Genomic DNA, 70803 nt, shown 5'->3' on the forward strand with positions numbered 1-70803 from the left:
TCTATTTTCAACTGTGTCCAGTTCCTTCCGAACTACTCCCAACTAGAAATGGGGTTGATATCTTGCTGCTCTGATCTTCCCAGCAGCTTGCCCCATCATTACCAAGCAATTTGATCAAATGGGCTTTTTATAGCGTTGCTACTGAATGCCCAGGGGAAAAAACTTTGAGCCTTTGGGGGCATTTGACGGGAGTGCTCGTAAAGTCCAACTGATTACTGGGGAGAGCTGGAATGGGCTCATACATCACTATGGAATATATTCAGTGGTGAGTAACTGAGAAAATATGACTCAGTGAGATACAGATGTTTGAATTTATCCTTCCTGGTGATGCTGAGCATTCCCATTATGCACCTTGCTTCCAGCTGTTGTGTGCACATTCATTACTTTTGCCTGTAAAGGTCACCGTGCAGTATTTTTAATGCAGCCACACAGACTGTGTTAAGTATGACTTACATTATTTCAGCATGATTCTAAAGCTTTCATAAAAGTACACTCCAGGCCTTCAAGAGAGTTAGAGTTGGGTGGCATTGAGATGGGTGTGTGCATTGTGAGGGAGCTGGGGCTGATGGGAGTTGTAGACCATAACATATGGAAAGTATCAGTTGGAAAAGGATGATTTAAAATATTTCATGCTACCCTTGGCCTACTTGATAGGGCAGGAGATACATTCAAACAGTTAAATAACAGTGAGATCACATTTACATGGGCTTGTGTTAACACTTAATCATGGCAAGAGTAGTGCATTGTATCTTCTGGCCAATTTAGAGTTGAGGACATCAAAATACAAGCTAGCTCTTGCTTCTGCTGAGAAGCAAAAGGCAACCCAAAATGATGGGTTCACAGCAAATGTGCAAGCTATGCTCCTGCAACAGGAATCCAGGTTTTTAAAGGAGTATTTTGCTCTCAATATCCCAATCCAGATTTATTTAACTCCATGCTCAAAAAAGCACTCTGAAGCAATAAACACAGCCAAAAATCCTAATAACACACAGAGAGAATTTTAGGCATCCTAACTTTCAATCACCTCATTCTGGGTCCTTAAACACAACCCACTGGGTTATAAACACTATGTGCAGAGGACCAGCGATTTTCTTGTACAGGAGTTACTGGCAAGCCAGAGGGGAGGAGATGGTTCCACAGGTTGTGAAGGGGGATTTCTCTTCAGATTAAGTAGTAAGTCCTTTTTTACAAGGGGACAAGTCTATCCTCAGTGCCGGAAATCTCTCTTTCTCTCTGGCAATGGGGAGCAGGGTATTTAGAGAAACTAAGATTTTGTACAAGGCCCGGTTTTCAGAGAGTTTGAGAAGTCAGGTCTGGCATTCAATGAGAGTTCTAGCTGCGGCACTCCTGGGTCACACAGCATTTGTTCCTTTGCTTTCAACACTAGCATTTAGAAGCCCGTGCTGAAATTTCTGTTTATTGTTCCAAGGGTTTGCCTCTCATTTTGGGAGCTTTGTTAATCACAAAACATTTAGAAGGAAGCAGTTGTCTGTAAGAGGAATCTGTTACTCTTGGGGAAACAATATTCTTTTGTTTTAGACAACAGGGGCCTAAATTAAGCTTGACATAAAGAGGCCAGATTTACAGACACTAAACACAGCCCCTGAGATCCATTCCTTAAGTGTACGTCAGGAGGGGCTCCGTTTGCTGTGGTGGAGTCCATCAAAGTTTACACCAGTGGCAACGGAAGGGTGGAGCTACCCCTACGAAAGGACAAACCTTTAAACATGAAGTGAGGTGGGCACTGTGGAAAAGCATCCCATTTTACTCTTTCCAGTTGCCTCCATGCTACATCTAGATTTCTGCCAATAAAGACCAAGTGATGATGTCATCCTTCAACCCTGAAGGATGCCAGAAATCTACCAAACGTGCACCAAATCGCTCTTCCTGCCCTCCCCAAGTCCAAAATCTATGCCAGCTAAGCCAGAACAAAGAAAAATATATTAAAAAACAGTATCTAATGATAGACACAGAACAGCCCGTAAATGGTTAACATTTTGCAAAACACCAAGATGAGGAATAACATGGCTGAACTTTTCTTCTTGAAGGCTATACATAAAATCCCCCTCCCTGAAAAAATAAAAATAAAAATCCAAGGGAATATTTATGCCACAATTCTTGGTCAACCCAGCTCTGCCAAATTCCATGCCTTCAGAAATAGACACTTCTTGCCATGAAAGACATTTCTTTCGACATTGTAAAGCCATACTTTCTCAGCTAAGGCTGCCATGTTGAATTGCAGTTCTGACATGATTCAACACTTTCCTCTCTGCTGCGTAGTGTGGCAAAAATCCAGGAAAAAAACCCCCAATCACCCAGCCCCCCTCCTCCCGGTACCCATAATCGAAGCATTTTTTCCGAGAACCAGAATAAAGAAAAGAGCCCTGATCTATGGCTGGGCAGTACAAATAAATTAAAAAAAAAAAAACCACCATCAGTTTGTCTGGTTTTTTTTGTTTTTTGAAAAACCTTGTATCTTTTAGCCCCACGAAAAGCGGGAAGGTTGCGGCAGGGAAAGGAGGATGTAGCAGTAAGTACGCGCCAGAACATTTGGACAAATAAAAAACGGCATTTTCAAACATTTCTAAAAGAGCTACATTTGATTTCGTACCCGAAAGAGACGTGCCATGAAGGAGAAAGGTTTTGTTGCTCGGTAGTCGCTCTCTTTAGTTCCGATTATCTGGACAATCATCAGGAATGGTTTTCTCCCCCCCCCCACTCCGAGCAAGGCCAGTTTGAGTGAGACAGCCCCCACCCTGCGTTCCCTTTTCCTTCTCACAGCAGCTCAGCGCCAAGAAATGGGCGGTGCCTGCATGCCAGGCTTCATCCGAATGAGACGCCAAGGCCGACAAGAGGCTGGCACAAAGGGAGGCTGGCAGGAATTCCAGCACTTGGAACCGTTGGTTAGCGTGCCCCTGGGACGGTCTCCCATTATTAACATGGTCTTTAAACATACTTTTAAAAAGACAACAAACCCACAAAAAACCCGGCCGAACACTCCAGTGACTTTTCAGGAGCTAGTGCACGGAAAGTTTTGCAGCTTTTTGTGGGAACACCCTCCAAAGGGCCAAAACGAAGAACAAAAAAAACCCCCAACCTCAGCAAACCAACACCCTAAACCACCCTCTTGCTTCCCCAACAAGCATTCCCCGGTCTCCCCAATGTACGCACGTAAAATAAATCTTGGCTCCTACTGTCCTGAACTCGGGATGCTGGTGGTGGCACAGTTCTTTAACCCAGCCAAGAGAGATACGAGGGCGGGAAAACAAAAACAAAAACACAAGACCCACCCACCCCCCACATCATCTTAGTTATGCAAGAAGCATTTTCGCTTTTGTGAAATGCCTCATTTGCCGATTGAAATATGGAGCTAAGAGACAACAAAAACAAAACAAAAACGGAGGCAGGTGAGGATGATTTTTTTAAAAAGGGAGAGAGAGAGGGAAAAAAGAAAAGACAGAAAGAAAACCAACCCAGAGGAGAGCAGACAGGCCCCCACATTTTCCATTTTGTCCGTGCCAGTCTTAGAAAGAGACAGAGAAAGAAAGAAGAAGAAGAAGGGGGCAGAGTGAATAGCTGCCTCGTTCGGAAATGGGCCTACAGCCACTTCCCACTTTGGAAGCCTCAGCAGTCATTCTCTCGCTCGCTCTCTTTGCGTTCTCCCTGCCCACTCTGGCTCGGCTGCCAAGTCAGAGTTGGCACAGCTTCCCAGGCAGCGCGGAACAAAGCCCTCTCCCATCCCTGAACAGGCACTGACAGTAAGCAAAGTGACAGGCACATCTTCTGCATGTTAATCCAAACGGAGAGGAGAAACTGGCGTGAGAATTCAATCTCTCAATATCTCTCTCTATAGAGATATATAGTCATGAAAAACAAAAAAAGCCTCTATCCAGCCTGCTTGAAAGGATCCTTAAAACAGAAAAAATACAGCTAGCTGCAATAAGGATTGGAGAAGGGAGGGAGGGAGGGGGGAGAGAAGGATTTACCCACCAGCACCTTGGCAAAGAAGGCTGCTTTGCATCTGTTGTACCTGTTCCTGTTGCCTTCCTTGCCTTTTGGATTTGTGACAAGAGAGAAAAGTCGCCTCTGGTGGGTTGCTCAAAGCTGCGGGTCTGCAGCCCTGTGCAGGAAGTTGGCACCGATCCCAGGTAGGACTTTACTCCCACATTTCTACCCTCCACCTCCTTCCTCTCCTTCCCCTCCCCTTCTCCTTCTTTCTCTCCACCCACCCACCATCTCCCTTGGTAAATCCCCCCCTGCTCTCCCTCAAAGCCTGTTCTTAACTTACCTCTTTTTCCACTGCACCACTCTGTGCGTGTCTGTGTGTGTGTGTGTGCGTGGGTACATTATGGATCGATCAGATGCACTCAGCACCCTCCAGCATCCAAGCTAAGAAACACAAACACCCTTTAAGGGTGACCTGGGCAGCAAAGACGGCAACAGCTTCCTGCCTGCACTGGCTCCCCTAAATGCCTGTTTCAACACATGGAGTTGGGCAGTGGTTGGGTTAATTCTCTCTCCCCCCCACCCCCGTGCTGCCAAGGAGACTGGACAGAACGCAAGGGAGGGAGAAAAAAAAATACTCCGAACTCTGTACAGGGCAATGAAAGGAAAATGTTGAGCTTCGTGAAACTCCTAAATCCAATCCCCCCCTTCCCCCCCTCTTTTAATACTGCCTGGGCTTCTGAATTGTTTGAGCCCACAATTGAGAGGGAATGTACAGTATAGACTCCCTGCGACTGGCAAGAGTCTTGCAAGGGGGGGGGAGAGAAAGAGGAGGAGAGTTCTTACAATCAAACAGCGAGAAGAGCAAAGAGAAATTAACATCCAATTAGTGCCGTGTTTAACGAAGGAGACAGAGGCAGCCGTTGTTTTATTGCCCTGTTCTTTTCTTTCAGCTCTGACAGGCAGCGCGAAAGGCACCCCCAGATCGCGGTGACGTCATTTCCCACCCCCCCCTTTTCTCCTCGTCCAAGTTTCTCAGAGGTTGGCCATCACGTTTGCTGGAAAAGTTAATTATATTTATGGCTGAGCTTCAAACAAAAAAACAAAACGGAAAAAAGCACGCTCTCCTTTCTCTTCGGCAAGGAACCCAAAAAATTTAAAATAAAATGGAAGATACCAGCCCTCTTTCTCTCTTTCTGTATCTCTCTTTCTCTCTGCTTGCCTGTGTGCCTTTGCTTGTTTTCCTGCTCACTCAGCTTGTAAAAGTTTGAGCTGTGTGACACTCTACTCGGCCTCCTTTGGCAGCGTGACAAGAACTGCTTTGGTGTATCAAAGAGAACAGGCAGCTTTTAAGGAAGAAACTCAATTCAGAGAGATTAAAGAATTATAATGTTTTAATCAAGGGAGAGCAAGAGGATGAGTGGGAGGCTTTTCCTTACATCTGGATCAACATAAGTGGCCCTCTAAAGGCTTGCAGCAGCAATTTGGAATTGGGGAGGGCGGTGGGGGGGAGAGGGAAAGAGATGAACTTAGAAGCAGGAATCCAGCATTTATAGTCTCCCTCTTTTCCTCCCCCCTTTTCTTTCTCCCCACACACCACATGAACTCTGTGGGCCGCTGCCTGAAGGAGACGAAGAGACGCCATGATGGCAAGGCCTTTGTATACTGCCGCGGGATCCTACAGCACGCTCAGAAAAGACTTGTGCTTTTGTAGTTGTGGAGAAAGATTATTTCCTACCACACAGAAGACCCCTTGCCCAACACGGCCACCTTTCCACAGCACCCAACTGGGAGGAATCCAGCTGCTTCCTTTTTACCTCAGTATTATAGCGACGTATTCCCTCCTACCAGGAAGGACTCTCCGATCAATAATGGGAGACGGGATTCTCAAGCAAGGTGCTTTTAACCTCGCAACAACGCCACGAGCTTTCCTTCCTCTCTCTTCCCCCTCTGCCCCCTTAGTTTTCGCCTCTTGAATCCTATCCAAACTGTTTGGAACTGGATTTTTCCAGCTGCTGGAAGGAAAGCAGCTGAGCTTAAGAGCAACCTCCTTGGGTTCTGACTGAAATCGTTTTATTCCAGCGATGTCCCTTCTTGTGCTCAAGTAACGGCTGCCATTTCAGGCTGCAAGTCTAGGCTCAAGTGGAGGCCTCCGAAGGTAGGAGTATATATCCGGGGATAAAACGAATCTAGTTGAAACATACATTGAAAATGAGATTTATTCAAAACCGTAAAGCCAACTTGAGTATGTTGGCAGGAATGTAGTATATAAATAAACAGGCCGATCTTTATTAACTAAGGAAATAGTACGCTTTTAGAACACAAGAGTAGCCGTGCTGGATCAAACCAAAGGCTTCTCTAGTCCAGTATTCTGTTCCCACAGAGGCCAATCAGATGCCTACTGGTGGGACACAAGCACAGTAGCATTTCTCATGTTCTTCTGTAAGATGTGCCCCATCTATTTCATTAGGTCAATGAATGGATGGATCAGCCTGTTTCTGGTCCATGCCTCTTTCTGGTGTGTTTATACAGAAGACTGTCCTGTCCCCTTTCGACATCAGTCTATTATATTTCTACCTAGCTATCTATTTATAGTTTTCTATTTAATTTTCTCAAAAAATGCATTTAAATAGGTATCTAAAATAATATGCATTTTGAACATATTGTCTCACGAAACACGCCTTTCGGAATGCATTTCCTCTCAAACCACATATTTAAATGCATATTTCACTGAATATGCAGCTTGAAAATGCCTAGGAATCGCATCAGAAATTTTGGAAAAGTGCAAAATCCAAAGACATATGGGTTCCAGTTCTCACATTAGTGTGGGAGGTACAGATTGGGACTGTTCATCATCTGAATTCGCAGAGAACGAATTTTCCAAGCATTCAAACTACAGTGCAAAAGTGAGCCCTGCAAGTGCTGCCCGAACACTGTTTCAATTCCTTACTGAAGATTTCATTATGCTGAAATTCCAACAACCCTCAGTCTTGCAAGGCACCATATGATATTGGAACGGAACAGTGGAGGAACCAAGGTGGTCATTAGTTTTTTGCCTGAAGATTCGTTCATTTACGTAACTTGAGTCTTGGCTTGCAGCAAGTTCATGAGGTACACAGAGATGGAGCATCCATTTAAATGTATCCGTTTAATAAATTTGTATATAGTTTTTCAAGAAAGAAAACATGTCCCTAGAGGCATTTACAAGCGAAACAACAGATGTACAATAAAATACAATTTAAGAGCATGAGTTAGGAACATCTCCTGACAGACAGTATGGCTACTGTTCTCAAAGAGAAGGGGTACTGGGAGAATGAGGTGCTAATGACTGCAAATTAGCACTTCAAACCTTCCACATCAATCTTGGGCAGGAAAGAAAAAGAAGCAGCCAGCAGAGCTGAATGCAGATAATATAGATTCAAAGCTCTTATTGCCCCATGGTACGCACATTCATTTTCTGTGGGCCACCATGATCTCTGATCAAATATTGTCTTAGGTTTTCTTGGCACTTCACACAGTACCTAGGAAAAGCTTCAAATATCCCCAGCAGTATGGCTCATACTATGGCAATATATTCAAGACAAATATCACACTAATCTAGCAATGCCTGGATAAATTTTGGAAGCATTTTAAAGTATACCGAGATAGATAGATAGATAGATAGATAGATAGATAGATAGATAGATAGATATAGATGATATTTATTATTTGTGTCAATATGTTAAAGGATGGATACATATTTTTACAGAGAGAAAAATGTGAATTTTCCTTTGGGAGAAAAATCAACAGCAGCACAAGTCTGCCTTTGGCCCAGACTTCCATTTACTGATAATATCACATTAGGGATGGGGAGAATTTTGATTCAATTCACATGTAATGACAAGCCTACCTAATCTGCACTTCCTGAAGCAATACCCAAACCAAAACACAGCCATCTTTCGAAATTTGCATTTCTCTGAATTTTGCAATGCAGTTCTCCATCCAAGCCATGTGCACAAAAATGCATATATTGAGACAAAGTGTGCATTTAAGTGTACATGTTAGTGAAAGTGACATACAGACATGCATTTTTAAAGGGAAAACTGCTTTACAAAAAAAATGTGTACATTCAGTAAAACTGAATAAGAAACTAGGAGAAATTTGCAGTAAAATCTATTACGATGTTGATGAATCTCATAATTTGTTTTTAAATTTATTATTTTTAAAAAAAAACTGAAGCAGGAACATAGACATCTGAACTTAAGGCTGGAAAAAGAAGAAACGGAGAGAAACAAAAAATAGGCAGATTAACCGATCCCTACTTGATATTCACATTGACCTGAAATACGAATTCCTTGCCTTCCAATTCCCTGCTCCAAGGAAAGGAAACCCTCTAGGACTGTAGCATAGCTAGCTGTCTGCCCTGCACTCTCTCTTCCCTTCCAAAGCCAGCCATGCCCTTCAAGCTGCTCAGTGGGAATGCAAGGCCTGACCCCACCCCCTCTAGCTGGGCTCTGCTGTCTTCTTGTCTACGTGCTGCCTGCTCTGGCACAGTACAACAGGAGCAGAGAAAAGCAAACATTCCTATCGCTCTGGGCCAAGGGCGTGCTCCACAGCCTCAAGAATGGCTCCTCTGTTTAGCATAGGGCAGTGCGTCATCTCCACACACTGGTTCTGCGTGTAGAGCAGCCTCCATAATCTTGGAGCACAGGTAGGAGGCGGCAGCTGAAGCACACCTTGCCAAAGCCTGAGGCCCTGAAAAGGCCTCGCTTTTCCCTCTGTTTGCTTAGAGCAGCTTTCCTCAACTTGGTGCCCTCCACACGGTTCGGGTTATGGCTCTCCTCAGTCCCAGTCAGCATGGGCTGGCTGCAGCTGGTGAGAGTAACAGTTCCAGCAACCTCTGGAGGGCAGGAGGCTGGCAGTCCCTGCCTACAGGATGGCTTCAGAGCAGAAGAATCCAAGCTTCAGCTGAAAGCTGTTTGCTTCCAAAAAAGATTCCCATTGAATGCCGGCGCTGAGTAACACGCCAGAAATTCTCTGCATATTCAAGTGTTTGTCAAAACATTTGAAAGCACAGCTTGACCTCTAATGCCATTTGATTTCAGTTGCTTGACAGTGTCAAACAGTAATTAGCAACTGGGACCTGCAACAAAAGGTGCAGCATGGATGTCTTACCAGCCAATCAGCCACACCGTCTTCCAAGGTAGTCCATATTTTCCCTCCTCCATGGTCCCCCCCATATTTTTCCAGTAGTGTTCTGTGGTCATTCAGCTTTGGGCCCCCTGTTACATTTTGTTCCTCAAAGTTTTGTAGGATTCCCTTGGCTCCCCAAGTCTACTACTTCTTTCCTCTTTTGCACGTTGACCACATAAAGGCTGGCATTCAAATGAGCTTCCCAGTAGGTATGAAGGTATTTGATAACTATTATAGTGATTTCAAGTAGATGAGAGAGTTTAGACGCGGGTGGCGCTGTGGTCTAAACCACAGAGCCTAGGGCTTGCCGATCAGAAGGTCGGCAGTTCGAATCCCCGAGACGGGGTGTGAACTCCCATTGTTTGGTCCCAGCTCCTGCCCACCTAGCAGTTCGAAAGCACGTCAAAGTGCAAATAGATAAATAGGTACCACTCCGGTGGGAAGGTAAACGGTGTTTCCGTGAGCTGCTCTGGTTTGCCAGAAGCAGCTTAGTCATGCTGGCCACATGACCTGGTAACTGTCAGCGGACAAACGCCTCGACCTATAGAGCGAGATGAGCACCGCAACCCCAGGGTTGTCCACGACTGGATCTAATGGTCAGGGGAACCTTTACCTTTACAGTGATTTTCAAGTAGATGATAGAGTTTAAGGAAAGATTATCTAGAATATCTTCACAACAGGAGGTACACAACATAAGCTCTTTTAGCGTCACAAAAACCCATAGCTGTGATAGCAATAATCCGAAAGCAAAGGTATCAGCCTGATCCTACAGATTGCACATGTAGTTACTTGCACCTGACGCCTGTGAAGCAAGGCAAGTCCAACTGGTTCTAATTGTGAGCCTGTGACCAGAGGCTATCTTCCATTTTACTCCTTGCATTGCACTTAGAACAGCCTTGCCATGGTATCTGGTAACCGACAATATTTGGCAATAGCTGGCAATGGAGACAGCTGGAGAGCTGTTTTGTGGTTCATACCTGCCCCAAAACAAAACAAACCACAGCATGCATACTGCCACCTTCTCATTGTAAAGTGCTTGATTTTTAGGATAAACATTTCAGATCCAAATTAAAGAGCATCAACATTTGAAATTTGGGCAAACTTCAGACGTTTCAGCTTTTATCTGAGAATTCAGGTTTCATGACAAATCCACCCAGATCTGTCTTTTTGCATGGTTCTCAGAATTAAGAAAGCTGCTCACTTGAAATAGACATCTCAGTGGCTCTGATCTTCAGCAGTCTTTCCACCATGTGGCAACAGAAGCTCATTGGGAGAAAAATTCATTGCTGATAAGCTTATCAACGCGAATGCTCCACTAATGGGTCATCTAAAGAGGGGGCTCTGAGGATATGGATGCCCATGCGACTTGGGATATCTAAGCGAGTCAATCTGCTCGACTTTTTAAAAGCAACTAACATTCCCCTGTAGACTGGTCCCTTTTTTTTTGCGGGCTGGAGATGACCCAGGAATCTCCTTTCCTTGGACCCTGATTGTTGTAAACAAAAGAGCTGCAAGCCACCCACACGTGCCACAAATGTTCTTAGCTGCAGCTTCCTGCAAAACAGCAGCTCTGCATCATGCTTGGGGGTGAAAGAGACACACACACACAGAGAGAAAGCCATTGGCTGTTCAGGACAATATGCCATGCACTCAGAGGCACCAGACGGAAGTAGCTGCCAGAACCAGATATAAAAGGGGAAGGAAGCAGATGCAAAAGGGGAGGAGAGGAGGGGGCTGTCCCTGGGGGTAGACTGTGGAAGGACGTGAAAATGGATGGGAACAGAGAAAAGGGAAGATGAGAAATTTGTATAACAGGAACATTCGCCTACACAAGCCCCTGCAAGGCAGACTTTTTAACTGGGAAGGGCTGATCCACACTCCCCTTCCTCTCCAGTGAATGAATTTTAAAAAGGGAACGTACTGAGCAGTTTCATAAGAAGAAATCCCTTTGAACACTCAGAACTGAACCACTTCAAGTTAAAAATAGGAGATGGTTGGCACGCTACATACTGGCCAGAGGTACCAAATTTTTACAGCTGACTGTGTGTGCTCTCTTTCAGTGGAGCCAATGTATTGTTTTAGTACTTCCAACCCCCTCAAACCAGAAAAGCTTGTGCTTGTCTGCCCACCAATGCATGGCTGGATTTCTACAGTGAACTGATGTAGTGCTGACCCAGAGAGAAAAGGGTCTTTCCCAGGCTATTTCCCCAAATTCTTGATGGTGAACTGCAGTGTGACAAGAGAATAGAAGCTTATTATGCCTCAGAAGATGTGATCCTCAAACAAAGTACCCTAAGCACGATCACCACAGTGCTATTGGAAAGCTCATAATCAAAATCTGCATGTAACTGGGGAAAGCAAAGTTTGCTTTATATACAACTACGTATATAAATTAGCACCTTCAAAAGTGACCCTGACCCTGTCACTGCTGTTGAGATCTTACTTTTTATTAATAATAATTTAGTAGTCAGTTGTACAGTAAAACTACTGCCAGAAGCCAAATGTCTACCTAATCTAATATACATTCTTTACCAGATCTCTAAACAAACTGAACTATGTTTATGAGTTGCCAAAGCCTGGGATCTGGTGAAAAGTGGATGTTTCAGCAAGGAAGACAGCCTGGAGTCCAAGACAGTCTATTGAGGCTATTGTCTAGGATAGGGGATGGCAAACTGTGCTCTGTGGACTTCATTCAGGTGACCTGAGGTGCATCTGAGGATTTGTAGCTGAAGATGAGAGTTGGCACATCCATCATGCTGAATATTAATTGTATTTTTATTGAGTCTTTTATTTTGTATACTGTATATTACAATTCAAATTCCTACAACAGGCAAAAAAATAATTAAGTGGTTGACCAAGACCCTAAGCCATTTTGAAGTGGTTGATGGAGAACCACTGATGTGTAAAAATCTTTAGGCCAGGTGATATGAAGGTGACTTATACCAAGTCAGACCACGGAACATATAGTCCCATATTGTCTACTCTGGCTGGCAGCAACTCTTTTAAGGTCTCTGAAAGGAGTCCTTCCCAACCCTGATACCCATGTTCCTATAAATCAGAGGTGATCTCCAGAGGTTGCGGGACTATTATTCTCATCAAGTCCAGCCAACATGGCCAATAGCCTTAGTAGGGCATAAATAAGGAAGGTGGGTATGCGAAAACTGACTTACCGAGGTGCAAAGGACTGTCTGCAAATTCAATTGAGAAAATTGAAAAACAAGCAGCAGAAGCCGTTCGACTTCCGAGGTGCCTTCGAAAACAGAAGCATTTACTTCTGGGTTTTCGGCGTTTAAGTTGTGAAACGTTTGTCAATGGAGATATTCGAGAACTGAGGTACAACTGCATTTTGTAGCCTTTGCACAGCAACAGTGTGGTGCAGAGTGAACATTTCATTCTAGTTTCATTGTTCTGATTGGGTCTGACCTTTACAGTCTCATTTGAGCAGGATGGACATAGCACATAACCACAATGGGTGTTTTTGTGTGTGTGAACATTTTAGATTTAAAAACAAACAGACTAGGCGGCTGAGATTTACAGTTCTTGGGTTCATGCATAACGTTAAAGAAGCTCAAGGGATGTCATTTTCCACAGTTTTATTTCAAAGTGAATTCAATTAACAGTTATAAAAACAATAGCATGCAGTTTTATGGTAAAGGTAAAAGCATTAAAGTGACAGGTTGGGTCAAAGGGATAAGGTAGCAGATATTTTAGATACAAGAGCCTCCCACATGTACTAATAATACATGTACAAATATGCTATACAGGACAAGATCTCCAAAGCATCAAGACAAGTATCTGTTCAAATGACAATGTTTGGAAAGTAAAAGATTTGGAACACCTATCTGGAAAACAAATGACCCTATTCCTCCTCTGAGGAATTGTTGCGGTTCCTTGGATGCAAGAAGCAAGACCAGGCTCTTCCTGGGCTCCCCAAGGATTTAGAGGGGGGGGGGAATCACAAGACATCCATATCATTTTTCACTGTATGACATTACAAAATTAATGCCCTTCCTTCTGACCCAGAAAGAATCCCCAGGCACTGCAGAAGCCAGCACAGATGCATTTGGAATTACTTAGTAACACATACACCACTCATGCACATACAACAAAGAACTAACAACACAGCAAATGGAATGGGGAAAGCCTATGTACAGCAGCACTGGACGGGAATATAGCCATTTTTTGTGTGTATAAATAAGCTCTGATCACAAACGAAGGAATGCCTCTAACACTTTTACTGGACAAGGAGTTAGTTGCCTTTAGAATCCCAATGCTGGATTTTCACTCCCTCATCACCTAGTTTCCTGAAGACAAACACTAATAGTTGAACTTAAGTTGAGCCAGCGTGCTACCACCACATCCTTGCTGAAATGAAACACTACTTTAGTGCAATTCACAAATAAACTGACCTTTCTTATATACTGTTGTGGCATACAAGATCAAGTAGTTTAAAAGTTGCAGAACCAAAGCAACCACAAAGCAACCAATGTGGACAACCACATTAATTGACAAGAGTTGGTTTGGCCTTTGTCTCAAGCTCAGCACCAATTCACAGAACTAAAGTGTGGTGAGAATATGAGTTTAGCAGAGAAGTCTCAAAATTGTTGGTAAAGTTGATGCTTTGCCAGGAAGATAATTTCCCAACGTTTGCCATGCTACTGCAAAGATGCGAAAGTGGGGGAAGCAGTCAGCTGTGGACTGAACTGTCAGCCATGCTTGTGGCGAAGTAGCCGCATGACACCCTCTTGACTGTGGAACTGATCTAATAATGAAAGTCTTCATGTCAACCAGAGCCAACTCACATGAACTTCTAAAGCAGAAATTAGAAAAACTAATCATGGCCCAAATTCACATGATCAGAAGGCAGCCCTAGCTATGACAACCAATGTGCAAAAACCGTTCTGTTCTATACAACAAAGCTACAAGTCCTTAACATGGCAGACTTTCTTGCCCAGCATCATCTCACAGTGGGGAGCACTGCTGAACTTAGGTCTAGACCAGCAAGTCTGACAAGCTTATTCACATACAGGTCAGCACAACATGTGTGTTTTTGTCCCAGAGAAAACATTTCCTTTCTTTGCTTACATGCTATCTCAGTTTGACCATGATTCACCCCCAGCTGCATCCCCTTGTGTGCCCCAGAAGGTCCCCTGGCTTCATGAGTGGCAGAAGAGCCCTAGTGTACATATGTGGTATCCACATGTGACCCTGTGGACACTATTAGTGCTACCTGTTTCTTCACCAAATGCTATACCCGGGGCTTTTTTCAGCTGGAACTTGCTGGAACTCAGTTCCAGCACCAATTAGGCGGGTGCTGTTGCCATTCTGAGAGAACCAAGGAGGCATTCATGGTGAGTTCTAGGACCTCTTTTTCTAGAAAAAGAGCACTAGCTATACCAATTCTGGCTTAAACATCTCATTAGTGAGCAACACTCAGCTCAGTCTTAAGATGCTTGTAGTTATGTTCCCTTAGGAAATGTATCTTCCCTCTTAGTGTTCAACACCCCCTTCCCGTGCTCAGGTTGTTCAAAACCCAGATAAAATTGATTACTCTTATGTGCCAACTTAAGAGAAGAACCGCATAAAAAATCTGGGTGGTGGAAGACCTGAGAGATGCTATGTTAAACCAAGAATCAGCTCTCTGCATGTCATTGTTAGGAAATGAATAATACTGTCACTTATGGTACGTTTTCTGTGGCTCTCCTGAATCCTAAGTATGAAAAATATTCTAAAACCAGTTGGGATTTTAACATGTAGGCTAGCCAATGAGGCAGAGGCCAAAGCTGACAGAGCTAAGTTTAGCTTCTCCAATTTGTCTAATGTTTTGCTGGTTCACAGACGAATGCAATAATGGCTATTCTATTTTACTTGTCTAACGATGGCACCGAGGAGAGACTGCAACCAACTGAAGTCTCGGCTGGTTTAGGCAGTGCAAAGAATGATGTAAACAAACTTCTCATTGTGTCCCTGACTCCAGAGAGCCATGTGCATGCCAAGCCTTCAGAAGCTATAACCGTTCTCCAGTAAGGCTGTCCCTTTGGACTTTAGGCTTGGCTGGCACTGAAAAGTGTTCCTGCCCCACCCTGACTGGCAAGATCAGCTGGCAACTTAAGTCAACATGGTGCAGTTAGGAAGCCAGTCCAATTTGCTGGGGAGAAGATGCTCTTGCTCTTTCACCTTTGTCTTCAAAATTAAAAAGGAAATGTCAAAGCAAGCATTGAAGGTTTCTTCTACAAGAGTCTAGGTTGACCTCTTTCTCCCAGATGAGATTAATCAATAAGATATGCTGGTGCAGATGCTCTACGAAAAAGTAGGCTGGAGCCTCTGAAGAGCTGCCCCTAGGGAGAAGAAGACAGGAGAAGTGTTGGAAACCAACATTTATAAGAGCTGTCATTTTTTAAAAAATGTATAGTAAATAAGGGTGCTGGATGCAGCAACAGTAAAACAGGAAAAAAATACAAATAGTAATCCCCCATATGCATTCATTTTTCCCTCTTCCTCTTACAGTGGTACCTTGGTTCCTGAACGGCTTAGTCGTCAAACAAATCGGCTCCCGAACTCCACAAAGTGTTCCAGTTTGTGAATGTTTTCCAAAAGCTGAACATCTGATGCAGTTTCCGACTGAGTGCAGGAAGCTCCTGCAGCCAATCGGAAGCCACACCTTGGTTTTTTAACGGTTCCGGGGGTCGAACGAACTCCCGGGACAGATTAAGTTTGAGAACCAAGGTACCACTGTATTTTATATACATCTAGGGAAACCCTGCATAATATTACAGTGGTGTAAAAAGACAAACACCAAATCTCACAGGAATAGACTTTACTGGGAAGATTATCCTTACTGATGTTAGTCTGAACAAGATTTTAAAGATTATGAAAACACTAAAGAGTAAAAATGGCAGGGGAGTTGGGGGTGACTAAATTTGCAAAGGCAGATTTGCAAAAAGTTAAGAATCATCCACTTCTGTTCAGGACAAGAAAGGATGCATGCTTCTGCCATCCATCTGTACTGAGGAACTGCTCAGGAACCAAAGCTTTACTTTCTCTGGCTAAACTCATCTCAGAGTAAACACGGCTGCTCACCTGAGCACTAAAGTGTCTCCAGCACTGAATCCAAGAGGAAAACACAGGGGTGCGTGGAGGGAGGCCAGCAAGTAACCTATACAGCAAAGAGAGCAGTCAGGGAAGAGAACAAACTGAGGGCGAGAGAAGCAAGCAATCAAGGTGTAAACAGGAATCAACATCATTACTGCCTTCAGATGCTCTCATTTATTCAGTTATGACAGACACAAATATATACAGTCCCTGCTCTAGAAAGGGGGCAATACACAACAGAAAACCAAACCCTCTCATTGTTCTACAAGCTGCAGAAACTTTACAAAAAGCCACCGACTTAACTCCATCTCCTTCAATGACCATGAACATTCACAAACCTGAGAGAGACACAGAGGCTGTTCACTTCAAGTTTATTGACCTAAAAATGCTGGCTGGCTAGCAAAAATAACTGTGGGCTATTTCCACATATACACACAGCCAAGGTCTTCTCTTCCTCCTGGTTCCTTCAGTGTGCATCATCTCCAAACACACCAGCCTGAAGTCTGTCTGTCCCAAATCACTTTTTTAGGTGTGTGCAGGGATGCGAGGGCGCGGTTTTTCATGCTGTGTGTGCATATGTCCAGGCTAAGCTGTTCAGTATAGGAAAATATGACTAGAATAAGTAGTTCTGCCAACTTATTAAATTTCATTAATGACGCTGGTTGGGGGTGGGGGTGGGGAGAGTGAAATCACATACCCACAATTGTTCACCGCCATGAGATCTCCCACAAGAAGAAAGGGGTACGTCAGCATGCTCACAGCAATCTGAAACAAAGGCATATCTAAGGCATTCCCTTCCATACGGCAGAGCGAGACACTGTCCCCCACCTCTCCCCCCAAAAAACAATGAGCAAGAAGCCTCATGCAACAAGACAGGACCAGCATATTTTGAGTGTGCAGAGAGAGAAACTTTTTCACCCGAGGCAGCTTAACTGTCAGTTATGTAGAAAAGCAGCATAACAGGCCCAGATATACATCAACTGGCAGGAAGAACTGCAGCTGAAAGATGCTTAACAACAGAGCTGCACATGCCTGTTAAAAATTACACGTGGAAAAAGATCCATATGCATTAAGGATAAGTTATGATGACAGCTGGTTTCCCCACCCACATCTTGCACTTTATTAATTGTGGGTTTATTCAAGTCTGGTTTGGCATTGGGCAGTTTCTCGAGCCCAAGGAGAATCGGGGTTGACCAGCAATTTTTTGGCCACTCGCCAGTTGCAGTTTCATAGGACTTACAGGTAGGAGACTTGGGCCTTTCATCTAACTCACCTCGCCTCAAGCAGACCAGATTTTTTAAAGTGGCCAACCTGTGGCATAAGCACCATCGCTGGTGGAGCAAGAGGCAGTGACTGTGGGAGCCAGTACAGTGGTGCCTCTAGTTGTGGACTTAATCTATTTCGGGGTGCTGTTTGCACCCTGAAAAGTCTGTAACTAGAGCGCCTCTTCTGCACATGTGCATGGCACGATTGAGCGTTTCTGTGCTTGCACGAAGCGTGCTGATTGCTTCTGCGCATGCATGGGCAGCGAACCCGGAGGTAAACACTTCCAGGTTTGCTGGATTTGTAAGTTGAAAGTCCATAACATGAGCAGAACACAACATGAGGTATGACTGTATTTGGGAGTGAGCCAAGTCTACACAGCCTGCCTGCCTCCCTCTGCAAAGCTATGCTGATGAGAAGAGGCCAGGAGCAGAGGCCTGGGATGGGTTACAGCTACTACAGTGTGCAATAATGCCTGTAGCGGCACTGTTTCATACTTTGGACCACATTTGAGGCACACTTGCCAAAAAGGCTGCCAGTTATGGCTTTAAGTCAGGATCATAAATCAACTGTTCAAACCCTGAGATCTGAAGTTCCCAGTTGCTGGGACTCAGTACTTATACAAAGTACTGATTTCCCTAGAACAGTGGAAGAGAGAAGGAGAACAAGTCATATGTCGACCAATTCCCCCAACAGGCACAATCGCTTACATACCCCCATCACAAACTTGGTGTAGCTTCGTATCACAGAGGCTTGGCTGAACTGAAACAAAGAGAGATCAGAGGTTTCTTCAGGCTCAAACCATCACACACATTGAGCAAATACAAGCAGATCACCGGTTATCAACAAGGCTGCATGGAATATGCAAAGAGACTGGCATAGTTCTAGATATAACCTAAACCAGATCTGAGCTAACGCAGGTAGCAACAGCTTTAAACTGACAAGAGGCACCTACTAAACCAGGTGTGGGGAATGCTTGGTCCTCCAGATGTCACTGAACTACAAGTCCCACTGACCCTGCTCACTGACCATGCTTGCTGGGGCTGATGGAAATTGTAGTTCAGCAACAGGTCAAGGGCCAAAGGTTCCACATACCTGCACTGAATTGAAGACATTGTAAACACAACTCCACAAAGACTGCTGAGTTGTTACATAAGTACAGGTAATTCAGCTTGCTCTTCTATGGAAATAACTTTTCCATAGTTACACCCCACCTGTCTTAATATTTGATCCCATGTCCCCAAAGGGGAAAAGACTTCATGAGGCGTATTAACAAGCAGCTCCCAGCAAACAGGTCTGTGAGTTTTGATATTTTCTTAGCCCAAATTAGCATGCTGCAAACTAGGCAAAAACTGAATATGGGGAATCAATGATGCTTAAGAGAAGCCATATGCACTGAACAGAAAAAGTTGGCTAGAATGTGGCAAAGGCACTTCCTGGCTGCTATATGGTGACGGCTCGAGCTTGTAAAGTTTACAGACTAGGAGAACAGTATTGCTGGGTGGGGGGAGGTTCATGTTCTCTGCTGAGATTTGTCAGCTACTTAAAACCATGCTCAATTTGAGCTGTGAAAACAAAGCAGAGGGAAGCCTAACAGATGACACCCCTCCCCCTTCAGTTTAGAACATTCTGCAAATCAAGGCTTCAACCTAGATCCGAATAAGTCATTGAAAATTTCCTGCTTCTCTCTCTCTCTTCACACTTTTGCTATAAAAACATAGCATGTTTTATTTCAGTTATAAGCAAGTCTGCTAAGTTCTTCCGACCCATATGTTTCTGTGGAATCATTATTAACTAGTAGTCCCTAAAGCATGAGTGCCAGGTGCAAAATAGTAGCTCAGTCAGGTGGACATACACTAAGAAGTCCAGAAATTCAAGGATAGTATCAAAACCAAGTTTAGAAGTCCTTCCATACAAAAATCCACTCCTGGTTTTCTCTCAAGCATTCTTTTTCACAAGTCAGATGTGTGTGTGTGTGTGTGTGTGTGTGCGTGCGTGCACGCGCTGATTCAGGGCAAATTACCCAGAGATCCACTGTTGCACTAAACCAACAAGCAACTCAACAGGATGAGAAACCCCACCACTCACATTGTCATCCACTGCGTAGGTGTTGATCAAGTGAGCCAGAAGGTTGCAACACCATAGAAAGATGACATCACCTAGGATATGAGGAACTAAACCGCTGAAAAACCAAGAAGGAAAATTGGATAACAAAGACTTGAGTTAAACTACAAGACTTTTGTGGCTATTTAAAACAGAACCATTGCCTTTAAAAAAAATAAAGATGCAATTTAGACAAAAACCTCATCAAGAGTGACCAGAAAATGCGGTTAACCCCTACCCTGATACAGAGATTCCAATCCTCCAGTTCTGTTAATTCAAAAGGAAATCACTAACTCATTCTACATGGCATTCTACAGCACAGATGCATTTTAGAACCTCAGTGCTGATTAAAAAGTAATCACAGATAGAATAAGATTTGTTGATCTCCTTATTGCTGTTTTGACCGAGCCATTCCTAGTAATTATTGTTGCTTAAGTAGCAAGTCTGGGACTCCTTCCAAAAAGTGCCTTAGGCTCTGACATAATGCAGGGAGGAGCTCCAAGGCTGAGGTGCTGCCTATGAAGCCCCAAGTCATTTGCTTTTGTTGGTTTTAGGTGACATGCAAGAGACACTACTGCCTGGTCACAATGGGCCACAATTTATCTCTGCTATGTACCTGCAGAGCTTTACAATTCCAAAGGAGTATCCTATTTGGAGCAGCATCCTATGTACTGTCTGATAGAAAAATGTTGAGTGCAGAACTGAATCCTAAGGAATGGGAACAGCAACTTCCCGTTCTGCTGGCAGATGACTGTTTGGAATAAGAGCTGGCCCAGGGTGTGGCAACTGACCAAGAACAAAAGTTTCAGATTGAGTAAGGTTTGCTAGGAATTCAGACAGACTCACGTACACAAAGAATCCCAGGAGCCCTTCTTCCTTCCAAATTGTCCCAATGGAGCTGAGCACGCCCCTGTTGAGAAAGGAAATGGTTAAGACTCGGGGAAGCAACTCTCACACGCCTCTGCAGTCAGCAGCACATTTATGCAGCTGCTACTTGTATGCTTCAAGCAGGGGAAAGAAGAATTGTCTTCCTCTCCTTGGAACAAACCAACTGCTAAATTAGCATTATGATTCTAGCACAGGGGTGGACAACCAGCAGCCCTTGGCCTAATTTCAAAGCCCTCAGCAAGCAGCAGTTCAGACCTCTGGCCAGGAGTAATCTCTCCATTGCCAGGGAAGAAAAGGGAGCGAGAAAGGGGGTTGTGGGGAGGGAAAGCTCTGGTTCTGCCCACAGCCACCTTCAGTCCCACTCACACAGCCTCCAACCAAATACCCTCTCTTCAGAATGCATCTCTCCCCTCCGCCCCCGGTCTCTCTCTCTCTCTCTCTCTCTCTCAAAAAAGCTTCCCATCACCATAATAAAATAACAGTTTGCAGCATAAAAATGTCCAGCAGGGATGAATCAAAGCATATTAATAGCACATAAGTGCAATTCAGAATACTCCTAGTCACAGATACCTAATAGGCCTGTGATTTTTTTTAAAAAAAATCCTGACCTGGGGACAAAAGAACCCTAAGGAGGCACCAAGCCAGTCTCTCTCAGATGGGCTGGGGTGCCACCACACAGAAGGCCCTCTCTCCTTAGTAGCCCCCCACTTCACTTTGCTTAGTGTAGACATCTTCTTCAGTAGAGTCGCTGAAGAAAGAATCAAGGAATCTTGTAGTCCTACTTCGGACCAACTGCAGTTTTTGGATTATTTTTGAAAGCTGCTGTGTATATGCTGCATTGCAGTAAGCTAAGCATGAGGTTACTGGGAGATGGGTAGCTGGCAACCAAGCTATCTCTATTCAGGTGGAACTCTCTCTCCTAAGAAGTGTGCATGGCCTCTGCACTGCAGATTTTTACATGAAGCCTTAAAAGCCATCATTTACAAGCTGCCTTTTGCAATTTTTAATTTATTTCCAGAATTGGTACATACTATAGCGCTCTTTAGCTGTTTTATTAGTCTCTGTAACTGTTTTAAATGGTCTTTTTAATAACTATTAAGGCTGCAGCCTTTGCTAGTTGTGATTGGTTTAGAGTGCTGTATTTATTGCGTTTTTACAATATTGTGAGCTTTCTTAGGTGGAGTATGTCCCCCAAAGCATCACATGCATGTTTTTATAGAAAGCAAATAAATACTTAAAATTGCGACTGCATAGTTGCACTAACTTAAATTTCTGCACAAGGAGACCATTATGAAATTGTATTGGTGTTTCACCTCCTTTTTGTCTGAAACAGAAGATGCTGAAACACATAAAATTCTAGTGGGACAATGGATACGTAGCGTCAAAGACACAGTGGAGTAAGAGGAAGAACGGTGAGCTGTTCATGCTGGTGCTGCTTGGTTCACATTGAACAAATAGTTTATCCAAGACTATTATTCTCAGGTTCAACTCTCAAAGGGCAGAACAATCTCACCTGTACTTCACTTCCCGTCCTACGAACTGGACCATACAGCGCATTGAAATTACTGCAGGGAAACAGAGGCATTTAAGCAACTGCAGTTGCAAACCATTTCATCACTTCATCAGGATCTATCAAGCAGTATATGAGGCACGAAATCCACCCCCCAAAATGCAGCATTCTATCAGTCATAGTTCTTAGTTCATGATGCTTAACAGAGATATAAATGCATACATCCCTAAAAGCAAAAACCCCAGGAGTGCCTTGTGGCTCCTTAAACATTAGCAAGTTGCGTAAGATTTCACTGATTATGGGGAACCTGTGGCCCACCTGATGCTGCCACACAACAACCCAGCATCCCTGATCACTGGCCCTTGCTGGCTGTGACTGATTGGAACCGTAGTTCATCAATGTCTGGAGGGCCACAGGTGATTCAGCCCTGCATCAGAATCCACCCTGTTAGATGTATGAAATATTTTCTTCAGTTGTAGAGTGAATATCCCTCTTACACTTCAGCACATGCACCTATTATTATGTAAGCTGTGGGACCAAAATGTCATGAAATGGAACAAGTCCCGGTCTCTTGTATTTCTATGCAGAGTCAAATTTACTTCAGCAATCATTAGTGACAGCAAACTTCCTTCTCTATAGGTTTTAACACCTGAAAGGGGGGGGGGAGAAATGTTTTCTTTAGTAAGAACATCTCAAAATGAGTCTGATTCAAGATCAGGCTCCTGTCATGGCTAGGAATATCTTCCCCAATTTTGTTTTAAAACAACTGCTTCAAGAGACCAACTAAAAGCTAGTCTTTCTTTTTATCAAAAATTTTATACCACTCGACTGTAAAAAACAAAACAAAAACCCAACATCCCTCAAGGTTAAAAAGAGACTGAAAGACAGCAGCCCACACAACTCACCATGCAGCGGATGAGAGATAACCCGGGATACGCACTGCATCATCATCTCATGGGAGGTCTGAGAAAGAAGGTCAAGCAGAGTGCAGTATGAACCACCTTCTGAGAAATGGCACGGCTGCAACTGATCACACTGTCATTAGGACTATGTTGGGAAACCGATTGCTTTTAAGTGTTTCAGTTTTGTGTTTTGAAAAACAAACCTGGGGGGGGGGGAGGGAACTACACGGAAGGCAGCAATTCCTAGAGTCTCATTACCTCATGCCACGACCTGCCTCCCGCATATCTTTATTCTGATGTAACTGTATACGAGATAATTCAGAGAGATTGTGAAGCTTCGGTAACACAAACAATTTGACCTCAGAGGTATACCCATGTCTGAAGGCAAATTTCTGCTTTCTTCAAAACTTTTCAAGCCTCACAACATTATAAGTGTTGGAAGACCACTTTCAGGTCTTTTATATTCTCATTATGCCGTTTTTCAAAAATCATTTGATGGTATCTAATGCTGCCACAAAACTTGTACAGCAGGCTCCTACTTGAACAACAGAACTTCTCCCTTCTCCGCAACCACTCCATCTCAAAAGCTCTTCCAGAGCATTGGGGGACCCTCTGGAGCAGATTTCAGGTTGCACAAGGGGAGGAAGGGAAGTCCCTTCCATGAGTGTATTGTGCAATACTCAGTTGTGCAAGTGCAGAAAAAAATTCTACAATGGCAATAAAGCTTCACTTCCCTCTCCCCACTCATCTGCCGAATGTCCTCTGCAGGTTCTCTCTACCCTCTGAAGATTTGGGGTGGTGGGGTGGTGGTAGTGAAATTCCATTGTGCTCACAGAAATTGTTCTGCAATTATTTAGTGAGATTAAATCCATTCATTTTAATTTTTAATTTCTTGGGTGGCAGAAGAGCCAGAATCTTAAGAAATCAGGCTGACCCCACGTTTGCATTTTCAACCTTTCCAATCTTCTCACAGCTTTAGCCCCAGGCAGTTTTCCAAGCTAGGTTTAGCCTTACAGGAAGTTGGGGAGAAATGAACCATGCTAACTTTCCTAGATTTATTAGAATGCAAAGTTGCAAAACAGTGTTGCTTTTTTCCAAACACTAGGTGAAAGATTAAGTAAAGAAAGATTGCTCGATAATGGATCCCACCTCTTTTGCCACTTTCAGGAGGGACGTTTTCACATCATCCTTGTTAGAAACATGTTCTATATCCTCCAAAGGAAATGCCTAAAAGACATAATAATAATAATAATAATAATAATAATAATAATAATAATACCCCGCCCTTCCTGGTTCAGAAAACCGGGCTCAGGGCAGCTAACAAATTTAAAACACTTAATTGATGCAACAAAAAACAGCATAAAATACAGTATAAAACGTGAATAACAATAAATTCAGAATTCAAAAATCAATTTGGGGGGAAATCCATCCAATAAACATTAGATGATCACCAGGGCTAGTTGGATAAATTAGTCCTATTTGGGCCAGCGAGGAGACCAGGGGAGAATTAGCTGTGGGATCCCAGAGTGGGTAATCTTCATAAACAGGGGAGAGGGAGGGAAGGAAGGGGAATAAAAGATCAGGCTAAGTTCAAATTGAAAGCCAGGCGGAATAGCTCTGTCTTACCGGCCCTGCGGAAGGAAGTTAAATCCTGGACAGACATTAAGCTCACCTCCCTTCAGAGACTTGGCTATGATGAGCAATGGCACTTGATGCATCTGCTCTTAGGGGTGTTGGGGGGAAATGGGAGAGGAGCTCAGAGGACCATACATGAGGGGGGATCACCATGTTACACCGATTAGGCTGAAAGATAGTGACTTTCCCAGTGAGCTACACCCCCATCTTTGCTTCCTCCTTAAGGAAGTAGGAACCATGTCACTCCATTAGCCAACCTAGCTAAGTGTCTACATGGATTGGCCACAGCTGTCCAGTCCTACCTGAAAATGCCCAGAGTTGAACCTCTGACCTTTTGCATGCGAACCACATGCTCTATCATCAAGCTATGGCCCTTCCCCAACTTCCTTCCCTTCTCCCTATGCTCTTGCTGCAAGGGAGCCATGTCGGGGGGGGGGGGGGCGTGTGTGTGTGTGTGTGTGTGTGTGAGTGTGTGCGCGCACACACAACTTTTTCTGCCTCACAGAAATGGAGAAGGAAGTTGCTCTCCACTTTGAAAATGCCCAGCTTGGAAGCATGCACTTGCCTCCTGCTCATCACCCTGTGTCTAAAGCATCATTAGCAGGAAGAGAATCAGCATGAGGAGGCCCAGACTCGAAAGCACTGAAGGAGCATGAATGAGCCTCTCTTCCCGCTTCCAAGCAATGCACAGACGGGAGGGAGTGGCAGCCGGCGCAGGCTCCCAAACCATAGAGCTGAATCAGGCAGTGTTGAGCTTTCCTGTGCACAGCAGGAGGGGACGGAGTGGAAGGCAGCCAACTCATCTTGGCAGGAGACAGAGCAGCACTCCTCCCATCCTTAATGAGGAGCTGTCACTGACGATTAGAAAAGTGAAATCAACAGCCCCACTGTCAAAGACTGAGCAGGCCAAGAAGTGTCAGACTAACAGGCTTTCACAGGAAATAAAAGGTCACTAAGAGAGGATCAGCACATCATTATTTTAGGGAGGCTGAAGGCACTCAAGACATTCCTAAAGCAGCCCGACTGTGACTTAATAATCAATTAATTTAAAATATGGTCCAAGAGGGCCATCAGTGTAGGACCGTAATAAAAAAAATAAATGCTGAGGATTCAGGAAATCATTCACATAATGAAAAAGGGGGAAAGTTAAAAGACATGCTCAGAGGGCCTCCGTTCAGCATAAGGCCAGCAGCTGCTGCTGCTGCTCTTTCAGCTCAGCAACTCAGGATCTTGCAAAGGATTTACTGCCTCTGGTTGAAGGAAAGGGGCTGTTTGCCACAACCAGAGAAGTGGCAGTGGCGGTTGCTCTTGAAGCTCATTCCTTCTCACTCCACAGTGGTGTCAGCTGACACCTGAGTTATAATGAAATGCTGACCTGACTTTCTTTTTTTAAAAAAAGACATTCACAACTAGCCTTCAGTACACTGAGTGCAGAGAGCAAACTTGAACCTTACCTTCTTTACTCGCCCTCTGCTTACGGTGGATAAAGTGCTAGAGAGAATGCGAGGAGCAAGGCCACGGAAAAGGCCCCTTTTCCCATCCACTTCCACAATGTGTCTGGCTAGGAAATAAACGATTGTGGTGTCACATCATCGTCGTTGTCAGTCTTCAGAAGCTCCAACTTGCAGCTGACTAAACATCTATTTGGAATAACACGTCTCAGGGCATTAGACTATCCACTGATACTGAAGATCCCATTGTAAAACGAGGAGAACCCTGACATTGCCAGCTAAATCTTTCAGCTGTGGTCTGCCTACCTTAAAGAGTTACACTGGATTTTACTGGGCTAGGTCAGAGTGTGAAGATTCCTTTAACTCCTGCTTAGCTGTGTTGCCTCCTTCCACCCCAAAGGGTTCAGGTTATAATCTGCAAAACGTTTTGAAAGGAATTGCACAGAGCCTAAATTATTACAAGCATCAGATGGTAAGACAGAGAGGAAAAACTCAAATGTGCTCCTAGTATAGTATAATGCCGTGGTTGTTTGCTACAGTGGAAATATAAGACTAATTCCACTTTTCCAACCCTCAGGTTGCTGTAAAGCAGTATTTTTTCCTAGCTGTATTTTTTTTTTCAAAAGAGAGAAAATGTTTCTGTAAAAGCAAATCTACAAAGTGATCTTCATTAAACAGCTGTTTTAACTAGCTCTTCAGTTGACTGTCATGCTTCACACAATAAAACAATCACAAAGAAATGCATTTAAAAAGCTTCATTAGCAAAAAAACACCCCAGATTCTAAGTCACAGTATGGTTGCTCTATACCATTATATAAATAGAAAGCAAGGAGTATTATAGATACATGCAGTGATGTATACACATTTTGCCTCTCTATATGCTATAAATGTGTCTGTCTTTTAAAATTCTGTTTATTCAAAACAGTTTGCTAATGAATATTTTTTAATAGGTGCCAAACATTTCTCTAAGGGAAGCACATAAGTGGTATGGCTGAAAGTAGCAAACTAAATCCTCAACAATCATACCACTACTCATAGTAACACTTCCACAGCTAATATCTTTTATAACGAAATGATTTATTTTATAATTTGATTGTTTTATAAAATGTATACACTGCTTGATTGCAAAACAAACAAACCCTTCAAAGTAATTTACAAAAAGGATGTCCCAAAATCAAAAAAGGTACAATCAATTACAAAGGGTTTTCTGGCCTAACACTAGGTATGTTGCTGTTGTTTTTCCTGTAATTTTGTTGGAAGTGACATAGAGTGGCTGGCGCAACCGAGTCAGATGGGTGGGGTATAAGAAACATTGTTGTTGTTGGTATTATATTATTATTATTAGCATTATTCATATAAGTAGATATTACTCACACCAAACTGCACTTTTTGCAGCACATGCAACCCTTTCTAAGTCAATAAGGACCAACAATGATTCCATACAATCTATGGCACAGACAATACTTTTTTCCTGTTACAAAATGACTAGCAATATAAATGAGATAAAGAGTGTTGGCCTGGTTTGCATGCAATACTAAGCCAAACCATGGCTAAGCGTGTGGGTACTCACTGTAAAAATTACAGCCACTTTGTTCCTCCCCCAGTCCTGCTACTGTGCTACTCAAAATGAAGACATGGTTTGGCTTAGCATTATATCTGAACCCAGGCTCATGGTTTGTCTGGAGTGAGGCTAGCTATGTGCCTGGGTTCAGCTGTAGTAGTGCCAAACCATGGTTTCACGTGTAGAGCAGCAGCAGCTATTTTTTTACTGCAAGTAGCTTCATATTCATGCATTCATGCTTAGATACAGTATGACTTAGCATTACATGCAATTGGGCCACTGCCTACAAGATTTAAAAGGCAATAATGCAATTCAGCACATGCCTACTCAGAAGATAAGGTCTACTGGAGAGTACTCCCAGTTTCAACTATGAAAACCTAGTGCACCATACAATTTTAGCTGTAACTTTTTTGTTGTCTTTGTCTGTGATCATTGCAAATCAAGAAGATCTAAGCAGTATTCCTCCTGTAGTATCTATATTCTCATAAAAAAACAATTTTGTTCACAGAAAAGGCATTTTTTTAAAAAAAGAACTGATTTATCACAGCACTATACTACTGTTGACTTATCAACAGTATTATCCTTATTCAACTACAGTGGTACCTCGGGTTAGGAACTTAATTCGTTTTGGAGGTCCATTCTTAATCTGAAACTGTTCTTAACATGAAGCACCACTTTAGCTAATGGGGCCTCCTGCTGCTGCTGCTGTGCCGCTGGCACACAATTTCTGTTCTCATCCTGGGGCAAAGTTCTTAACCTGAGGTACTACTTCTGGGTTAGCAGAGTCTGTAACCCAAAGTGTTCGTAACCCGAGGTACCACTGTACTGACAAACTTTCCTTGGATTTTTATTAAAGTATGCTCACCATATGTAAAAAAGCCAGGTAGGTAAAGTACTTTTCTTCCCAACAAGTTTCTCCCGACAGTTGGAGGAAGAGGTTCATGCCCAACCTTTAAAAGAGATACCAATCAGGCAACATCTGATTCTTGGAAGACTCCCCCATACCAGTGTTCTTCATTCATAAGTTTACATCCTATATAGATGGTACATTTCCCCATTTGTTCTCAGTTCTTACTCAGTTTCACCAACACCAACCGTTTATTAAATTAAAAGATTTACAGGCCCGGTGCCTCATAGCTAATTTTAGTATTGTCTTTTTGCATTGTTCTAACCCACTCTGAACCCTTATGGTGAAGGGTAAACAGTCCAAATCATCCTCATAGACACACCATTTTTAGTTGTGACTGTGTCATTTTATACAGCAAATGGAACAACAACGTTCTTTACAAAATCTAGGTAAATTGCAAAAAGGAGATAAACCTCATTTATGAGGTACTGACCCTCCGCCACCTTTGCAAGGGGTCACACCTACCACAAAACCCGGAAACTGAGTCCTAATTAGGGGCAGCCCCAATAATTAAGACGAAGGCTGCACCTACTTGCCCAGGGATGCCGGGAGGCACATCCCAAGATAAACAGCAAATACCAATAACTCTAATTAATTTTCGGGCCCTGCTTCGCAACCCCCAAATTCTTGGGGCTGCCTGCTCCGTCAGAGGCCCACAGAGACTGCCCACCCGGAACCGGCTTTCGGATGCGACCGCACCTGCACCAGCAGCTTAACATAGAGCAGAGGGTGGCTCAAGGTCGTGAAGCCGGCGCTCAAGGCCACGAAGAGAGCGTCGGCCCCCTCCGCCGGTCCCGGCCCCATTCCTGGCCCAGCGGCTGCGGGAGGTACCCCAGGGCCCACCGTTACAGCCGCCATCCCCTCTGCCCCCATCCAACAAGGGAACGCACTTCCGCGTACAGCTTCTTGCCCTCGTCACATGACCGAGCCCTTCGGTCACCGGGCTTCTACGTCATCACATCACGCAAGGGGAAGGGCTGCGGCAGGGAGGAGGAACTGGCTGCTTTATTGCATAGACTCAGAAAAATAGTAGAGTGACCACGGATAAGGATAACTTCCGGGTTCGTTTTCATGCTAACCCCCCCCCCCAATCCTGGGTCGGACGTGAAAGCGGGCTTTGGCGAACAGTAAAAATAATGAACCAGAGTTTCAAGAATTGTTTGCTTTAGAAGCGATCCATCCAGGAACACCCAGGAAAAAGGGTCGTTTCCTACTTCAGATGTTATTTCATTTGAAAGAAATGTGATTTTAAGCTTTATTTTTAGTGGTGAACCCTTAAAAATGTTCAGGGAGGCAGAGAGCCTTACGAAAGCGAGGCTTTCCGCTGCCAGTACTGCAGTCTGCAGTTGGAGTGGCCTTTCTGCGACCCCCGGTCTGCATTAGAAAACGCAGAAGATCCGCCTCTGAGGCCACTGCTGGCCGTGTTTGCCCAGGCACGGATCCCGGATTCCGTGTTTGTTTTCTGCTCGAGCCGTCATTTCAACCCAAAGCGGGGAGGGATATGGCGCTCGAAGTGCACCCCAAGGCGGAGCCATGGAACCATTCGAAGTCTACATTCCCCTATCTCTGTAACCATTGGACGATACCATTGTTATGCAGAGGGGAGAGTTGAAGGCTGTCGTTGGAAGCGCCCGGTTCCTTCTCAGGCATGTTTCCTTCTGGCAAATACCTAGTGGAAACAAGTCCCCGGGCGCCCTTGGGCGACAGGAGCCCCCAGCTTATTAAGGGGGCGGAACCATTTAAAGCTGTTTAGGGCGATAGACAACATAGAGATAGCAAAGAGTTGACGCCCAGCCTTTTGGTTTGACAATCTCCATTTTACGCTCCTCGAGAGGTAAAAATCTCGGCGGATCTGTGTGGAAAGAGCCGAAGCGCCGTCTTGCATTCGACTGGGTGGTTGGAAGAGACCGTTTTTGGTGAAGGAGAGCATAGCCACGCACGCACCCCATGTCTGTCTTTGTTTTAACACAGTCGTGGGATGGTTTCGGTTGGTCGACAGTAGAATCCTCCGCATTTCTACTCAGGTTGTAAGTCATGCTGAGTTCGTGCAAGTGGGCATTAGGATTGCAGCTGCAGACACGCAAAGCTTGCGTGGTGAGTCCGAGTCCGTCCATCTTGCATGGTGAGCCCCTGTGCAACTGCTCCACTGGCCGTCTCTGCCTCTTGACAGCTTTTGGTGTGTGTGAATTCTTGCACCGGAATCCGAAGAAGAGCTGTCCAATCTCATCTAGCATCTTCTCCTCACAACAAACCAACCAGATGGCGATGAGAAGCCCACAGATAAGACCCCCTGAGCACACAACCCTCTGCACTTGTGATTCCTACCAACTGGCATTCATAGAATCCTAGAATTGGAAGGGACCATGAAGGTCATCTCGTCCAACCCTTTGCAATTCTGGAATCTTTTGCCCAACATGGGGCTCAAACCCACAATACTGAGATTAAGAGTCTCACGCTGTACCAAGTGAGAGAGACCTACTGCTTCTCAGTAGCAGCCCACCTGGGGCGGCAGAGCCACCCTCCTAACATCAACATTGCAGAAGCTCATCTGGATTGTGGTGGGGTTGGGACAGGGTGGTGGTGGAGTCAGGACCGTGCAGACACAGTGGCCGGGGTGGTGTGGTGTTGTGGGGCGCAGATTTGCTATGCTCATGTGTCAACAACACAGCCCTACCAAAGAAGAGCCCTGCTGGATCAGGCGAATGGCCCATCTAGGGCAGTATCCTGTTTTCACTGTGGCCAACCAGATGCACGTGGGAGGCCTGTAAGTGGGATCTGAGCGCTCTTCCTTCCTCCAGTTTCCAGCAATTGATATTCAGAAGCATACTACTCTTCTGAACCTTTTCAAGCTCCTCAGTGTCCCTCGTAAGGTGCGCTGACCAGAAATTTACAGTCTTCCAAGTGTGCTTGTACCACAAATTTGTACTAGCAGCTGTATTTATTTCATCAGTAAAGCCTGAAAACAGGACAGTTTCTTAAAATCTTTTTAATGGAATTGCTGTTAAGCCAGTATCTATACATCTCACCCTCATTTGGAGATCATAATAAACATGGGTGGGGGCAGCTTTCCCCCTCCCCTAATCAATATAAATCAATACAAATTTGAGGTTCTGTCCCCCTCCCAACGAAAGCCTTCTCCCTAACAAACATCCTGGCCGCGCCCATGATAATAAACAGTGGTTTATGGCAACCTGCAATATGGGGAGAATGTGTGGGGCTAAATTGCAGGGAACTTGGAGATCACTTGCCACCTAACTCCTTCTCATTCCTACTGATTGCTAACTGGATATGCAAGAGTTACCACTCTGCTTCAGTCTGCAGAAATGGATGTGATACTGGTCTACATTGCAGGATTGTTGTAAACTATTGTCTACCTCAGCATGCCTTCTTTTAGCCGCAATATAGGGGAAATAATATTTAACAGTTTACTTCTCCCTTCCTGTCCTGGTGCAAAAAACATTGGCAGAGCACTTTTTTAGATTAAAATAAAAAATAAAAACCTCAAGTTTTCCTCACATAGGAAGATCTGAGTGAGAAGGAGTATGAAAACCTGTCTTCTCTAGTGTGTTAGGTAAAACTATAATAGTCCTGAATTTTCCAGTTGTCTCCTCTGAGCAGTTGCTACTTTTAGTCCTCTGAGAATTCCTCTCCCAGTGGTGTCAGACGTAACCAGGAAGTTCTGTCTGTAGAGTAGGCAATTGAATTGCCAATTTATAGATTTATTGTCTATAGCTGGGAATTGCCTAATATTGCACATGCTGCAGTAGCTGTATGGAGCCCCCTGGCGTTCTGTGAAAATACTTTCTAGACTAGAGCAGCCTTCCTCAAATGTTTTGGACTACAAGAGATATGCAGCAAAATCCTGAAAATCTTACATTCCACATATGTAATTAGTTATTCTGTCACAAATAATGGTAATTTCTTTCTTTCTTGCATTGCTGATGGTGAGAGGTGGGAATTGCAAGTTGAAGTTGTATTGCAGCAGAAAATATTAGATACAGTGCATGACCGAAACAAGAGTCAAGGCAGAGCCAGAATTAAATGAAAAGACCACTTCCGATACATTTCCTTAAAAAATAAAATCATATACTTAATAAGAAGCTTACATTCCTTGCATACCCTTGTAAATCTTGCTCATTTCTGCCAGTGTTCTGCTTTTCAGTACTTCCTCATATTTTTTTTATATTTATGGTAAACCAGAAGGGTTTCCCCCCTACATACCACTGAAGGCACCAGTTTGCTTGCAAACTGTTAAGTAATTTGAATATTCTGTCCAGTGGTTCAAAAGAAATTATTCAGAAATACCTCAAGCAACAGAAAGACTGAGCTGTGAAAAAATCACAGTGCATCCTCGGTGTGGGTTCTGCTTTGACCATTACTTCAGAACAGCAAGTCAAGTTTCAGACTGACAGGTCTCAGTACGATGGAGGAGCAGAGCTATACAGCCACCTCTGTGGTTAACCTTGTGGATGCGTTTGAGAAACTCAGGTACAATAATTCTTCTCTCACTTCCCCGCACCCCTGGAGATGTTATAAGAGAGATCAGTTTTTTAAAGAGCAGAAATTGTGTAAGGACTGTTTCAAGTAGCATGGTAAAAAAAACCCCTATGATTTTGCTGTTTATTTAATTCTGATAATCCTTTGGCAACCAAATTGCTAAATTCCTCTGATTCCTGCCTCTGGCAGAGAATGTACCTGAGTCATGGACACTGCAAATCTCATTCAGAGTCACTCCCAGAGACATCAGTGCCAATCCAAATTGTCACCTGGGAATGTGGTCTACAGCCACACACCATACTGGGAAGTGTAATGAGGAATTTGCAGTCATACAAGCAGCTTTGCCTTTGCCGTGTCCCACAGAGACAATCATCTAGGGCTAAGAAGAAAATTTAGACTTTGTGGACTTCAGGGTAAAAAGCAGTATTGTGTCAGATGCTAAATACTTTTTAGTTTTAACAGGCTGTCCCAGCAGGATCCGTTTACTGGTGGAGCAGCATCTTTTTCTTCTTCTTATTTTTAAAATCTGTTTTAGCTGTTTCATTTTCATTGTTGTATACTACTACTACGCCGTTGTTGTGATGCTTAGCTGTTTAAAAAATATTCCTAATTAATAATAATAAATAAATAATGGGGTGGCTAGCCTGTTTGGCTACATTTGTGAGATCAGGATGCTGAACTAGGTGGGCTATTGGCCTGATCCAACAGTCTCTTATTCTATTCTTATGTTTCCCCCTCACCCATCGTCTCTGACCATTGGGCATGCTGGCTGGGGATGACTGAATCCAACAATATCTGGAGGGCAACAGGTTCCCCATCCCTGTTTTAAAAGGTCATTTAAACCATTCTAGATAGTGTTGCAATCCATGCATAATTCTGACATATTGCTGAAGTGTGGAAACTTTGCCTGTAAGAAGCAGAAATCAATGTGGGTGGGTGTTACTCTTTATTTTCTCATAAGTAAAACAAGCTTACTGTAAGCTGCGGAGTCCAATCTGCTTCAGTGCTGGCCACAGAGTGAGCAAAGCCATTTCCTCTGCCAGGAAACCTCAGTGCTCCCTGTCTTCTTTGCCAGCTCAGACATTCACCTAAATGGAATTCTATGAGTTTGTCTGTGCAGGATGTTGTGGGTGAAGGTACCCTGGGCTCAAGCCATGGAGGGTTTCAGACGTGACAAGCAGCACTTCAGATTTAACCTGGACATGTATTGGCAACCAGCACAGCTATTCCGAAAGGGGAGCAATATGTCCACACACCAGTGTTTCTGGGAGCACCTTTGCCTCCTGCATTCTGCACCAATCTGAAGTTTCCAGAGGCCCTTCAAAGGCAGCTGCATGCAGAACACATTATACAGTAACTATTGCATGTCTCCCTGTAGATAACTCCGATCTACTGATTAAATGGGTGCACATTTTTGGCCGCAGCTGTTTGCTGGGCATCCAGTGGGGTAGCATGATCCAAAAAAAGAACCCCCCCCCCATGTGCCAAATTTTTCTGCACTCTGACAGTTCCGCTATACATTCATCCGTTGCTAACATGATATTTCAGTGCTAAATAGGGAAATCGGAGCACAGGTTTGTACAAAATGAAGAAGGGGCATTTTCTAGTAAAACCAAAACAAATTAAGAACCAACAGAAAACTGCAGGGGGATTTGACCCCATTGCTCTCAAGAGCCCTGGCACTCTGCAGTGGCTCAGAGAAGGAAGTGATTTCCACGTAAACCCCTGAAATGCTGCATTCCTTCTGCTGATAAATCCGGTGGCTGGACTCTGCGCTATTTGTCAGATGAAAAGATATCAGCCTGATTTATATTTTAATGGATTTGGATTTTATGAAGACTGCCATCTGGTTGTCTTTTTGCGGCATCCTAAGTCCAGATGTGGCTTTGCACTTTCTTTTTTAAGTTGGCATCCTTCTTTTCTATTATACCTCTGCATTAGAGTTACATTGCAAACTGGCATGATTTCATCATGCAGATATGAGAAAACACACACACCATGCAAAGGACTACAAAACAAAAGCCTATGTGAATGCCCCTTGTGAAATAGTCCTGAGAGTTGATGGGAGTCACACCCTGACTTCGCTGAGCCTCCTTTCCATCTTCACATAGCTTACAGTTGTAGGAAGTGGGAAGGCCTGGGGAAGCTCAGTGGTATGGCATATGCTTTGCTTGCAGAGATTCCAGGTTCGGTCCTTGGCATCTTCAGGTAGGGCTGGGAAGAACTCCTGCCTGAAACCCTGGAGAGCGGCTTCCAGTCAGTGTCAGCAACACTGAGCTAAATGGACCAATGGCCTGACTTGGCAAAAGGGCAGCCCTGCTCTCCTGCCACTGTTTTGTTGCCTGATCTCAGTGCAATGCTTCCTTCCCTTCCGTGTCTCCCTCTCCTCATGTGTCAGATGAAACGGGAAATTATGCTTCACTGTGTTTCTTACTGTGCTTCCTTAGCACACTTTGAAGCTGCTGTTCCTGTTTCTTCGTACAGTGGTACCTCGGGTTAAGTACTTAATTCGTTCTGGAGGTCCGTTCTTAACCTGAAACTGTTCTTAACCTGAAGCACCACTTTAGCTAATGGGGCTTCCTGCTGCTGCCGCGCCAGGATAAGATTTCTGTTCTTATCCTGAAGCAAAGTTCTTAACCTGAAGCACTATTTCTGGGCTAGTGGAGTCTGTAACCTGAAGTGTATGTAACCTGAAGCGTATGTAACCCGAGGTACCACTGTATATGCAGAGCGAGGAGACTATATTCTCCCTCTCAATCTGTGTCTCACAAAGGAGCAGTCAAAAGCTGGAACAGAAGCAGAATTATTTGTGGATGGTCTTGATTGCATGGAAAGCTTCAGGGATAGAAATGGCTTTGATGCTTCCAGCAGGCTTCTCTGCTTTCTTGGACGTGACCTACCCACTGCCTCTCTTGCTTCCAGTTCTTTGGCTTCATTATACCAGTCCCACCCTACAGTTTGACTGTCACCTTCATTTTCTAAGCGCTTGACCTGGTGGAATTTGTAAAGTAGAACCCTTGAAACTCCCAACACGAAATCGTCAAATGCTCCAGAGCTGCATTTGCCTGGGAGCTTCTTTCTTCCAAGGTAAGCTGAACAACAGGAGAAGTTTCTCTGAGACAAGGTGCTGATGGCGGTGGAGAGAGGGAAGATTCCTGTAATGTACTGAAGTTCTTACCCTGGGCCAGCAGGGGGATACTGTAGATAGTTTTCACTCAGGTCCACATATGCAAATAAGGAATTGAAAGTGATGTTCAGTGATTGGATAGTTACAGAAAGTGGTTACTGTTGTGTTGTAGTGGAGCTCTATATAAGCAGGCTGGCTGAACCCTTCAGTTCAGTGTTGTTCTGGCCTGTGAATAAAAAAGAGCTGTTGAAGAATCGCTGTGTCGTCTGATATGTTCACTCACAACTTAACAATTCCTGTGGTGTATTTATAGGTCCTAAGCAAACTGGAATATGCCAGTGGGAAGAGGACTACCTTTTTTAATGTACCGTATGTGTGTGATATTACTGTGATATTTTCTTCAAAGTGTAAAAAACCTCCCAAGCACAAACTTCATTCAGTCACAATGAATCACAGAATTGGAGTGTTAGAAGGGACCTCAGGAGTGATCTAGTCCAACCCCTTGCAATGTAGGAATCTTTTGCCCAATGTGACCCTCAGATTAAGTACCTCATGCTCCATCAACTGAGCTATCAAGGGGAAACTGAAGGAAGCTTACACCTTAAAGAAGCCCATATTTCCATAGACAGTAAAAGAGGAGCTTATTCCCTCAGTTATTTAATATGTACCTATGCTTCTTTTATATTCAAGCACACATACTTCTCCGTCAGCAACCACTCTAGGTTGCCAGGCATCTTGCCTTGAGAAGTGCCTCTAAAATCTCTTGGATCCATATTCTTGAGTATACACCCTGAAATTAAATCGCCATAATATATTACACCCGCAGTGTATCTGCTTTTAGCACTGTTGTCATCTCCTGGCAACTATCGCCCTTTTCAGATCTTCTCCACACTTCTATGGGATGTGCAGAGGGAAGGGTGGCTTTTGCCCATTGGCCTCACTCCCTGACCTCCCGCGTTCAGGGGAGAAATTCCGAAAAGCGCCTCTGTGCAATGACAGCTGTAAAGGCACGTAGGCCCTTCAGGCAAGCTGCCACCCTAATGGTGCAGAGTTCCCACCGTGCAACAAAGCCATAGCCCTGCAAAGGCTCAGGCTTTCTGCTGAATGTGTGACGGCAGGAGGGTGAGGGCAGCGGCAGAATCTGTCTTCTTCTCTGGCCCCACGACATGTGTCTCTGGGTGGGGAACATGCAAACACTCTACCAGCCCCTTCCCTTAACTTGCCCATTCCCTATGTCAGCCCAGAGGGTGTTGTCCCTTTAGCAAGATTGCTGCCTCTGGTTTCAATCTTGAGCTGTGGCTTGTTTTGGAAAGGCAAAACTTTGCTTTGGAAGAGGAAATAAAAGCTGACTTTTGGATACATGAGGAAGCTTAAGGATAGTTATGACAGCTGATTGTGGAACAGAAAAGAGGATGTAGCCTTCAGTAGCTACTCTCAATGTAAATGTGAAAAAGACTTCCTCAGCCCTTGTGTATCATACATTTTAAAGCACATCCCCTCCCCATTGCAAGAATCCTGGGAATTGTAGTTTTTATTTTTTATATATATAAATTTTTATTAAAATTTTTCCATAAAGAACTCCAATCATATCAATTTACACATCACATATTTTAGCTTATTGGACCTCCCTCAACTTTTCTGACAATCATTCGTAGTTAAAATCCTATCTTCACATTCCTTAATTTTAATATTGCCATTAAATACTATATTTCTGTCCTTATTTGCCTTCTTACAATATTCCTTATATTTTCACAAAGCTTCTTTAAAGCACACTAGCGTTGTACATTCCTCACATACAGTTTTCAAATACTCTGTAAATTTTCCCCAGTCCTCAAAAAACCTGTGATCCTTTTGGAATCTAATTTTCCCAGTTAATTTGTCCAGTTCTGCATAGTCTGTTAATTTTGTTCTCCATTCATCCAGAGTCGGTATTTCTTCTTGTTTCCATTTTTGGGCCAACAATGTTCTTGCTGCTCTTATTGCATACTGAAAAAGTTTACAGTCTCTCCTATTTATGTCCATTCTTGTTATTCCCAGCAGGAAGGTTTCTGGTTTCTTAACAAAGCTATATTTTAGCATTTTCTTTAGTTCATTATATATCATCTCCCAAAACCCCCTTACTTTCTTACAATCCCACCACATATGCATGAATGTACCTTCTTTCTCCTTACATTTCCAACATTTATTACAAGTTTTGTACATTTTTGCTAATTTTACTGGTGTCATATACCACCTATATACCATCTTCATAACATTTTCTTTTAATGTGATACATGCTGTAAGCTTCAAGTTTTCATTCCATATTCTTTGCCAGTCATCCATTTCTATGTTATATCCTAAATCTTTGGCCCATTGAATCATAACCACTTTTACTTCCTCATCCATTGTATGCCATTCCAACAAAATTTTATACATTTTGGAAATTATCTTACAATCATTATTGACAATTTCTGTTTGAAATTTTGAATCTTTTTCTTTGTACCCTTTTTCTTTCACATCCTTTTTAAACATTTCATTTATTTGATATTTGTTGTAGTTTTTAAGGGCCTTGGCAAATAGCTCTGTGAGGGGTAAATTACAGTTCTCGGGATTGTTTATTTATTTGATTTATAGCCCAACTTTTTCTCCAAGCAGCTTCGGGTGGCATGCGTGGTTCCGTCCCTCTCCATTTACTCCACACAACAACCCTGTAAGGTAGGTTAGGCGGAGAGGCAGTGACTGGCCCAAAGTCACCCAGTGAGCTTCATGGCTGTGTGGAGGTTTGAACCCTGGGCTCTCAAGTCCTTGTCCGGCATTCCTGGTGTTTCCAAAGCTTGGGTTTCCAGCTGTTGCTGGACTACAACTCCCAACATCCCTAGCCAGTAGGACCATTGGTCGGGGTGATGGGAGTTGTAGTCCAACAACAGCGGGAGACCCAAGTTTGAGAAACACAGCTCTAAGCACTACATCATGACCCTTAATGTGCAGGTACATAGCTTTCATATGATGTTTTGGTCTACAAGAGGAACAAGCAGTTCTATGAAAGAGAAGTCAGGCAAACTGTTTGGTTTTTTTAGCTTCTCATGGGCCAGTGTATTGGTGTCCAGTGGTACACTGTTCACATATGTAGGCATGATGGTCTTCATACAATGGATGCAAAGCTTTTGTGCATGCATTATGCATCCATGCCTATTGAGTTATTTACAGGGTTGCAATGTTTATCAACTGATTAGTGATTTAGGCTGCAGTCCTATTACCCACTTACCTGTGAAAGTGAATTCAACAGGACTTACTTTCTGGTGTAGGGTTGCACTGTTAAATATTTTTGTAGGTACCAAAAAAGATGCCCTAGATTAACTGGGTGCAGATTTTTGAAAATAAATGATGAAATCCAATGTCACATGGGCGGACTTCTGCTTATGTTGTGGGATGTCCTCTTTCTGACCTCCTGCCTGCAGCTTGCTGCCTTAAAAATCTGTTCTGATGCATTCCCCAACCCTCTGAAGCAAATTTTGTGAGTGCATGTCAGCTGCAGGAGAAGGAGAGGAAAGGAATGGCCTGTTTGCACAAGAAGAAGCCTGTTCCACTGGTAGGCAGATCTCACCCATTATTTAAGAAAGAAAAACTCTGCAGATAGCATGCATTTCTCTTTTTCTCTCAGGTACGATAGTATGCCTCTTCTAAGTTGATGCCTGCTGTGACACATACATGCATTATCCAAAAAACCCCACCAAAAACCACCCCAAAGACAGCATTAAAAATGTTTGCAATCAGTGCATTAATCAATGAATCAACTCAAACTCATACAATTAATATCTTTGATTGCGTGACTTGCAATCTTAGTTATTCAGCTACAATTGCTGATGCTGTTGAGTAACTAAGGATGGAGAGCTTTTGTTGCTGTCTCAGAAGTCCCTGTTCCCCAGGGCCCAAACAGATCATGATGTGGATGTGGGAGGCTAGAGATCTGATCTCCTGGTTGTTGTTGTTCTTTGCTTAATCTTTTATTTTAGTTCTGTTTTCTGGATGTAAATTAACCCACCCCCAGCTACTGGTTAGGTGGAAAGGAGGAAATAGGCAGTCACGATACAGCTGCCTGTATTTAGATGTGGGTAAAACTGTCAATCCTAGTTTGTTTCAGTTTCTCATTTTTCCAAACTAAAGTTCAGTTCCCCACGTTTTGACGAAAAAGTCCTCATGAGAACTCACCAGCATTTCAGTGCTAATTTCTCCTTTTTGAAAGGCAATTTTGCCTCCCACGTTTTAACACAGTGTATTTCCCCTAATATTTACATTTCTCCTGCTATAGTGTGATTTTGAATGTTATGTTCAGTGACATGAACATTTCCTGCACCTTACTGGATGCTTCCATTACAAGGCTGGAGAACAGCACTGTAAAACTCAGAGAGGTGCAAACATTGATGGTTTGGTCCCCATGTTGCCTCTGAATGTTTTGCTTTTGCTTTGGATCTCACCATACAGACTGCTTGGCTGTGCACTGTGTTTTGCAGAAGTGGGCTGAATAATGTCATTCTAAAACTGCTTGTCTTTTCTGTGGCTAGAGCTTGCCCGAGTCCCAGCAAGGAGCAGATCCTTCCTCAGTCTGGGCCCTGCTTGAGAGCACCGAATCTCATGGTGTCCTACCTGCTTCCACCTGCGACTAGCAGAAGAGCTATGAGCGAAGCTAAGCAAATCCCTGTACAGCACAGCCAAATGCCCTGCCGTGCAGAATCAGCGATGGAGCCACGAGAGGCTCCCAGAGGGCTCACAGTCAAGTGTCTCAGCTCTTTCCGTGGCAAGATCAGTGCAGGCAACTGGAGGATTCCACAAGATGCAGACTTCCAGGGAAGCCTCAGGACAGACTCCAGCAGCAGCGGAAACCAGGTCATTAACTACCAGATTACTATTGTTGTTGTTGTTACAGATCACGTAGAGTAGGGCCAGTGTTCTGGGCAACTGGCGCTGTCAGGCAAGGAATGTCTAGAGTGAGGAATTATCTCTTTATTATCAAAAGTAGACTTAGGAAATGGCATGTCTATCAGCCCAACCCCTCTCCGCTGTTCCTAGGTGTGCGCCCAACGAGGCAGTTGCAGCAACGGAGAGGCCCCACCCACAACCTAAGCTGATGCATCTCCCCAAGCAGGTGCAGGCTTTGTCTACGCACAACCATTTTCTGCTCCTTCTGCTCCAGTCCTCTTCTGGTCCTAGGAGAGAGTGGAGCACGAGAGGTGGGGGCAGGAGGAGGAGGTGTGGCAGTCAGAGGTGCCGTATTGTGCCCAAGATTGGGGAGGGGGGCGTCGTGCATCGTGTGTGAGAGACGTCATGAATGCGGTGCATGCATGATATCGCATCATCAGGAGAAGGCTGATCTCAGAGCCCAGCATGGCACAATTCCTCTCTTAAGCTCAGGAGGAGCTAGCCACTGAACCATGCTGGCCTCCTCTGCCCTCTCAATATTGAGGGGTCTCGGCCCCCTGCCAGCAGATATTGAGGAGGCCGAAGACACCTCCACCCCTGGGGGTGGACACACCCTCGACTCTACACCTGCCTGACTTATCTTTCCCTCCTCCTGCACCTGTTTTTCTTTTTCAATGCTTTTTATTGGTTTTTCATTTCAAACAAACAAAATACAGTAATATTCAACAATCATCTACCCATTTTCTTACCCAACACTCTGCCAAGCACTGACTTCCCTCCCTCCCTTCAACAGGTTTTCTTATTTCAGTCTCCTTTCCGCTGTTTCTTGTTTTATCCAGTCCACGTCGTAAGATTTATTTCAGTCTTCAGGTTTCTACAGTTATTATTTATATAATCCATAAATTTACTCCAATCTCTTTGGAATTTTGTTTCCTCCTGGTTTCAGATCCTGCAGGTCAGTTTTGCTAGTTCCGTGTAATCCACCATTCTCATCTGCCACTCCTCCACTGTTGGTAATTCCTGTACTTTCCATTTTTGGGCTAACAAAGTTCTAGCAGCAGTTGTAGTGTACATAAATAACCTTTGGTCTGCTTTTTCTATTTTCTCTCACATCAAGCCTAGCAAAAAAGCTTCTGGCTTTTTTGGGAAAGTATATTTGAACATCTTTTTCAATTTGTTATAAATCAATTCCCAGAATAGTTTTATTTTCTCACATGTGCACCACATGTGGTAAAAATCTCCGTCCTTCTCTTTACATTTCCAGCATACTTTACAGCTCATCCTATACATTTTTGCCAATTTAACAGGTGTTAAGTACCATTGGTACACCATTATCATTATATTCTCTTTAAAGGTGGTACATGCTGTAAATTTTAAACTGGATATAGTATGGGCTGGATATAGTATGGGACGCGAGTAAAGCGGTAATGAGAGGTTTTCTGATACAGAAAAATAGCTTCCAAAAAAAGAAAGAAAGAAAGAAAGAAAGAAAGAGAGAGAGAAAGAGGAAATCCTGACTCATCTCATGAAAAATGAGGAAAAAAATTCAGTAAAACCTAAAGATGAACAAATAAAACAAACAAACAGGACCATCACTCAGTGATAAAGGACTTGCTGCACATGCAGAAGGTCCCAGTTTCAGTCCTTGGCATTTCCAGATCGGACTGAAAATGTCCCTTATCTCACATCCTGGAGAGCCACTGGCTGTCACTGTAAACAATACTGACCTAGATAGACCAATGGCAGGACCCTGTATGAGGCAGCTTTATATGTTCCTATGAATATGCATAATTGTGTACACACACAAACACAGCCTTAGTTAGAGAACCTAGCCCTACTAATCTGCAGTGCCCCCACTGACAGGAGAGCAGGATATACTCCACTGGGCTCATGCTTAATGCTCCCCATGATCAAACAGTTTCTTTTTATACACACAGGAGCCAGAAGAGAAAAAAATAGCATTGGAGCTCCTGCAAACAGAGCAGGCCTATGTCAGCCGCCTTCATCTTCTGGATCAGGTTGGTTTGTTACAGGCGACAACAGATTTATGTGCTTCTGATTGACACATGATTGCGCATGCACACAGCGGTCGTCACCGAATCTGGACGTATCCCTAAAACATCACTGAAAGGGTGGAATGGGGGCTAGGCAGACTGCTTTACACGCTGATGCATGCAGGGGGTCCAGAATGTAACCCCAGTGCAAAATGAGGATTGCCTGTAGTTTACTTGACAGGGGCGTGCTGGGTAATGGTGTTTTTGTTTCCTGAAATGGGGGTGGTAAACCAAATAAGTTTGGGAACCTCTGCTCTAGAGGGAGAGATGAAGGGAAAGTTCACTTTGAAAAATTGTTCTTGTTAAAGTAAAAGTGCATGAAAAAGCTGGTGAATTTGCAAAATAAATGAATAAATCACAAGCTGATGCAGAAATGTAGATGAGTGAACTTAAGGCTGGAAAAACGAGCAACTGAGAAAACCCAAAACTGACAGCTTTGTCCATCCCTGGGCTCCAGGTGTTTTTCTCAGAGCTGCTGAAGGAAGCCAGGAGTGGAAGAACATTCCCAGAAGAGGTGGTGAAAATGATATTCTCCAACATCTCATCCATTTACCAGTTCCATGCTCAGTTTTTCTTGCCAGAGCTGCAGAAACGTATGGAAAACTGGTGAGTTATGGCAGCCATACCCCTTTCCCCATTGCATTCCTGGAAAGGGAAGTGAGAGGGGTGGGGTGAAGGTTTACGCAACTGAAACCAACTGTTGTATTATTTGAAGTCTAGAATCTGAAAAGATACCGTACAAGAGGTCTGTGGAAGGGTCATTTTGAGTTAAAACCTTGATTCTTTGTCCCACCATGACAAAGCCATGTCTCTATTATAGGTTGTGCCATCTGACAAAGGACTAATCTTGGTGTGAAACAATAGATATCTTTGTATTACATACTTCCTTTGTCTGCAGAGGGCACTTTGGCAAACATTTGCCTTTGTAGAACAAACACTTGCAATTATATGATGAAGGGCAATGCGGAAATATCTTAGATAAATAAGAACTAAATCAGCTGTACTTCTCGCATGTATCTGTTTGTCTTCCTGTGATGGGAGGACGTATGAGGACAATCATTTCACTTCCTAGCTTTTTTCTTTTTTACTGAAGATGTTAATAAACAGAGACGGCCAGGATTGTTTGTGCTGTAATGTACTGTTAAAACTGTGTAGAAGCTGGGCAGCATCCAGCAGGGACTCCTGCAAATGTCACAAACCAGTGCCAGTGATACTTGGGCATTGCAGTCGAGACCAGGGATAGAGGCAGGCAGGCATTTCCCAAAGCATCTTCCCTGGACCGTTTTGGCTGCCTTTCCAGAGATGCCCATAGTAGACCTGTTCTCTTGGCTTCTGCCTGCAGGAATTCCAATCCCAGGATTGGAGACATCATCCAGAAGGTAGCCCCTTTCCTGAAGATGTATAGCGAATACGTGAAGAACTTTGACAAGGCAGTCGAGCTGATCACCACGTGGTCTGAAAAGTCCTTGCCATTCCAGGAACTCATCTCAAGCATTCAGGTGAAAATTATTTTGCTATTATTTCATAAAATGTTTATACTGCTTGTTTGGGGTGGGGGAACACACTGAAGTGGTTTACAAAAATAATGAAAGAACGTCATTCTCAATTTAAAAACAATTTGAAACTTTCAAAACATAATTAAAATCAATGCTAAGCCATAAAGAAGCCCTGATAAAAATGAATGTCAAAATTCTACATATCTGGGAAGGCTCCCCTGAACAAAAATGTTTTTATTTTTTATTTTTATTTTATTTTAAATTTTTATTAAGCATATACATATAAGAAAAATGTTTTTAGCAGGCTCTGACAAGAACAGTGAAGGCACTTACCTGATGTCAATAGGCAGGGAGTTTGGAGGTGTGGCTTCTAAAAGATTAATTCCTTACAAATGCAGAATGAGTATTATGTGATACCTGTAGTAGTGCCAGTTCTGCAGACTGGAGCAGTCAAGAGAGTATATATGGAGTCAGATGATCTTCCATGTAAACTGGTCTCAGGCTGTTAATACTAAAAGTAACACCTTGAACTTGGTCTTGTAGAAAGGGTCTCAGAGCTTATTGCACAGTAACCTTTTTAAAAACTCAGGGTAGCTTCTATCAGGGAGGCCATCCACACCATAACTGTGTACAGTGGTACCTCGGGTTAAGTACTTAATTCGTTTCGGAGGTCCGTACTTAACTTGAAACTGTTCTTAACCTGAAGCACCACTTTAGCTAATGGGGCCTCCTGCTGCTGCCGTGCCACCGGAGCACAATTTCTGTTCTCATCCTGAAGCAAAGTTCTTAACCTGAAGCAATATTTCTGGGTTAGCGGAGTCTGTAACCTGAAGCGTATGTAACCTGAAGCGTATGTAACCCAAGGTACCACTGTACATGCATATATGTAGCATGGAACTTAGGCATTTTCTTCTCCTTGAGAAAATACTGGAAGGACACTGCCTTCTCCATCCAGACTAGCCTTTCTTCACCCATTTTGCCTAGCCTGGTGGCTAATGTCTTCTACACCAATCTTTAGCCAGCTGCTCTCAGCTGGGATAATAGGCTCTGTAGTTCTTTCTGTTCTTCTTGGTGAGCCCTGTACCCCAGGTCTCAAAAGATTGTGTTGGTCCCATGTCTCACGTTCTTCCTGAGACACTGGACTACTTCTGCTGCAGTGGCTGGGAATTTCTTGCTTCCAGAGGACCTCAAATATTCCATCTCTGTGCTGTAGAAAGACTTGAACCAAAGCATTAAATTTCTTCCATCTGTTACACCACCAAGACATGATAGATAAGCCTTCACCCAGCTGATGCCCTCCAGATGTTTGGCTTACAACTCCCATCAGCCTCAGCCATCCCAGGGGCTGAGGGGAGGTGTAGTACAAAACATTTGGAGAGCACCGTGTCGGTGAAGGTTGCAGTAGATGGTCATCTTGGTTTGTGAAGTGGTGAGGCCAGCCAAGTATCTGTAGTTTAATGTTTATATACTCATGTCTATGATGCCTTCTGCTTTCTCTTTCTGCTATTGTTACTATCCTGAGCAGAGACGGGAGATCTCAGCCAACTTAACCTTGCAGCATCATATGCTGGAGCCAGTACAGAGAATTCCTAGATATGAACTCCTTCTGAAGGATTACATACGAAAGCTACCTCCAGAGGCACCGGACAGGGAGGATGCAGAGAGTAAGAGCTCCATTTGGTCCATTCTGTGATGTGGGCAAAGAAGAAAGTTGACAGAGGAGTTGTTTTGTTGGAGGAGACTGTCCTTTAGCAGTGACACACATGTACCTGCTAGTTGAGTGATTCTAAGGCTTTCATACCAGGGTTGATTTGCAATTCCCCTGCTAGGCTTGTGCCTCCCTTCTCCTGCTCAGTGCCCTGCAACTGCAAGAACCCTGGGAAAGTGTTGGAGATTGGGCAATGAGCTTACTGCATGCATTCCCTTCAGGGCTGGACTTCTGTTGCTTTAAGAACTACAAAGATAGAAGGTCCATCAATGTGTCACTGACGTCATCGTTTTGAAAACTCCCTGCACCTCCTAAATATGATCCTGGTTCACCTATATCTTTTTTATTAAATTTAAATGTACGTATGCATATATACATGTAATTACTTTTACATTCCCTTTATATATGTAAGCAAGGAGAACAATCATCCAGTTAATCAAAAGGGGCTGATGATATTTATGCAATTGACTCAATTCAATATTCAAAAACCTGATCACACCTATTGGTTACCCAGGATCGCTCCATCTTCATATTTCCTTCTTTAGATTTATTCTTAGTACATATTAAGATACCAGTCCATGGCACCAATGCAATTTTATCATGGGGGCTGTTGGCACAAGGGGAAATACTCCAAGGCTCACAGACCGCCCCTCCAGTGCTGCCATAGCAAGGAATACAGGTGTGCAAATGGGTTGTGTGAGAGAGCCCTGAGAGTTAAATGTTTCTCTGGTGTTTTCGCAGAAGCCCTGGAAATGATTTTCACTGCAGCCAAGCACTCCAATGCTGCCATTGCAGAAATGGTGAGTGCACTGAACTCATGCGAGTGACTCCTTGCAGCCAGAGACATTTGCAACAGAGCTGTTTGGTCCCTGTCTTGTTCATCTTAATACTGATGGTCCTGCAGGAACGACTCCAGAACCTTTGGGAGGTGTATCACAGGCTGGGGCTTGAAGACGACATCGTGGACCCTTCCAACGAGCTGATAAAAGAGGGACCCATTCAGAAAATCTCATTCCGGCACAACAACACAACAGAGAAATACCTGTTCTTGGTAAGAGATTAATCAGGTTGGGGGATGGTGGGAAGGGAAGATAGGAATACATCGCTGTTGGACATCTGTGTTCTTTTGCACAACTCAGAGAAGTTGTGCTGCTGTTTGGATAAAAGAAAGAAAGAAATATTTAGGAGTTTGGAAAGATATGCAAGGTATGTCTACAGTGTATAAAGGTAAAGGTAAAGGTACCCCTGACTGTTAGGTCCAGTTGCAGACCACTCTGGGGTTGCGGTGCTCATCTCGCTTTACTGGCCGAGGGAGCCGGCGTTTGTCCTCAGACAGCTTCCGGGTCATGTGGCCAGCATGACTAAGCTGCTTCTGGCAAACCAGAGCAGCACACGGAAACGCCGTTTACCTTCCTGCCGGAGCAGTACCTCTTTATCTACTTGCACCTTATGTGCTTTCAAACTGCTAGGTGGGAAGGAGCTGGGACCAAACAACGGGCGCTCACCCCATCGTGGGGATTCAAACCGCCAACCTTCTGATCGGCAAGCCCAAGAGGCTCAGTAGTTTAGACCACAGCGCCACCCGCGTGTATAGTGTATAGGGAAGGGCAAATAATAAGAGCCTTGAATCTGATACCCTACAAAGAAAGGCTTAAAACTCCTGAGACTTTTTCATTTGGACAAAGGTGACTGAGAGTGTGACAGAGGCTTACAAAGGCTGTGGCCTTATGCATATCCACATGGGAGTAAACCTCACTGGATACAATGAGACTTGCTTCTGAGAGTAAGCATGCACTGGATTGCACTGAAAATTATGTGCAGTGTGGAGAAAATAGATTGGGAAGTTTCTCTCCCTCTCTTCTTATGCTAGAACCTAGGAAGACAGTCAGCCAATGAAACTGATTGGCATGAAAGCACTTCTTCACCCAAATAATTTTTTGGAATTTGCTGCCTCAAGATGTGGTGGTGGACATTAGCTCAGATGAGCTGAAAAGGGAATGAGACAAATTCATGGAGGATAGTTTACTTAGTGGCCACTAGCTGTAGTCATGGTGGCTATTTGAAACATCTAGGCTTAGAGGCGATATGTTCATGAATACCATCTGCTGGGGGGGGGGGCAATAGCAGAGCAGGGCTATTGCCCTCCTGCCTCTGAAGTGCATAATCCAAATGATAATTGTATTCTGATTTTCAAGCAACCAGGGAGAATGAGAAGTGTGCCAGCAATAAATTGCCCCTCCCCTGCAGTAGCCAAGTACCTCATTAGCTGATGGAAGTTGGTGCCCAGAACATCTGGAGGTCATGTAAAGGCTGGCATAGCACTAAGTGATACATGCACTGGGTTCTTTCCTGACCCATTGGTGGCAACAATTCCTTCTTCTCTTGTTTGCAGTGGTTCATATTCTGAAGTCTTTAGTCTTCAGAGGGAGAGATTAACCGAGACAAACCATTATTGTGTTGACTGGTTCATTTGACATTCGCTCTCTTCTTTTGGCCCTTCTTTGTTCAGACTTGATGTGCCCCCCTCCCACCAAGGCTTTATTCTCCCCCACCTCTTGTCTCTCTCAGTTCAATAACTTGCTGCTGTACTGTGTGCCAAAAGTCATCCAAGTGGGCGCAGCGTTTCAGGTGCACAGCCGGATTGATGTGGAGGGCATGAAGGTCAGAGAATTTCATTGCAGGTTATTCCCTTTAATTATACTCATGGGGTGGCCCTGCCCCATATTTTTCCACAGGATGGCGACATCTGGAGAAACATAAAACAAAAATATAACAAGCAGAGCAGGAAGCAGAGTAAACCCCCCCAATACGCATATGTAGGGGGGAAAATGATAAGGGGAGGAATGCAATGTGGTGCTAAAGAGATCACAGTCTCAGTGCAATCATTTCTGCTTGCTGAAAGGAACAATATTCCTTCTATTCTCCCTGCACCCTGTTGTGGGTGTTCTCCTAAACCCCCCTCAGCCAATTTGGGGGTGTTTGTGTGTGCAGGGAGGGAAGCCCCCTTGTGCTAGCAGAAGTCTTTGAGTGGGCTTTTGCCTGCAGGAACAGCTAGCTGAATCTGGCCCATATATTTATAAATGCTACCTGAGGAAGGGTATGGCATATATCTGACTATATTGGGACTTTAAAATATTTGCATGCCTCAGGTGAGTTGTCCCCATTCCCCCTCCCTGCCAAACTTTTGCATGTGGATTGGTTCAGGTGTTTGCTTGCTGCTCTCTTCCCTTTGATTTGTTGATTATTTACATAATCAAGTTTGTAGCCCACCCCTTCAACTTCCAAAAATTACCAGGACAGCTCACGGAACAAAACATGAAAAAATAAAATTCACTGTTTGTGTGTGAAAATATCCAACACTTGCCTTACTCAGAGTAGACTGACTGAAATCCCAAGTTTACTTAATTGAGAGGTGCAGACCCAAGTCACTGAAGTCCATTGATCTCAGTGGGTCTACTCATTTAGTATGGATGTAAATGGAATATGACCGCAGCGGAAGCCATCAGAGAAACAGCAGCAGCAACATTTTACCCACTTCAGTACTAATTATTTTGCTTATCTGGACCTGCAGGTTCGGGAGCTGAATGATGTGCAGTTTCCTTATGCTTTCCTTGTATCAGGGAAGCAACGAACTCTAGAACTGCAAACCAGGTAACTGACATAAGAATTTTGTCTTTTCTGATTCTCACGCAGAACCATGAGGACAACTGTTCTCTAACAGGTGACTTCTCTTTCTACGCAGGTCCCAGGAAGAGATGAATGATTGGATAAAGGTAACCCATGCTTCTACCCTTTACCCTGTGTCAAGGTCCTGCCCCGTGAGAAAGGCAAAGTGTTTGTCCTTTTTAACAAAGTCAATGAAATCGTAAATGATTATTACAAGAACTTGCTGGGAAGAAAAACGTATGTAACGTTTGGTATGGGCATAGGGAGGAGGGGGAGAGTTTAGCACCCCTTGACTGCCAGCTCCCCATTCCCATATTTCAGAAGTGTGTGGGGCAGATGTGGCTTCAACCACTTTCATGTGTAGCTTGAGCCTCAGAGCTTTATTTCAACTTCTGCTTTTCTTCTCCAGGCCTTTGAGTCTGCCATTGACAAGAAGGAGAAAAGCAGTGGGACCTTCAAGGTGGCAATCCAAGGGCCGGAAGCTGAGATGCAAGATTTAACTGTAATCCTCCTGACTGTACTCACTCACAGAATTATAGAATCATAGAACTGTAGAGGTGTCCAACCCTGTGCAATGCAGGAACCCACAGCTAAAGAATCCCTGGGAGATGGCTATCCAAAAACTTCTGTGAAGGACAGTCCACTACTCTCTGAGGCGGTCCATTCCACTCCTCTATTCCTCCTCCTGGCTCCACCTCACTTCTAAAAGCATTTCCTGTATTATTTTAATTATTTCACAAAATGTATAGATCACTTAATAGAACAAAAGACCTCTAAGCAGCTTGCTTTATGCAGTCTTTTTTATATATAAAAAAATACAAATACAAATAAAGCACAAACAAATAAAAAAAGTTACATGAAAAGTGTAAGATAAAATGGGTAATATTAAAACACTTTTGTAAAAAATGACATACCTAGGTAGGCTTGCTGGAATAAAAAAGTTTTGAGCCAGTGCTAAAAGCAGTACATGCCTGCCTAATAGGAAGGCCATGAGTGAACATTCTGAAATCTGCAACAGAGAAATGGAAAGTGTGTGATGATTGGAGGACAAGACAGAGGAGTGGAATGTGTAGGAAAGAGGTACCTAACAAGGCTCTGGCAATGGTACTAAGCAATATGGAAGAGGCTTCATACTTGTCTATGTCCTGGACCCTGTGAGCTGTAGCCATAATTGCTTTCATTGCCAGAGAGTCCATCTCAGTGGTTCTTTGATTCCACCCCCCTTCACACAGTGCATAGCTTAATTGTGGAATTCGCTCCCACAATCTGGATTGCTTTAAAAGAGGATTAGACAAATTCTTGGAGGAGAAGTCCTATCAATGACTACTAGCCACAATGGCTCTGTTCCACCTCCACTGTGTTGTTGTTTAGTCGTTTAGTCATGTCCGACTCTTCGTGACCCCATGGACCAGAGCACGCCAGGCACCCCTGTCCTCCACTGCCCCCCGCAGTTTGGTCAAATTCATGCTGGTAGCTTCGAAGACACTATCCAACCATCCACTGTAGGAGGAGATATACCCCTAAATACAAGTTGCTGGGAATCATAAGTTGCTGAAAGCACTGTTGCACTCAGGTTCTGCTTGTGGCAGGGGCGGCCCGTGCATTAGGTTGTATTTTGCTTCAGACAGCAGATCCACCCCTGCCATTATGCTGTTGCCAGCCCTGCTGACATTGACTTACAGGCTTCCCATAGAACCTAGTTGGCCACTGGGAGAACAGGATGCTGGACTAGATCGCCCTTTGATCATATCCACCAGGGTATATGTTCATGTTCTTATGGTCTGTTTTACCCCCAGCATTGCCAGGTTGATGAGCTGGGCAAGCGGGCTCCTCAGTGGATCAGGGACAAGCTGGTGACCATGTGCATGCGTTGCAAGGGCCCGTTCAATGCGATCACACGCAGAAGGCACCACTGCCGGGCCTGTGGCTATGTGAGTACACTGAGTTCCTTTGGGTAGGGCAGCCACATGGAAGGGCCTTGGGACTCCAAGTTGGTTTAGGGCCAGTCCAGAGAACTGATCCCAAGAGCGACCATGCTTAGTCCAGCCACATCTGGGTGCCAGTGGTGGTGGGGACAGATGCTGAACTCTTCCAGTTCTATGCTCAGCTTTGGTTCAGGTCTTGTTTAAAGAAGAATGGGGGTTTCCTCTGTGAATCTACCCTGCAGCAACGCTTTGATTCCTCTCCTGGAGGCAGGTGGTGTGTGGCCGGTGCTCCGAGTACAAGGCCGAATTGCAATACGACAAGAGCGGGCCCAAACGTGTCTGCATGGAGTGCTACATCTTCCTGACGGGGCATTTGTTGCCCGACGAGCGGCAGGCAAGGCATAAAGGCATCTTGGAGGTGAGGAGGAAGCAGAGCTGAGACGTCTCCATCCTCTCTGTCTCAGTCAATTGCCTGCCCCATTTCCTGCCTTTCCTCCACTTCAGCCATGGCTTGGTCACCTGTGCTGGATTTCTTCCTTTCAGTCCATTCAGGTTCCTCACATTAGGCAAGTAAAGTAAGTAGGGGGAGATGCTTACACATAACGGAATGAGACGAAGTACTAGAGTGTCCTGGCAAATAATGGCTCCCTACAAGCATCTGCTCATTGCGCCCTACATATTTACTGCCGGAAATAGCAATGGAACCTGGTTGCCACAGAAAAGGTGTGAAGTGGAGCTGAAAGACAGGGGACAAGGGAGTGAGAGGGACTCTGTCCATGGTACTGAAGATTGAAAAACCAATAGACTAGACCACCAGCCCCTATTATGTTGACACAAGGCACTGAAGGTTTTCTATGTATTATTTATTTATTGCATTTATAGCCCATCTTTTAATCCCTGGAGCTCAGTGTGGCTTATGTAGTTCTCCCTCTCCTCCTTTATTCCCCACAACAAGCCTGTGAGGGAGGTTAGGCTGAGAGGGAGTGTTGTGGACTGGCTGGATGAAGAAGAGTGGTGGGAGGCACCAGTCAGGAACGCCTCCCCTCCAGGGAACCCCCAGAGGAAGAATGCTCAGAGACAGGGGATTAGTGGTCAGAGGGAGACTCGGAGGAGGAGGTGTCAGCAGCAGGAGAAGTGACAGGATTTAGTGAATGTGAAGAAGCCATGGCAGAGAGCAGCTCACACTCTGGTGCTGAAGCATAGGCTGGAGGGAGGGTGGCCAAGAGGCAGAGCAGAGACAGGCTGCAACCAGATCCCCTTCCCACTTGTCTCCTAGAATTCTCAGAGAAACGAAATGGGCAAAGCAGAGGGTGGTTGTGCGCAGAAGCAGCCTGAGACTGTGGGGGAAAGACCCTGGAGAGGAGGAGTCCTAGTGGGCACAGGGAAGGTGGGGACCTTCAGTCCTTGCAAGTGCTTCATCAGGGCAAGGTCTCCTAGAAAGAGTTGCTGAGACCACTAGGCCTGAGCTGTGGTTGTTTCCTTGAATAAAGAGTTTACTTCACTGGTCCAGGGTGAGTTATTGCTTTGTTGATGACCTACGCCTGACTCCAGCCCTGACAGGTAGTGCCTGGCCCAAGGTCACCCAGTGAGCTTCATGGCCAAGTGGGGAATCAAACCCTCATCTCCCAGGTCCGAATCCAACACTCTAATCACTGTACCACCCTTACATTATGACCCAGAAAGGAGTGAAAACAGTCATTCTCCCTGCCTGTTTTATCCACCGGTGCAGCCAGGACCAGGGTGGAATCTACACACATATATAAAACACTGTGAAAATGCTTTTCTAAAAAAAATGTTTTGAAAAACACATTGAATTTTGCATAGCTCACTGTCACAGCGTGTCACATTTGTATATTGCACTTTACACCACTTTTAAAACGTTTTATCTGCAGCTGTGCAGCTGAGTCCCTGAACTGTTTGTTGTGTTCTATTCCGTAGATCACATTCTATAGACACAGGAGCCAGTAGGCTAAAGAGCTCCTGGGCTAAAGAGCATTAAGGGAATGGTGCGGTGTTTTTGTTTAATTGGCAGAAAGAGTCTGCAGAAATATCGGGGCAGAGCCTGATGTGCAGTTTCCTGCAGCTGCTGGATAAGAACGGAAAGGGGAGCATGCGTGGCTGGTTTGTGATCCCACGAGATGACCCTCTTGTGCTGTACATTTACGCTGCACCCCAGGTATGTGTGGGCTTATTGAGAATTTGTTCTTGTGTGGAAGCTCAGATGGTTCACAATGGGCGTGGCTAACCTTTGGCCTTTCAGATGTTGCCAAACTACAACTCCCATCATCCCTGGCCATTGGCCATGCGGGCCGCATCTGATGGGAGTGGGAGTCCAACGACACCTGGAGTGACCGCACTGGTTCTCCATCCCTTGAGGGTGCTTAATTGCGAAGATATCCCAAGCGGCTGTTCTGAGTGCTCAGTACACAGGCCCACCATAAACAGGAGCAGAGGCTCCCAGCTCTTCCTCTGGCAGTTCCTGATGGGAGAAGCCTTGAGTGCAAAAATGGCTAGAGAGGAAAGGCTTAAGCGACCGCTTCCCCTGCTATTTCTCTGCTTAAATTACAGCGGCCTCTAGAGGCTGCCTTTGGTAATAACCAATAAATAACCACATTAGTGGGCAGATACATGCAGCTGCATGCCATGAATAGTTTTAGTCCTTAAACATTGCAAAACCAGCTCACGTTGACAACAATCCCCTTGTTAAACAGCTCTGGGTTGGTTTTGTGGAGTCAGTTTGGAACATCTGGAATTGCTTCCTTTTGAGCCTCTCATCCCCCCTCTCTTCCCACTTGCCTCCCAGGACGTCAAGGCTCACACTTCCATCCCCCTGCTGGGCTACCAAGTCAAAAAGATGCCCCAGAGCGACACCCGTCACATCTTCCAACTGGTACAGTCCAAGCAGGTCTATACATTGGTGGCAGAGACAGAGGAGCTGAAACAGCGGTGGATGAAGGCCATTACACACTCAGCTCGTGGGGAAGAGGAGGAAGACTCGTTTGATGAGCTGGAATGACTGGAGCCTTGCTGAGAGGCTGTTGCATATCTTGAGCCGCCATTTCAACATCTGTAAAATGAAAACAGTATTTGGATTCTTTTAAAAACTATTTTTTCAGCTGTAACTTTCCAACCAGTTTCGTAAATCACAGTATTTCCGCCTAGCTCAGATTTCCCTAGTTTGCTTATGAGCCTGTCATGTGGAATTGTGTCAAAAGCATCACTCAAGCCACACACAGTACATTGTTAGAACTGGAGACTTGCCAACGTTTGTGGTTGTGTCTTCCCATTCACATGCTCACCCACACACCTAAACATTGCTGCAAATGGGATTTCCTATATGCACCTAAACTCCCACTAATTGCCTATAACCTGGCCAGCAAAACTAACATCTTCCTAAGGATGCTGCCCCTGTACCTCTTTATGCTGCAGAATCTAGATTCTCCTTTCCATCCCCGCCACAAAAAGAACACCAGTTTCACATTCTGATGCACTAAGAAAGCTTCCATTAGCCTGACATGGGAATGGGGACAGTGAGAGAAACTTAGACTCCCTCGACTTGCGTCTACCAGCAAACGTAGGTGAGTTCTTTGGCCCATAAGAACAGAATGGCATAAGAAGAGCCCTGTCTCATCCAAAAACTCATCTAGCCCAGCATCCTGTTCTCAGTGACCAACCAGTCGCCCCCTCCTGCTGCAACCTGCTCCCCTCCAGTCTCCCAAAACACACAGAGAAAGGAAGAGGGCAGCGCAATGAGAAAAAAGACGACAAAGCTTTAAGGTGCTTGGGAAGGAATTGGGAGAGGAGCCTTAGAGAGTGGTCCTCACAACTGCCTCACTGGGGCAAGACCTACTGGGATGGGTTGCTGGGACCACTAGGGCTGAGCTGTTTTGTTTCTTTGAATAAAGAGTTAACTTCACTCACACCAGTGTTTTTTATTGCTGACCTGCTTCTCACGCTGGCTCCTGACAGACTGGATCTACAACATGAAAAATCCAGTTATAAACTAAGCATTTCTCTGGGGCATGCCATACCCACAGCAGTGCCCCATCTGAGGAGTGCAGACAGGGCAATCCTTTATGTCACCTGGTTCCAAATTGTTTAAGGCTTTAACTTAAGGCTCAGTTAGCATATTGGAAGCCAGTGCAGCTTCCTCAGTGGAGTACCACAGTCAACAATCTAGCCTCTGCTTTCTGCACCAGCTGCAGCTTCTGGGTTGAGCCCCACAGGGAGTGCATTGTAATCTTCTTCTTTGGCAATCACTCATAGCCAAGTAAGATTGTCATCCATGAACATGGTCTTAACAGTGAGTCCATAAGTGACTGTGGAGGCCAATTCTGGATCCACACGTCTTTCCACAATGGGGACATAGGTTTCCAGGTGGGAGTTGATTGTGGTGAGGGTTTGCCAATTTCTCTTAGCACATTTCTCCTTTTTGTCCTGAGTTTGAGCATCTTCAAAGCCCATGACACCTTTGGTAAAGGCTGTTCTCCCAATGCCAAGACCACAGTGGCCAAGCTATCTTTGTCCAGACACTGGTCCACAGCCTGCACACCTCCTCCAGATTCATATGTTGAAGTGAAATAGAACTGTGTGTCATCTGACACTTTGCTCCAACTCCCTTTGTGACCACATCCAGAAGCTTCACATAGATATTAACAGCACAGTGCCCTGTGGCATCCCATAACACAGGTGCCAGGGGCCTAAGGAGTGTCTCCCCATCACTGCTCCCTGAAATCCACTCAGCAGGTAGGACAACAATATGGCAATGCTCCTGACACCCACCTTGCAGAACCAGTCCTGGAAGATGCCCAGGCTGATAGCATTGAAAGCCACAGAGAAATCAAGCAGAAGAAACAAGGTTGCGCTCCCCTTGTCCCTCTTTTTATGAAGGCCATCTATTTGGACAGCCAAGGTCAATTTGGTTCTGAAACAAGGTCTGAAGTCACACTGATATGGGTCTGAATAATCAATTTCATCCAAGAGCACCTACAGCTGCTGTGTCATGACCCTCTCAATAGCCTTCCCATATATATTAGTATATATAACCCCACTATTTTCTGGCACAAGTGTGGCCATGTGCAACCCACCCCCCAAAAAGCACAGCTCGGATGCTGTGTCTCTCTATTGCAAAAATGATGGTGGCTAAGCAGCAATGCACATCTTAAAAACTGCACATGGTCAGTGGGATAAAAAGAGAGATAGCCACCAGATCATCTAAATTTAAGTGCTATGTTTCTAGGGGAAATGGCTGCTTCCTATACCAGTCATATACAGGTGTGTGTGTCACGTTTTTGTGTAATTTGTGCATTGGCTTTTCTCCCTTATGGATTTTCTCCCTTATTAATAATAAATCCAAAATTTCATATCTTTGGCTTCTGACTTATTTTCATGCCCCCTTTAAAGATACAGCCAATTTTGAATCCTCGTCTTAAAAATTGCTATTGCATGCTTTATTATTTTATATATAACTTACAAGGGTTCATGATTTATAGCTGTAAAATATTTTATCTCACTACTTCTGAAAGTTTAGAATCTAGAAAAATTAGGTTCTAGTCAGAGGCATTTCACCCTTGGGCCTTTAACATACCTGCAACTGATAAATATTTGCTGGGTTCAAATTTTAGAGGGGTAGCTGTGCTTGTTTTCTCTAGCAAGTATCCTGTGATACTTCGACTACTCAGTAATTCACTGGAGATTTCTGTAATTCATATTCTGCACACCAGAGGGTAGTATAAGATATGGAATTGAGAAAATGAAGACGACAAGATCGATTCCCCCCCCCCCCCTTCTAAAACAGAGATTTGGGCTTGAAAAGGTCTAGAAGTCCAGAAGAGAAAGTAGTTTAGTGGAGGATGCATCAGCCAGTATATTAAAAATATGTGTGTATTGTGAATAAGGGCTCTTATTCATGTTACAGTGTTAAGGGTCCAGGGCACAGAAAAATCTCAGCTGCTGATGGAAGTTCTCAGTTGGCGGGGGAGGTTGTAAAGGCAGGTTTACTTAATGGCAGCATTAATCCTGTGCTGGATACTCAGCCAAATGCCATCATAAGTTACTGGGGAAAGTTGGCTGCACACATGAAAGTATTGTAGAGATCTCTATATAAGGTCAGTCACTCCCAGTGTGAGCAAGAGCAGGAAGCAGCTCTTGGCAATGCATTTCTGTGCATGGAGCTCGGAGAGATGCACATTTGTATCAAGGCTGCTGCGAGAGGCAAGTCAGAAGGGCAAGGAGACAGCATTTAAGAAAGATAGTCCTTGCCCATCCACCCAGTGCTGTACAAGGTGGGGCAGCAAGTTGCATCCTCCTCTCAAGACCAGGAGCATAGTAGCAAAGGCCAGTCAAGAGATTTGGGTGCCTGAGGCAGTAAATCCCACAAGCATCTCTGCCTACCCTGGCAGTAAAAATACAACAGTGGCCTTTCATCACACCTGAAACCAGCTGCTTCACAAGGAAACCTCACCTAATGTTAGGACCGGCCCTGTTCCTGTTATAGCAACTAAGCCCCCAACCAATGCCCAGCCAGAAGAAGGCTTAGCTCTGGTGCCAAGTAGTCGCTGTGCCACTTTGCTTTGCACCTCCATTCCTGTATACTTTCCTCAAACGCTTTTGGGGCTCTTCCAGACGACCTGCTTACTGAGTATTCATCTTGATTTGTTTGTGGGGAGATTAGACGATGTTGGCTACATAATGAACATTTGTTCGGACTTGTTTGCAGGGAGGTAAGACAACGTTGCATCAAAACAAATGCTGTCCCATGCTTTCCAGTTCATTTCCCCATCACCTTCCTTATTGCAAAATATTTGATCTTTTGGGGAAGCAGGTTTGTTGTGCAAGGCCTTCCAATTGCTGCCCATATGCTACGGGGACAGGTTGCTTTAATCTACAATACCCTAGGGGACTGCCTGATCCCTTATATCTCTGCCTGGTCACTGAGGTCTTCACTGGGGTCACTGTAAATGGTCCCCCATGGCTCAGATGCGTGGCTCTATCCACCAGGAGCCGTGCACTCCGTATTGCAAGCCCAATTTTATGGGACTGCCTTCCAGATGAGGTCAGACAGGGCCCCTGACTGTTGAACTGCTGGTACCTGCTGCTGATTTTTCTTTATTCCTTCAGGCATTTTAATTCTGAATTCATCACTTTAACAGATTTTTAGTTTCCTTTCTTTTGGCTTTCTTGTTCACTGCTTAGAGACCATTGTAATTCAGCGGTATGTAAATTGTCAAAATAAATTTAAAAATGGTTGAAATAAAGCTGCAATTGCACAACCTGGATTTGGTGGTATGTGACTGAATTCTACCCAAAAATAGTGATAGTCTGGAAGTGTCCATTGTTTCTCTGCTCTGGCTACTCCTAGCGTCACCCTAATGAATTTGTACATCCTTTAAAAACCAGGAAAACCCCACTGGGTGCTGGAATATCAAACTCTGGAATTCCTTCTCAACACCTTCTTAGCATCATCCTGCATTTCAGAGACGAACTAAACCAGACGGCACAGTCAAGCTGTCATTACACAAATGGGTCTCTGATCCTAATAATAGACTTCCCATGGGCATAGCCAAGGGGGGGGCAGGGAAGGGCAGCTATCCCCCCAAATCAATAAAAATCAATAAAAATACATAGTAAGCTGAGCCCCCCCCCCCAACAAAAATCCTTGCTACGCCCATGAGACTTCCTGTTTTCCTCAAGCTAATAAAACTGAGAAATGGCTTCCTAGTCAAAGGTCATCCTGCTTCTATTTTTATGACCATTCTGGACCTTCCCATTGTGGCCTTCAGTTCCGTGCCACAAGCTTCCTTCCACAGTAGTCTCATTTTTTAAAAAAAGAGTGGGTGGGGAAGGGTTAGCTATGTGAAGATGAGGGTGAAGATGAGGTAGCAAAAAAAAGCTCAAGCCAAAATAAAGCTGAATTTCACATCCCTGGGGTAGCATGAAGAAATATTATAGAAATGCTGCAAACTGCCCTGAGCTACAGGACTGGGCAGGGAATTACCTAATTAAAAACACATCAGAAGAATTAAGTTTGAATCTTCTAGAAAGAAGCTGAATGAATATAGACCATTTTAGAGCTTTCTTGATATTGAAGTGCAATGTTGTTTAGAACTGGCTTTGGTTAATACAGACACACAAACTAGCAAGCTTTGCACCACCCAAATACTAATGACAAATTGATTGATTAGTTGATCACATTTGCACCCCTCTAAACCCTTCTACCTCACAGCGGGTGGCATCATGGTCTAAACTGCTGAACCTAGGACTTGCTGATCGGAAGGTCAGCTGTTCGAATCCCTGCGATGGGGTGAGTTCCCTTTGCTTGGTCCCCGTTCCTGCCAACCTAGCAGTTCAAAAGCACGTCAAAGTGCTTTTTAATTTTTATGCAGTCATTCAGACAGAAGTGCCAGCTTGGACCTGTGACCGTGGGTGCCCAGGGCCATGGATGCCATGAAGCGTGTATGGCCCTGGCACTGAAATTTGTGGGTGCCTGTCCCCTTCATGGGGAATTTTGTGGGTGCTTGGGAACCCAGTACCCCAGGGAGTTGGCACCTATGCATTCAGATGAAGGTCTAGTTAGAAAACCAAACTCCTGGATGGTGACCACAGGTCTGACTCTGTAAGGCATCTTCCTATGTGCCTGCGATGTATAACGTGGTGTTACAACCGAGCGAGTATTCAGGGCACAGCTTGAGTCATCCTGATCTCTCCCTGAACTTCAAAGTCCTCGTTTCCATTCCAAGAACACTCATCACCATCATGCTGTCACAGGTTGATCAGCAGACACTTGCCCTGATCATCCCAGGTCCATGGCCCCTTTTGCAACTGGGGTACCAAAGTTCAGTTGTGTCATACGGACAGCAGAAGCTGCAAGCGACTGGCTTCAGTAGAATCAGGGAGAACAGGTTTCTCCCCAGAGGGGGCGCTAGCAGCCAAGGCTGCTTGTTTACAAGCTGGGAACGCTTAGTCCCTCACCAGATCAAGACCTGTTGACCCCAACCAGTTCAGCGAGGAAGATAAGACTCCAGGACACGTCTTCATCAGTGACTTTTTCTAAAGGGAGGCAATTCCTTTCTCTTTGCCACAAAGCTCTGATGGGAAACTCATGAAGGTGCCCAGTATAATAATACACAGTCTTATTATTATTATTATTTATTGCCTTTGTAGCTCACCCTTTTCTCCAAGGAGCTTCAGGTGGCACACATGGTTCTCCTCCTCCTCACATTATCCCCACAACTCTGTAAAGTAGGTTAGGCTGAGAATCAGATACTGGCCCAAGTTCTCCAAGTGAGCTTCATGGCTGAGTGGGGATTTGAACCCTGGTCTCCTAGGTCATAGTCCGACATTCAAACCACTACACTAAGCTGTATCTCTAGTGCTAACGGGGGAAAGGCATAAGTATTTGACAGCTACTGCAAGGACCTGACATAAGGCAGAGGTTAGAAAACAAAGACCTTTTTCCTTGTTAAAGCAGAAACTGAAAAGTCCCAACAAGAAGTCCAGTAACTTCCTATTCTCAAGAATGAAGAACTAGAGGCATTTACTGGAATTTCCCCTTCCCTCCCCCCCTCCCCGCCTTTTCTCGTAAACTCTGACCAAAATATGTTGTGAAACCCGCATAGTGATGCAGAGTCACAATGGGGAAGTGGGATCCGCCTACCCATTGATAAATCCAGAGCTGGGGTGAGTGGGATTGTCATGTTACTTCTTCTAAAAGCAGATGACCATGATATTTATTTTCCACTGTGGGTCAGCATTATCTCAGCCCCGGTGCAGACTGAGCTTGCTCACCTGTTTATGTTGGACTTATTATTCTGCCTATATAGACGACAACAACAACAACAACAACAACAACAACAACAACAACAAACTCCCCTAAGTTCTCAATAATACTTACAACAACTATGTTAAGTTAATTAGGTTGAGTATGGTTAGAGATGATGAGGAGGAACAGTTTTTATTTTTTTTATTTTGCAGAGACTGACCATGCAGTCTTCCCCCATGATCACAAATATGTCAAAATATGCAGGGTAGGCTGTGCAAAATCCACACAGGTTATAACTTCCAAACCAGAGCCAGCAACCAGCTTGACACATACACATGCTGTCCACGAACGGGGGAAATCGATAATGTTTGCATGGTCTGAATTAAGCCCACAAGCGGTTGTGTGGATTAATGCTGGAAAGGTCTTTGACACCCGAGAAGTCTCACAAGTGGAAAGCAAAAGGGAAATGTGGGTCAAAGTAGTGGGACAAGGCATAACTAGGATTCACGAAACCATACACAATCTGAAATCTACATGTTCCTAAGTGTAGATTCTTGTGTGCGTTACTGCAGGTGTCTGTCTCGTGCATGAAGGTGTAGTTCTTTTACGTGCGCAGTTGCTGTTCTGCCCTTGGAGCATCTCGATCTCTGTTTATTATCACCAGCCTTTCTCTTGGTCCTTCTTTAGACCGGCAGATGGCGTCGGTTTGTTTGTTTCAGTACTTCTGGGATATGGGGCAAACCCTTGGGCTGCAGTAATGCTCCAGATTAGTGAGCATTTCTTCCTCCTATCACTGCAACCCAGGGAACAATGACAGTTGTAAACCAAATGTAATACTTCTTATATTGCTGCTTGGAGAATCTAGTCAGATTTGCCTGGGAATACCCTACTAAAGGGAACGCCCTACTGAGTACCCGACATAAAAGGCGAACTTTATGGTGGGAATAACCAGCAAGAAGGACAAAGCCTAGGTGTGATGTTCCAGGAGAGCCTTCACCCCCTTGGAGGCCTCCTGATGTTGTTGGACTACAAGTCTCATCAGCCCCAGCCAGCACTAGGGGAAGAGTAAGAGTGAGAGGAAGACTCAGGCCATTCAGCATGGAAGGCAGAGCATCTCATGTAGAATGTTTCACCTGGCTGATGCTTCAACAGCAACATGTGCTCTGGCACAATGTGCTTATGGAGGTTGCCAATTGCCCTTTGTTACATTCAGGTTGAGTGAAGCATCAGTCTGAGGTGGTGGAGGCTGGAGTGAGGGGCAGTGAGGTTTCGGAGGAGAGGTGGTGAGATGTTGGGAGGAAAAAACAGAGCCACAGGTGCTATGTAGTCTTCCCTTTCACCCTCTAAGCTAGCCTGCTGGTCAGGAGAGGATACCATCCTGTCACCAGTGTGGAAGTCAAGTTCAACGACCAGTCTAGCTGGCTTCTATACATGTCATGGGAAGGCACTGTTTTGTCCCTTGCCTGCAAAAGACCTTAGGGTGTCTTGGTAAGGAGTGGCGTATATTTTACATTGACCCTTATTTTACCCTCCAAGGGGAGGCTTTTCCTGCACCATGTACCAGAACTAATGCTGGTGGCACTGCATCATTTCTGGCCCAGCTTTGTTGACACATCCAGCTGGACCAGTTTTACCATCCCAGGGGAGCAGTGGGTGGCGCGTTCCCAACAGTCCTACACAACAGCTTCTCATGCTTGACCCTGTGCATTTCCTTACATCTGTGGCTGATTTGCTTGTCCCTCAGTAGACTTTAGAATCAGCTCTCAGATGACCCGTATCTCCAGACCTAGAAACCCACTGCTACCCTAGCTTCACTCCGTGTGAAGGATTTCCCTGGCAACAACAGTAAACTAGTTTCCACACCTCTTTGCACATGCGATTAAAAGTATCATCTTGTTGCTTTTTCTTCCTGGCTGTGGCAATACAGTTGCTATAATATGCTACTGCCTTCAGGTTTATTTATTTCATTATGTGTCCAAATCGCCCAGGATACTACAGTGGTACAGTACCTCGGGTTAAGAACTTAATTCGTTCCGCAGGTCTGTTCTTAACCTGAAACTTTTCTTTCTTAACTTGAAGCACCACTTTAGCTAATGGGGCCTCCCACTGTCGCCGCACTGCCGCCATACAATTTCTGTTCTCATCCTGAAGCAAAGTTCTTAACCCGAGGTACTATTTCTGGGTTAGCAGAGTCTGTAACCTGAAGCATCTGTAACCCGAGGTACCACCATACAGTTGCATTCTTGTGTTTTTTCCACCCTTGTGAAATATGCACACGTACAGAGTACACAAACATACTTTTTGTGACCCTGCTCTCCTGTTGCCCATGCAGAAGTCTGTATCATGCCTTAAGAGATTAACACAGGGCTCTTCCAGTTTCATGGGCATAGACAGGATTTTTTGGGGGAGGGGCCAGGCCTTTTGTGCCCCCCCCGAAACTCAGTTTGCTATGTATTTTTATTGGTTTTTATTGTTGGGGGGGGTTGCCCCTTCCTGCCCTCCCTTGGCTACACCCATGTCCAGATTACCTATTTACACAAAGTTTACATGAAGATTAAATAATTTCCGGTCTCTATGTGCATTCCATTATGACTTGTTTGTTGGAAGTTATATACCAATGAACATTCACCCTGCGTTTATTCTTATTTGCTTCTGGGGAGTTTATAGGTCTTCCTGTTAGTCACTCACCCATTCCACACTTTTAAGCACATTTCCAAGTCACTTTCCTAACTGCAGAAAATCCATTTCCTTTTCAAAGCAGATTTGTTGCATTAGGGCAACAGAATAGCTGAATCCATTTCAAATGTGAAAGTCTAAATTTCCCAGTAGGCGCTTTAATCCCTCCCACAATACCCTGGCAGTCTGAAGGCACCCACAACGCCTATTTGTGACTGGTCTACTGGTTGATCAACGTCCCAAAAGAATGTTAGGAATCAACCTCTAATCCTGGTCCTACAGAGAAATTGGGCTGGCCCTGAGAAGGAGCTGGGCTCCTTCCACTCTCTATGTACACAAAACCCCTATCGTCAGGGGCAACCAGGAATTTGGGGACTTGCACTCTGCTGGAGTAAAGGAACTTCCTGCAGCCAGAGCAGAGAGAGGAAAGCAGCTTGGACAAATGTGTGGCATTATGGCAGCTATTGAAATAGCAGGCTTGGGCATATAGCCAGTTACTTGGGGGATGTTTTAGGGGGGCCTTGGACACATGCACCCCTTGACAGTTTTCCTTTCTGCACTCCCTCAAACCACAGCAATGGGCTCAGACCAAACAGCTAGAGGGCTGTTTCTGAGACCCACAACATCTCATCCTGTATGAGAGCTATGGGGCACCCTACCCCCAGATCTACTTATCTCTTTGAGCTATTACTAATTGTGTTTAGTCGTCTTTGAGAGGATGGCAGAAATACAAGTTGATCATGTGAACAGTGTCCCAATACTTGCTTCTTTTCTTATGGGGCACCCTCCAAGTAGTGCATCAAGCCCATCTCCCCCAGGCCGAGCTTGGAAGTATAAAGATGTGAGAGCCATTGTGTGGTTTTGGTTTGGTTTTTTTAAAGTTGTACAAACAAACAAATGTACAGTTTAGGATATGTTCAAAGGGCCTCTTCATTCATCCTCAAAGATGTGCAGACAGTATTTCCCAAAGTTAGTTTCCCATTTATTGTTGGTGTTTGTGTGTGTATGCACTAGCTGAAGGCAACAGTATGCCACCAGCTCTAGCTGGCTGGCAAGTGGCTACTGAGGCAGACACAGGGCCTTGATTGCTATTGACCAATTTGATCAAAAGCTGTCCTCAGGCAGAAGGGCAGTTGTGGGCACATATGGTAAACTTCATTGCAGAGGTTGTAAGCAGGGGATGTTGAGGGATGCAATGCCTCATCTGGAGATTTGAAACTTTATGGGTCCTCTAGAAAGAGCTATCAGCACTAACGGGTTAGAATATGGTAAGTTTTCTCTCTCGACCCCATGTTTATAGGGGGAAGGGAGAGTGAGATCCATGAAGGCCCTGAGCAAGAAAGCTTTATTCAGTAGCGCAAGAGAGGGAAAACAAAGATTCCCAATGGGAGGCCAGCCCTCTCATTAGGCAGAGTGGGGCAACTGCCCTAGGCGTCAAATGCTGCAGGGTTAGATGGAGCTGCCCTCTTGCCCTCTGCTGGAGGATACAATTGTGTACCACCCTGCCTGTCCTGTGGGCCTCCATAACAAGCCAACTTCTGTCAGGCGTGGTGGATGACACAGTCTCCTTGCTACTATTAAGGTAAGTTCCAGCTACCAGTCCCATCACCTTCTGCTTATAGAATAGATGGAGGTGTGGGGTTGCCATCTTGTCTTTCACTCCAGCCAGAAAAATGTTTTGGACTGGCCTTGATTTCTAGCAACTGGTATTCAGAGGCAAATTTCTAAGATACCAATTCCCTCCATCCATTCAGCTGGGCCAGTGCACACTCAGAGACTTTATGGCATGTAATTCTACATGTAGTCACATTCATCATCATAGAATTCTCCCTGCAGAGCAGAGACAAACTGTCATGACTTACACAATTCATCGGCTAACCGTGGGAAGCCTTCGTTAACTTAGGGCATGATAAAGAGTACCTGCAGCCTGGGGACTTTTAGGGTGGTAGGAGCCAAAAGGGTCTCAGGGATGTTTCCTCTGTGCATAGAGGAATTCAGCTTTAGGAGAGCTCTCCAGTTTTAGATCACGGCCTTTACAATAGCTTTTTATCCATGAAAAACACATCAAGGACAAACTACACATGAGAAGCTTCATGTTTAATTTGGTCCACTTAAGGTGGGAAATCACCCCAGAAACAAACATAAATAAAATCCTTGGCCATAAACAGGCATGTTTTTTTTGTTATACCCAAAGCCCAGAGGAGGGGAACTACAACTCCCATGGTCCCAGATCATTGCCCATGCTGGATGATGGGTCAAGCAACATATGGACCAACTCTCCATTCCTGCAATGACCATTGTGCCTTCTGTAGGTGCACCATGAATCAACCAAGCTGGTATCCAGTACATCATCATGGTAGCATGCTAGGTGCCAGCTTCCTTACACCTAGTCTGGCAGTGGGTGGGGGGAGCTGAAGTTGCCCCCTCTCTGAGAACTTTGGTAATCCTGATCATCGTCTGTCATCAGCAATAAGTAGGGACGGGGCAGAAATTCAGTTCAGTCCACATTCAAAGGTGAATCTATTAATTTGCACTTTTCAAAACAATATGAGAATTGAAATAGAGCCATCCTTCAAAATTCATACTTATACAAATTTTGCAATGCCATTCTCCAGTCAAACAATGTGTACAGATATGTATTATGTTCAGGAGAATTGCTTGCAAAGTGTGCACACCAGTCAAAACCACGTAACAAACATGTGTTTGTCAAGAGAAATTTGCACTCACTGAATTTTCATTTAGATTTTATTTTCATTTTCTATTTTTAAAAGCCTGCAGAAATACGGAGAGCTGAATTTAAGACTGGAAAAATGAGAAAGCAAGAAAACTGATCGTTGCATCCCTATTGGCAAGGCAACCTCTGCAGCCTATGGGCTGGATGAGGTTCCAGGATTTTGCTGCCTCTGCTGGTGCTTGAAACCCCTCCTGGGGGTGGGGGAATACGATCAAGGTGGGCGATTTTTGCACTGACTGCAGTACAAGCCTTTCAAGTCCCAGCTGGAGGAAACCGGCTGAACGGTAGCTAGTTGCCTTGGCAGCTCGTTTGACAGCCTGTTTTACGCAGCAAGAGTAATGCAGAAGTTCCTGCTTGGAGTATAAAGCAGACACTAAAAATATCCCTGTGTGCGAGAAGCTTCCCAAGGAGGCGGCAGCCGCGTGGCAGCATCTCTAATGAGCGAGCCAGCGAGCGAGGAGTTCATCCAAGGACAGGAGAATGTTCCCTGCCTCCTCCCTCTCCCACTCCTCTTTGCTGCTGCATTATCAGGTGCTGCTGGCTGGCTGGCTGGCTGCAGATCACTCCAGCACCCTGAAAGGGATGCCAGCTGCATTTGTGAGCAGGGAGATGCAAAGAGAGTCTTAAAAGATGGCTTTTAAATGGAGAGAGGGGGGAGAGAGAGAGAGAAGAAGGAATGTAGCGGTGGATTCTTTTTACATGGGAGAAGGAGGAGAGGGTGCTGTGATCTATACATAGCTGCAGAGTTGTTTCTCTTAATGAAAGCAATGAGAATACAAGCCACGTACAAGCTGTCTAAAGCTGGCAGCAAAGAAGTGGGTCAGATTAGGCATTAGGGCTGTGGCGGTGTAACAGATCTAGAGTGAGGCTCCCTAGAACTCGAGCTCGTGTTTCCAATGGGGGCCAAGGTGGTGCTGTGTGCAACTGGCAATCCTCTCCTCACAATGTACAAGAAGCAGCTCTACCGTTAGGCAGAATGAGGCAGCTGCCTCAGGTGTTGGGTGCTGAGGGCAAGATGGTGGTGGCAGGCCCTCTGTACCCACGGAATAGCCTGCTGTCCTCTGGTGTAGTGGAGGATATGGTACCACTTCCAAGTTGGATTCACAATTCACTTACAACGCCAGTCGACTTCTGTACATGTAACCGTGGCACAGTGGGGGGTATCTTGTTCTTTGCCACAGGTAGTATATCTCTTGGGCTGAAAGCTAAAAGTAGAAATTGGTACTGGGTACAAGACCTGGCATGCTGCAAATCTCATCTCTCCCCTTTTTAAAAAGCAAGCTTCTACCCAGAAGTCACCATGAACACCTCCCTTGTTCACTGATGATGGCAATGGCACCCACCAGAGAGGTGCCAGAACTGAGTCCCAGTGAGTTCCAGCTGAAAAAAGCCCTGGATCAGAATCTGGTTGCCATGTGGCTACATTCAACCTCCGCTGTTGGAGGCAGTGTGCCTCTGCATACCAGTTGTTCAGGCCCTTTTGTGGGCTTCTCACAGGCATCTCGTTGGCCACTGTGAGACCAGGATGCTGGACTGGATAGCCCATTGGAAAGCTCCAGCAAATTTCTTTCTATGCTCTTAAATGCTAAAGATCCACACTCTCTTTTGCATCTGACCACCCTCGAAATACATTATGTGAAGCAAGCAAAAATGGGCACACGTACTTAAACTGCACAATGCGTATTTACAAATGGACATCACAAAGATGGCACTAAGACAGCATTCTGCTTTGGGCAATTGACCTTCTCTTTTGAGTGACTGCCCTGCTGATAACAATCACCAGCATTCAGCATTTGGGGGGAAATGCCATTTCCTTCCCATTATGGCCCAGATCATGCATACTTGTTGGAAGGGACAGTTTCAGGGACTTTCTCCGAAGTCCATTTTACTCGAGACAGCGACTACCTGGTCTCCATAACCTGGGGACAGTCCAATGCTGTCAACCTTCCTTCAAGAGTTGAAAGACAGTCAGGCATATTATGTATGGCTGCCTATTGCAACCTATTGGGAAGGGCTGGGGGAAATACCCACTGCGCACGGCTAACAGGTAGTTTCCTTATTGCCTTACTGCCTTCCCAGTAAACCTTTACCCAGATGCCTACCAGCTTATTGCTCCTGGCAGCTGCTCAACCTGTTGAAAATGTTCAGCTCTATTTGGCAATGTCCGTGGGATGCATATGTTACACAAAGATCTTCTGGATGGGATGGAAGGGTGCAAGGAGGGAGGGCAGAACCTGCCCAAGGCATTTGGGTGCCTGAAGTAGAGCAGCAAATGGTGCTCCACTTTCTCCATAAGTCAAGGTGTAAGTCAGCATTGGGTACACAAACTGGCAGCGGTTTGCCAGGGAAGCTCTTCTCAGTCCTATGTGGAGAGGCTGGGGATCGAAGCTGTGACTGTGGGTAGAGGGAAGTAGTAGCAACTTACCCTGTTCCCTTCCCACCTAACCTTCCTCCCCTGTGTCTCCCCAACCTGGTGCATTTCTAGCAGATGAACAGCAGCCTCTCAGTGACTGGCCTGTGTGCGCTAGCTGTGGTGCCGCATTCTGGTCTGATGCCTGAATCTACAAGGACAGCAGCAAGGCTGGTCAAAGGTTTCTGGACCACAGGCAGCTCCAAGTGAGCAACTTGCACCAACAAAGGTTGAGATCCAATGGAGGCTTTTCATGCCTCTGCCTCCAGACTACGTCCTCCAGGCTCCACCCCCTTGTGGACAACTTCAGAGCCTTAAAGGCCCAACCTTCTGGCTTGATTCCAAAATGGGAATATGGCTTCCCCTGGGGAATCCTGGGAACTGTAGCTTGTTAAGGGTGCTGGGAACTGTCACTCAGTGAGGGATAAGCTGTGGTTCCCATGACTTTTTGAAGGAAGCCATGACTGTTAAAGTGCTGTTCGTGGGGTGCTGTGAACAAATAGAGTGGATGTGACATAAGATTATTTCCAATGCATTTTTTGAATTGTTACTGTTCATTTGATATGTTGTGGGCCACTTTGGGCACAGCTTTGCGGGGAAGTGGCATACAAATAAACAGATGATGATTTCATGTGACCATTCTGCAGCAAACACAGGTGCCAAGTGGCATCCCTGGTCTCTTGAGCTGGCACCACATGGTCGCACTACCTCATTCCAGCTCTTTCAGGGCCTTGAAATGCACAAAAGGGCTTGGATCCTGCTCAGAAGGAGAAGATAAGCTTCCCTCCCTCTTCCTGTAATAACATCACAATTTGGCAGCGCAGTGCGAAGGCAAGGGGGATTCTCTCCGGAAAGCTGCCTTTCTCCTTGGAAGCCCCAGAGCCCTTTGTGTCAATGCGCTGAATGGCGCTCCTCTCAAATTCTGTCCCTGGCACATCAAAGGTCCCGCTCACCCGTGCTCAGCTCTCCCTGCCACCCACCGCACCAAAGGCAGCTGGAGGCAGCCCCAGGATGTCTGTCCAACTCCTGCCTGCCTTGGATGGAATAGTGGCTCCCCTTTCATCTGGGGTGAGCCGCCACCATGGAGACGGATGCCTCCATTCAGGGATCTTGTATGGGGAAGACATGAACTGGCTGCCAAGGCTCTCGTGCTGTTCCCAGGGAAGGCAGCTTCTAGAAGGGCTGTGAGCTCCTACCTCTGTGCCAGCTTTCCCTGTGGTGAAAAGGGCAGGAAGGACTAAATGTCATCCACTAATCCCTTTAAAAGGCAGGAACAGGGAGCTTCCGGTGTATTTGATTAGATATATGCTGGCCCAGTCTTGAAGTTGTGTAACAGTGCTTCCTTATTTAATCCATACATACAATAACCCTGGGAATGGCAACATTCCCATTATACAGATGGGGAACTGAGGCCAAGCAACAATG

General features: G+C 44.8%; 2 protein-coding genes and 1 long non-coding RNA gene across 7 annotated transcripts; 2 read left to right on the plus strand and 1 right to left on the minus strand.

Annotated features, from left to right (window-relative positions):
- The first annotated feature begins 3319 nt into the window (after positions 1–3319).
- Positions 3320–7192, plus strand: LOC309344358. The gene is made up of 2 exons (XR_014157691.1): positions 3320–4148; positions 5573–7192. It is a non-coding gene; the product is annotated as an uncharacterized lncRNA (long non-coding RNA).
- Positions 7193–12695: 5503 nt separating this feature from the next.
- MTCH1 (mitochondrial carrier 1) lies at positions 12696–29356 on the minus strand. Of its 3 annotated transcripts, XR_014157690.1 has the most exons (13): positions 29129–29355; positions 28388–28472; positions 25965–26071; positions 24025–24102; positions 22879–22936; positions 21977–22028; positions 20426–20485; positions 19561–19654; positions 18187–18234; positions 16907–16974; positions 16198–16273; positions 14679–15455; positions 12696–14604 (listed from the first exon to the last, which is right to left on the minus strand). XR_014157690.1 is itself a non-coding variant. In XM_081866650.1 (12 exons), exons 1-12 carry the CDS (start codon positions 29300–29302, stop codon positions 15387–15389), a joined length of 969 nt encoding a protein of 322 aa, XP_081722776.1. In that variant the 5' UTR covers positions 29303–29355; the 3' UTR covers positions 12696–15386. The 3 variants fall into 3 exon arrangements, 2 of the variants coding, with proteins under 2 accessions (XP_081722776.1, XP_081722777.1); XM_081866650.1 differs by having other exon boundaries at positions 12696–15455; XM_081866651.1 differs by lacking the exons at positions 12696–14604; positions 14679–15455; positions 16198–16273 and adding an exon at positions 16567–16799 and having other exon boundaries at positions 29129–29356.
- A 443-nt stretch (positions 29357–29799) lies between these two features.
- FGD2 (FYVE, RhoGEF and PH domain containing 2) lies at positions 29800–55720 on the plus strand. 3 transcript variants are annotated; one of them, XM_081866612.1, is made up of 17 exons: positions 29800–30523; positions 32379–32917; positions 40595–40916; positions 42887–42967; positions 43461–43609; positions 44346–44502; positions 46025–46163; positions 46949–47007; positions 47112–47258; positions 48776–48868; positions 49779–49858; positions 49950–49980; positions 50283–50375; positions 51670–51804; positions 52070–52216; positions 53831–53974; positions 54602–55720. In XM_081866612.1, exons 2-17 carry the CDS (start codon positions 32853–32855, stop codon positions 54812–54814), a joined length of 2055 nt encoding a protein of 684 aa, XP_081722738.1. In that variant the 5' UTR covers positions 29800–30523; positions 32379–32852; the 3' UTR covers positions 54815–55720. The 3 variants fall into 3 exon arrangements, with proteins under 3 accessions (XP_081722738.1, XP_081722737.1, XP_081722739.1); XM_081866611.1 differs by lacking the exon at positions 29800–30523 and having other exon boundaries at positions 32222–32917; XM_081866613.1 differs by lacking the exons at positions 29800–30523; positions 32379–32917 and adding an exon at positions 39519–39693.
- The last annotated feature ends 15083 nt before the right edge of the window (positions 55721–70803 follow it).

This window comes from Podarcis erhardii (assembly GCF_964252035.2).
Source record: "Podarcis erhardii genome assembly, chromosome: 6".
NCBI classification, from domain to species: domain Eukaryota; kingdom Metazoa; phylum Chordata; class Lepidosauria; order Squamata; family Lacertidae; genus Podarcis; species Podarcis erhardii.

Coding starts and splice junctions, on each gene's coding strand:
- MTCH1 (XM_081866650.1), bottom strand. CDS start 29,302: ATGGGGGCAGAGGGGATGGCGGCTGTAACGGTGGGCCCTGGGGTACCT. Junction 24,103..25,964: donor GCAGAGGGCGAGTAAAGAAG/GTAAGGTTCAAG, acceptor TATGTCTTTTAG/GCATTTCCTTTGGAGGATAT. Junction 19,655..20,425: donor GGGCTCCTGGGATTCTTTGT/GTACGTGAGTCT, acceptor TTGGTTTTTCAG/CGGTTTAGTTCCTCATATCC.
- FGD2 (XM_081866612.1), top strand. CDS start 32,853: ATGGAGGAGCAGAGCTATACAGCCACCTCTGTGGTTAACCTTGTGGAT. Junction 42,968..43,460: donor GCCTTCATCTTCTGGATCAG/GTTGGTTTGTTA, acceptor CCTGGGCTCCAG/GTGTTTTTCTCAGAGCTGCT. Junction 47,008..47,111: donor ATGCTGCCATTGCAGAAATG/GTGAGTGCACTG, acceptor ATGGTCCTGCAG/GAACGACTCCAGAACCTTTG.